We start from the raw sequence: 51,911 nt of genomic DNA, 5'->3' as shown, positions 1-51,911 counted from the left end.
AAGGGAGATAACTCTCTATTACCGTTAATGGATTTCCAAAATTCTGTATGTTCCCTTGTCCATTAGAAATTTCGGCTGCAGGCCTAATATTAGGTACTAATTTTGTACAAAATCCGGCAAATAACTGATTTATATCAAATTTCAAAAAGTCGACCACCGCTACAATTGATACACACTACAAGTCTTCTGCGCAAGTAAAAATAGCTTCAATTGTAAAATTTTCACAGTTTTCATGGAAATAAGTAATTATGTTACAAATATTGAAGAGTTTTTTTTATGTATTTTCGAGGTGATGTGAAATCAGTGCATGTTCTAATTCTGCTTCAGCGGTAATTTTAAAAATGGACAGAAATGTCGTGTAGAAGTTGGATAAAATCAAATCATATAATTATGCGGTAAGGTTTCACCTTTATGTTAATGGGAATTGTTTTATTATTATGTTAAGCTATATGCAGTACAGTTTGGGGTCGGTTTAATTGGAAATTAAGGGAGCTATAGGCCAGCAACATTTTTGTCATTAAATCATGACAAAACGTGTTCAAAGGAACGATCCCCTACTGTGGCTGGAGCAGTAACCATTTCTAGATGATGTATAACCTGCTTTGTAATAATCATGTTCAAAATATTTATATCTTTAAGATGCAAAGTAGTGAGAACTTTTAAATCGTACGAAATGATGAAAAAGTTGTAAAAAGCGCCGAATATGGACAGTCAAAAACGATTTCGCTCAGAAGAATCACGTTTGGATCCGGACATAGTGTTCCCGTCGCTGAAAATATAACATCCAACAACCAAGCTACCGACGAAAGGAAGCATTATATCCACGATCCATTAAGTGGATAAAGTAACAAAAAACGAGGCTCTGCCGAATTTTTTTAACTTTATCAACGAGTGTTGATATTTTTTTATATCAAAAAAGACGAGTAGGAGATTTTATTTATCACCCAATCCTTTCTTACATGCACAAATAAATATAATTCTTTACTGTAGATTTCACTTTTACTGAACATTACGGCGTAGTGATACATCATTTTTTGACAGCAATTCAACCATTGAAAAGTGTTTTATATTGACCCAGTGTTTCCATCAAGGTCAATTGAATAATAATAGTTCATTTTTAATAAAAAAAAAAGTTACTTTAAACATGCATTATGCAAGAGCAAAATCTGCTTATTACAAGTCTTTCTTTAGGCCTGAAATGTTATCTAAATTATCAATTAGACATTAATTAACTAATCCAGACCATAATAAACTCTCGATGTCAAGGCTAGCCTTCGATGTTGGCTGGATTAGATTCCTATATGCCGCTAATTGCCATTGATAATTAAATCAGAAAAAGTGGATAATCGAGACTATGCTGTTTATATTTATGATTTTAGTAATGATGACCGAAACTATGCAAAAATTTCACCCGCTTCTATCTCGGCTCATAGTGGATCAATTTGACTGAAATTTCCAGCAAATTACCTTTACACTATCTAGTTTTTAACTATTATAGCGAGAACTGCCATCTCTTTATCTTATCTCCCATAATGTATCTTTAATAAGAAATGAACTGTTCTTTGAAAATAAAAAACAGTAGTTCCTTTTCAACTGACCAATCAAATTCATGTAAAGCGATATCTCCTAGATTATGAAATATAACACACAAGCGATATCTACTGTAGAATGTATTATTGGGTGATAAATATGTAATAGTCGGCGATATCACCTTACACACACATGTTTGAGTATTTCGCCTGTACTGCTTCAGTCAACCATTGGTGACCTATTATCAACAATATCATGATTTTTGTGTTGCTCATCATAATGCTTGTTTTTAGCAGAGATATCAAATAAAATACTATAAATTTACAGTCAATATTTCATGCGCTCTCGAAAAGAAGTTATTCATATGGGTCACATAATTGAAATAGATGATCATAACTTACTAACTTTATAGCCATTATTATCGGTTAAATAAAGATACTGCGCAGAGGTGATGTCAAATTTTTCATGAAAGCAGACATTTGTCAAATTTGAATTCTGCAACATCAGAAAAACCTAGAACCCTTTAAATCGAAAACAACTGACGATACGTCACTTCGCCTGCCTACCGACAAATTGTCTCCATCTTTTAAATTATATGTCCGATTCACGACACCATTACCCGAAACTACGTCAGTATAATTTGGTTAGTCCGAATTATCATCTAGTTCCTTTTCACCCGATTCGTCGATTAGTGGTTCGATGACGTTATCATTAACCTCTATGGCCCACGGCTGGATTTCCCCTTGTGCAAATATTGCGAAGATTATTGCCCCAACAACGTTCAGTGCGGCTACAATCCAAAATACCCCCTTCCATTCTTCAGCAGTGCCCTGGAATGAAAAATAATATTCGTTATAAGCAACCGGAAATTTAAGATAACGCGAACCTGTTACCTTATTCATTCTAATCGGCATTGCTGAACCAATGTGTGGCCTACACTGTGGAATAGTATTCCAAGCAATGGGTGTCGTGCTGGTGGCAGGTTATTTGACTTTTGACTCTTGCTATCAACCAACTCATGTACGCTTACCTCTTCTATTAAAGCTGATGTTATAAAAGGAGCCGAGAGACCTGCAGACATTGCTACCGTTGTCGTTACACCCATCAATACACCAGCATACCTAATTATATAAAATAGTAGAGAACAACTTGCCATATGACCCAACATTAGTTTCTAAAATCATGATCCAACCTATCACTTCAAATACCTATAGACAGTGCCGCATGCTGCGCACCACTCGGGATATGTTTGCTTTTTCTAGAACGGGAACCTCGGTGGCTCAATGAGTAGGGCACTGGCTCGATAGCCTGGAGCTCTCATGTTGGCCGAGAAAGGTCCTCGGGATTTTCCGGTGTGGCTTGCCCTGGTCAGTGGTGCAGGACGGAGGGGGGGGGGCTGACAAGTACCTGGCTAAGTGAGTAAGACGCTAACTCGCTAGCCTGGATGTCGCGGGTTCGGTCCATAGTGTTTGCCGAGAAAGTTCATCGGCGTGGTTTCCCTTGTCAGTGGTGTAGGACGGAGGACTTGACTGGGACAACTGTCTAGTCGTTCGGATGAGACGAAAAACCAGTTCCCGTGTCCACATTAGCGTCCATGTAAAAGAACCCCTAGAATTCGATATAACAGTAGACCGACCAAAATTTACCTCATAGCACACTGCAAGGCGTATGCCCGTCTTCATTATCCAATCGGTGCAGAATAGTAGGATCAGGCCCGGATCCAGGATTTTGTCGAGGGGGGGGGGGGCATACATTGGAGCAAAGGGTAATCATCAGAGTGCCGCATGCATTAGTGGTTTGGTGTAGTCCCCAGAGTCTTTGTCGCGGCCTCATTAATCAGAAACTAAAATCTGGGAATCCAATTGCTGGCTGCAGGTGCTGGTCTGAACAGTGATGACCAGTCTCACTGGGGCTGAGGGGGTGGGGGAACGGCCCCCTGGCCCCCCCACCCCTGGATCCGCGCCTGAGGATACTAAGTGTTGCTTATTTGATGGCAGTTCACACAGTCATCGAAACATGACCCAGTGTTAGATGCAAAATCTATGATCCACAGCGTAACGCGCACAGAAACCCTTTGGTTATCACTCAGCGATTCCCAATTGTATATTCCAGATATCTTCTGAACCCTGATATCTGGTTAGGCTACTAGACCGGGAGCCCAGGGGGTCAACCTAGCTGAAAAGTGTACCAATTTTCTCCTATATGGTATCAATGTATGTATATCTGGTATCATCAGAATGTAAGTCTGCCGGGTTTCTGGTGGTGGGTGTGGTATTCCACGCCCTAAATGCCATGATCCCCAACTAGGCTAGATTAGCCCAAAAGTGTACCACACGAAAATCTTACTGCAGTGTACCGTACATCTTCGGGTATTACAAAAACACTCTGACAGACGTTTCTAGTGGTGGGGTACCCCTGACAGAGCTATGTTATTGCCAGACATTTGTAGTGGTGGAGTATCCCTGACAATATTTAGAACAAAGCTAGGTTAGATTATGTGAAATCTGTACCACCTAAAACAGCTTTGGAGTTGTTCAGTACCACCACAGAAGTCATGAATGACCACTGCCAGACAGTTTGTGCGGTGGGTTACCCATAACAGACACTCTCCAAAATGCCACGCCCCCAACTAGGCTAGCTTCGCAGGCACTGTTCCCGTGTTCTAAAAAATTAGATTTTTAGCCAGGATGTGTAGTATACTAATACCTAGCACGTATGGAAGAGGCGATAAACTGCGATTGCAAGATGGGGCTAAAAATGCGTTTTTGAGAAATAAAATTGTTCTTACAACAGCAGTTTATCGCCTCTTCCATATGTGCTAGGTATTAGTATTCTACGCATCCTGGCACAATTTTTAATTTTTTGGCCTACAGGAACAGTGCCGACTAATCTATCCTAGTTGGGGTTTGTGTTATTTTGGACGTGTCTGTTAGGGGCAACCCACCGCACAAACTGTCTGGCAGTGGTCATTCATGAATCCTGTGGTGGTACTAAACAACTCCAAAGCTGTTTTAGGTGGTACAGATTTGAGCTAATCTAGCCTAGCTTTGGTCTGGAAATTAGATAACACTTGTCAGGGATACTCCATCACTACAAATGTCTGGCAATTACATAGCTCTGTCAGGGGTACCCCACCACTAGAAATGTCTGTCAGAGTGTTTCTGTAATACCTGAAGATGTACAGTACATTGCTGTGCAATTTTCATGTGGTACACTTTTGAGCTAATCTAGACTAGTTGGGGGGCATGGTATTTTGGGCGTGGAATACCACACCCACCACCAGAAACCCGGCAGACTTACATTCTGATGATACCAGATATACATACATTGATACTATATAGGAGAAAATTGGTACACTTTTCAGCTAGGTTAACCCCCTGGGCTCCTGCTCTATACTGGTAGGTCCTCCCAACACAAATAGCCAAGACTGTATCACGGTACCAGAACCTTGCCAGATGAAAGGTAACATTTACTATAGGATTTAAAGATTCTTCCAAACCTCAGAATAATACTAGTCCTCTATTGTTCAGCTCAACCTTGTTTTTACTTACCTAGGAGCTATATCTAGATGGTTTATACGGAAAGCGACGGAGGAAAAATTCTGGAAGGTTAACCCCATTATCAATAAACACACGGCCAGGATTCGGTTGTTGTGATCTAAAAAACTGATACCAATCATACAGCCAGCACATCCCACACAACCTGGTAATTAAATTATAGTATAAACAAGGAGCATATAATAGTAAATGCAAGAGGATCGCACTACATGCAAACAAAAACGGACAAGACACAAACTACATAGACATTGCAGGCAATAACAACAAAGAGCAAATCAAGTGGACGAATTTGGGGGCCAGTCGTAAGCGTCCACTTCGTTGTACAGTCCCGTATGGCGGTATATTTGATTCAAAAATCTAACACTATAAACCTCAGAATGGCTCGTTCGGCATTTTTATCCAAACGTGGCAAAAACAAAATTCGACGTTTGTCTGCAGTTTGGGACGAGGTAATTTGTCCAGAACGTTCACAAGGTTGGATACATTATTTGTTTCAAAAGGGTTAGATCAGCCAAACCAAAGTCTCATGGAGCGTATCGAGGACATCATGCTAATATTTGGTGACACTTTCAAGCGATTATGTAGAGAAAAAAAAAACACAAGGCAAAAATCTTGACTAGAAATGACATTCGTTGCATAAAAAGGGAGAGAGAGAGAAATGGGGTTTAACGTCCACTCGACACAAACTAGGTCATTTCGGGACTATCATATGATTTAATTTTATTTCAAGAATTCGCTTGCACGTAGGGGTCTTTAGAAGTGGGAGGAAACCGGAGGACCCGGAGAAAACTCACGAAGTTGGACAGGCGACCCTACTCCTTGCCACGTACAACCGGGGATTCGAAACCACGCCAATTGACTCAATGACAGGCTTTATGATACAGCGTGCGCACGCTAACCATTCAGCCATTTAACCCCCCTGCATAAAAAGAGTTTGTTACATTCTTTGTTGCAATTTCATATGTTCACACAATATTTCCAACAAAGAGATGTGAGAAATGAAAAACAGCCAAGTTCAAATCGGAGCGAACTCAATAATTGTATTTTAGACCTTTGAACATTATTAATTACAAATATGCTGTTCCTGTTTTTATATAATAAACGACGGGTGTAAGATCAAAACGTATCACGTATATTGAGTTAGTTGCTCGGCCAAAATGTAGAAGATTTTAAGGGCTTTTAATACAAAATTAAGCAGTTTTATTCTCCAAAATATAGTTCAGATCGACCCTTCAAATAAGGTTCCAGTCGTAGGCTGGTCACCTGAAGGATGAAAATGTAATTATTATTCTAAATAAAGTTGTTCACTTTGCATGTCATTATATGTCATGTTTCGATGGAATTCAATTGGCCGTTTAGATACTGCTCTTGCAATTTTTATACATACAACTGTAGCCAATTACATAAAATTTCACGAGATATATTAAATATAATATCGTTTATTCTATAAAAACAGGAACAGCATAATTATTTGTTATTAATAATGTTCAAAGGCCTACAATACAATTTTTTTAGTTCGCCCCGCTTTGAACTTGGCTGTTTTTCATTGTGTGAACATATAAAACTACAACAAAGAATGTAACAAACTCTTTTTATGCAACGAATGTCAAGTCGACTTTGCCTTGTGTTTTTGTCTCTACACAATCGCTTGAAAGTGTCACCAAATAATATTATGCTGTCCTCGATACGCTCAACGAGACTTTGGTTTGGCTGAGCCCCACCCCCAACCCTTTTGAAAAATCCTGTATCCAACCTTGTGAACAGCCTCGTTCTGGACAAAATACCTCGTTCCAAAAACATGGCAATTTAAAAAAAAAAATACGTTTTGGAACTCCAGACAAACGTGGCATTTTGTTTTTATCACGTTACAAAGCGGCAAAAATTTTAACACGTTTTTGCCACGCTTGGACACAAGTGCCGAACGAGGCATTCTGGGGTTTATAGTGTAACGTGCTATCGTCTAATTTCTAACTTCTATTCATGTAATTTCTAACTTCTATTCAGGTAATTTCTAACTTCTTCTATCCATGTAATTTCTAACTTCTGTTCATGTAATTTCGAAATTCTATTCATGTAATTTTTGAATTAAGACAATGTATAATCCCACTTCTTTATTTGTTCAGTGTAAATTTTAATTCTATTTCATCTTATTTCTATTATTTAAACGAAAAACGTCTACTTCATTGTCGCTTTACATGTTAAGCACGAAATTAGAACACATTTAACGTCCACTCGACACAAACTAGGTCATTTCGGGACTAACAGTTGGTTCAATTTTATTTCAATAATTCGCTTGCGCGTAGGGGTCTTATTCAAGTTGCATAAAGCGATACGGAATTTCATAGATAGCGGCGTTCTTGACGAAATTAAACCAAAATGAAATGGGTTTTATCGTCCTACTTTTGTACACCAATTGGGCTACAGTGTGCTATGGGGGGAATTTAGTCCCGACAGCGGCGCCACGATCTACTTTTATTACGAATTACAGCTGTCAAGGGTTTTCGTCTGATCCGAACAACTAGACACTGCCCTGCCCCAATAACGACAGTCTCCGCATATCATAAGGACGGAACTAATAATGTCAGAAATATCATAAAGCTTAGTTTTGCCAGTGTTATGTGTATACTAGCTATGATAAAATCAATTTCTTTCAGCGTGGTTCATTGATACAGGACGGGGGTTTTGCACGGACAGTGTCTAGCTAAAGTGTCTAGCTAAGTCGTTCGGATGGTATAAAGAGACATTTTCTTAGAGCACTAATAGAATCAATCTGTTTCACAGAGAATTACGAGTCTAGTAATATATCTCTGTCAAAGATGACTGTCTTTACACGTGCCGTCACATCACGCGGCGTCAATCATTGGCTGAATGGCGCGTGCATTGTTTACATAAGACGTTACTGCTTCGGAGAGAATGCTGCATTTTAGTCATTTTAATACCCATTTACACTAAATAGGAAATAATTTTTACCTACAAATACGTCAAACGCCTTTATTTATTTTTCCAATACATAAAAAAATGTTTTAAAATTTAATTTGTCGCAGGAAAAAAGTTAATATTTCTGGCTCATTAAGCCGCATCGATGTCATCCTTATCAGTGATTGTAGCGGCCTAGCAAATATTCACTGCGGATCAGTGTGTAATAGAATATAGACAAACAGTATATAGGCCTAAATATTAATTGACTCAACTGTAAAAAAAAAAATCAAATAAAATTCTCCAAAGCCGGCACTTGTCTTAAATTCTAAAAAATAAAATGCTGGTTAGCTTATATTTGAAATAGTATTTGCAAACCATATCACGGTCGATGTTGTTTTCAATTTTAACACTCCGACAAATCATTCAACCTGACGAAAAGCGAGTCGTTTGTATCCAAATTATGGTTCCGATCACGTCATAATGGTGGTTGCTAGGTAGAAGTATCAAAATTCTAAATTTGTTCGACGTTCATGCTTAACATGTAAAGCGACAATGAAGTAGACGTTTTTCGTTTAAATAATAGAAATAAGATGAAATAGAATTAAAATTTACACTGAACAAATAAAGAAGTTGGATTATACATTGTCTTAATTTAGAAATTACAAGAATAGAAGATAGAAACCAGATGATAGCATGTTAGAATTTTGAATCTAATGTACCGCTATAGTCCCGGGCCTGTACATGTTCCTGAAGGAACGACCGCGAATTTTACAACATCCAGTGGTTGGTAGACTGGTCTGCAATTCCAGAACTTATAGCTACGCATCTCCCTTTAACGCAGACGCATGAACGATAGCGTCCAATCATGGACTGTGACACAAACACACTCAAACCAAACATGGCGACCTCCACGGAAACCTTGAAACTGAACGAACCCGCAACTCGATTGTCACAGGTAGACATTTTAGCTTGAAAGCGCGATACTTGGTATTCGCGATGATCGTGGGATCTGATAGGATCCCCAGATCAGTAGTCGATCGAAATTAGTGCTGAAATATACAGGACTTGATAAGATGTACGGAGTTAAGGCGATTGAGATGGGGCTTGTAAAGATACAGGGTAATTCACTCAAAATGAAAAACAATGACTTTCAAGAAAGGCGCAATAGAAATAATGCAACCGGTTTTGAGAATATCGTGAGCATGGGGGCCATTAAAGTGTTGCAAAGTATGCACAATATTTAAATTTGGACACACGGTCATAAATATACAAGTACAAGTGTCAGTAATACATCAGTGAGATGCGATTTTTATTACGGTAAACAAATGTTTCTTCCCCTTCAACACACCCAGGTCGATTTCGGACGTACATATATACATTTGTGTTCAGTTGTTCGCACGGTTCTTTAGTGCTGGGTCTAAATAAGGTTAAATTCTAGTAGTACGGATTCTGTGTCTTCTTCATTTTCACTTTGGTCCGTTACCCTTGCTCGACTCTGGAGGGGTGTTTTTTTTCAGGAAAAACACCATGTCACTTGCCGAAATTGCTTTTTAGGCGGCGGTAGATCAAGCTTCGGTTTCACATCCATATTTCAATACTTAAAATCGCAGATAATACCAAAAATTCGTGAAAATTATGCCCCCCCCCCTTTTCAAAGTTAAAGTGAAATGGCGGCCAAGGACTACCACAAGCAGAAACATTCATTAGGGGTCAGAAGACATCGCTACCTTACACTTTTTCAGAGCACTACACCATTTTTTTCAATCTCCCAAATAGAGTTGTCTTCCCTTGCAGTCCAAACTGGATAGCGAGACTTGTGTGGAGAGTGCATTTTTTTTCAGGGCACGGTTTTCTCTGCTTTAGTGGTGTATAATCGTGGGGTAAAAGCAAATGGCCAATGTATAGGCAGTGGGACAGTAAGCTGTTGTACAAACCGATTGACTGAAAGATTTTCCGGACAGTTCCAGTTGTAAAATACCGTTTCTTTTGTAACCAATCCGATATGTAGCCACACACAGGGCCCGATACTAGACGCCCAACATATGGTATGGATGAGACGATTCCATCCTGTAAACAATACAAAATATAATACTTCAGAACAGTATCCGGAGAATTCGTTTAACATTCAACTGTTTTACACCAACTGGGCATATGAAAACGGGCATACGCTATGTAATGTACTGTGATAAAAATTTTGCCGCCTACAAATTCCAACTTTATGTGAACCCCGACGTGTACACATTGGCATGCGTGTAGAAGAACCCTTGGTACTTGGCAGTTGGAATTCGATATAACCGTAGGCCTGAGCGCCGTTGCCCGGGCAAAATTTTCCGTATAGCACACTGCATGGCGTATGCCGGTCTTTATTAGCCCAGTCGGAGCAGAACAGTAGTAGAGTGGTTCACAGCCTCAAGTATTCTAGTAATTAAAAAAAAAATGACCTTATCGTCAGAATGATCCACATTTATTGTCTAATAAAACCTATTCCGTCGCGCTAGATCTACTTGTTAAGGTCAACTCAATTTTCGTCAAGGTCGCTGAGATGTAAATAAAGTTAGGGCACGTGATTGTTGGCGAGATTGTATGTTCGGGTTAGGGTAAGCGTTAGGGATAGGCCCAGGGTTAGGTTTAAGAAGCCATGATCTTCTTCTTTACGCGTCTGACTTTTAAAAATACGTAGTTACGGTCTTGATTAATACTTTGGCTAAAACTCGGCGATTTTATTTCTAATTTTAGTTGATTGTAACCAATGACGTATTGTAATAATATTGCTAGAATTTTTGCTCTTGAAATTAATGGTGGCAGTATATTTCATTAATTAATATCTTTGGCAAGTTATTAGATTCACATATATGTATACATAAATCAGGTTAGCGAGTGAGTGACAGATGGACACATAAAAAGAAATATAGAGCCAAAACATAGCTGGTTGCATGTGTCAATAAAATACCACGAGATTACACGTGCTGGGAAATTTACTAATTACATCATTTGGCTAAAGTAACCACTCATAATCAGTAATTGCACAGGTTCAGGAGTAGCTTACTCTGTGCGTGATATCCATGAGTCCTATAAAAGAAATCATGGTAAACTTTTAAGACAGAGTTTCATTAGATTCCGGAGAGATAACCATCTGAGTGCAATTTCTATCAGCTGGATGAGGTTTGAGAGAATGACTTTATTCTATTATGCATTGTACATATGTAAGCATCTATATGATATATAACATGTAAAAACGAACTGTTGCATTGTTATAACTACTGAGAAGACAAACGTCTTAAGAAAACAGTAAGAAGTAAATACACAACGTGAAGCAGAAGCAAAGGCAGCTAGAGACAAATTCTAGACGATCACAAGGCTACTAAGATATGTAGTAAGAAAAGATGCATGGGTCGTACGTAGGATGTGGCGACCGGTTTGCTCAACACCCGCTCTCAACGTCTTACGAAAGACCCATGGTGCTACAGTATATACTGTAACGGTTCTCGGTTCCATGTCACCTCGTGTAGTTTCTGCCATTTCTATCTTTTAAACTCACGAGATCGTTGTAACTTACCGAAACTCAAAGGCTGTGAAATTTATTTTTATTGAACCGTAAAACCCTATGGTTAGTTATCGCCATAGTGATTTTAGAAGCTGGGTTGTTGCTAGCTCTATATACGCAGATAAAATTTAAGACCTGTAAATTAACTGAACGATATGTATTTTTCGTAGTCTTGATTAACCAGACATGTATGATTAAAATAAAACTAGGGTACTGGCCACAGCCCTCGAATGCTAATCTTTTTAGGCCGTGCGTCGTGTGCTTTGTTTTGGATGTGTATTTCTGTTTATATTTGTCTGTGATAATAATTGGAAACATAATAGGATTATTATAAAGAATACAATATGAGTATGGTAAGTATTTTCTACATATTGCGTTTATATGGTAAACTAAAAATGTAACTGCATAAATATGACCATGCTTTCTTAACTTTGTGACAATACATCTACCGCTGTAAAGCCACATGAGGTATCAAAATTTCAATAAGTTAAAGATTCAATTTTGATGAAACTTAACATGTATTTTTTTATCCCAAAGATCTTGGCTCCTGTCGATATTCACGCATATTGGACTGTAACTTCAGTGATTATGGCCCTTGATTGTTCGAAAAATTGTGTTTTTTTTGGCCTGTTAATGGCAACACTTTTATCTGATTTTAAAACCATTCATATATATCACCGTGACACCGTATGGTTAAGGTCGAATTCCTTGAAAATCTGACCGAAATTGCCTCATCGTATTCAAATAGTGTAAAAGTATGTAATACCATGATTGTGGACACTCCAGAGGTCGCAATTTTGATCCGATTTTGATGAAACTTAAATATATGTTAATATCCCAAAGATTGTAATATCCTACTTTACGGCCCAAGTTTTTAACTTGTGGACCCTCTAGAAGTCATAATTTTTATATGACTTAAAAAGTCATGTGTCAAGGTTGCTGACCCTCTAGATGTCACAATTTTGATCCGATTTTAATGAAGCTTAAATATGTTTATATCCCAAAGGTCTAGGTTACTTGCGCGTATCGGGATCATGACCCCTGATTGTATGAAATATCGCTTTTTGTGGTTTGTTTTCTGATAATCTCTTGCAAAACTTAGGTCTATCTCGCATGACAACCAAAAAATAAAAAAAACCGTCAGTACGATTTCAAAATCAGAGAGGCACATTAATCAAATCATGGATCAAATCAATACATGGATCAAAGCAATTTTTTGTCAACAGTAAGTTGGCACATAGTGATTAATTCGTCACAATTCCACGACATCACGAGAAAGTTTCGAGTCTGTAAACAGTCTATACATCAGTATCTGGTGTCAATAACAGCAGCGCAGTGTCTGTACATGGAGTGGACCTGACGATTGATGAACGCCATTGACACATGGAACCATACGACGTTATTAAGTCCCTCTGAATTTTATCGCAAAGATGTTCAATCGGGTTTAAGTCCGGACTAAGTGCTGGCCAGCGCATAACGTTGACACCGTTCTGCTGTAGAAAGTCCCGAGTACTCTGGCGGTGTTTGCACGGGCGTTGTCATGCTGGAAAACGTTGTTTCGATGACGTGCGAAATGTGGTATGACGTGGGGTTTAAGAGCTAGATCGATGTAGCGCACTGCTGTGATGCCGCCTCCTCTCCCTGGACCAAGATTTTGGAACACCACTCGACCCACTCTCTGCTTCATGCCGATTCCACCCCAAACCATTATGCATGGATCTGCCCATGAGTCTCGTTCCATGACACATTGGTCAGAATAACGCTGGCCACGTCCACGCCATATTTTTGTCCTGCCATCTGCAGTTGATACGCAATACCAATTCTCATCTGCGAAACGAACATTTCTCCTTTGCCTGTGTTGCCAGTTGTGTTGTTGTTGGGCAAACTGTAGACGTTCACGTCGGTGGCGACAGGTGAGGATCGGTCCACGGTAAGGTCTACAGCAATGGATGTTCTCTCTGGTGACACGTCGGCACACTGTATCGGTACTGATGGGTCTTCCGTGTGTTCCCACTGTCTGACGTGCTGTCTCGGATGACTGTGCGAAGGGATTCTGCGCGTACTGTCGCACAACATGGCGGTATTGTCGCCTTGTGGTACGCTTGGTCTACCAGTTCGGGGCGGTCATCCGTGGTAATAATAATAATATCGTCATTTATAAAGCGCGTTAATACTGAAGAAAACAGTTTCTAAGGCTCTGTTGGTTTTTATATTCACTGATTATTTACAGATCAGGGTTTTGAAATAAGAATGTTTTGAATTGAGATTTAAAATGGCCAACAGATGGTGATTGTTTTATTGATTGTTGCATTCTATTTATAGAAAAGGACCAGCATATGAAAAGGCACGTCTTCCAAGTTGTAAGTTAATGGCTGGAGATTTTAGAAGATGTTTTTTCTGAGAACGGAGATTTCTGCTGGTAGTATAGGTTTCTACAAGACTTTATATATAAGATGGAGATTGGCCGTTTAACGCTTTGAAGACGGAGAGGAGTAACTCGAACTTAATTCTTTGCTGAATTGGGAGCCAATGTAAAGATAGCAATACAGGGGAGATGTGTTGATGTTTTCTAGTTTTAGTGAGGAGTCGAGCTGCTGAATTTTGAACATGTTGTAGTTTGTTAATCTGATAGTCTCGGTCGAAATTTTAAACATTTTGACATGCATCTTTTTTTAAGTTTTCAAACAAAAATATCTCCCGTAATCAGTCTAAAATTCTCATATTGTCGCCAATACCCTTAATGTAAGTTACCCCACTGAGTATCTTGACGTATTTGCGGGCAATATCCCTCAGGTAAGTTACCCTACTGAACATGAAGACCTACCAGGAGGCCATGACCCTCAAGTAAGTTACCATTCTGAATATATAGACCTATAGCTGTGGGCGACAACCGTCCAGTAACTAACCCGACACATCGTCTAGACTATTGTGGGCAACACCCTTCAAGTACGTTATCCTACTGAACATCTAGACCTACCAGTTGGCAATACCTTTAAGTAACTTACCCAACTGAGCATCTAGACCTACCATTTGGGAATACTCTTTAAGTAACTTACCCAACTGAGCATCTAGACGCACCAGTTGGCAATACCCTTCAAGTAACTTACGCCACTGAGCATCTAGATCTAACTATTGACACTACCCTTCAATTAACTTACCATACTGGTTGTCCATACCTACTTGTAGACCATATCTCTCAAGTAACTTACCACCGCCTAGATCACCTACCTGTAAGCAATACCCTTCAAGTAAGTAACCCCACTGAACTCACAATGTATATACCTAGCTGTAGGCAATATCCCTCAAGTAACTTACCCTTCTGGACCTCTAGCCCTGTCTGTAGGTAATATCTCTCAGGTAACTTTCAGTATTTAACATCTAGGCCTATATGTTGGTAATATTCCTGAAGTAACTTCCCCGTGCTTTGTAAGACGGGGACCTTAAAATATGCCCTGACACCCAGCGTTTAGTCCTACCTGTTGGCAGTATTAATTAGCTTCTAGATCTACGTTGCATTTATCTACCTGTTGCCCAAATTCGCACGTAACTTACCGTTCCTACTGTCGATATCCGACTAGGAAATGGTATAATACAATACTTATAATTATTTCCCTTTATTGACATGCCCAGTTTATCTCTAGCAACGCGAAAACAAAGGCTCGTAAATCATACAGTTCTAATACGAACACGTTCAGACGCCTCGTATGGCGTAAGAAAAAAAAAAGAATTTAGGGGTGAACACCTGGTAAGTCCGAAATCATAAAAACGCACAGATGTCAGCGTATATTTGACATAACATCTAATAGGGTTTATTTTCAAATTCACATAAAGAAAATTTTACGCAAATCCGACAAGTATCTGAAAAGATATGAAGTTTTTTGTTTCTCCTGTAAAATTTTGTTTTGTTGATCCGACTTACGAGGTTTTCACGATATGTTAAAATAAGCCCCAAATATAGCTCGTATATTGGATTTTTTCATGTTTTCGTGTAGCGGACCTGCCTAACAGTAGGATGTTAAACTCCATTTTATTCATTTCACATACAGCAGGATCGAACCCGATACCGTCTATTAAGTGAGCCAGCACCGTAGGTAATTGATGCATCGTGGTTGAATGCGGATGTAGCGTCATCTAATATAATTAGTCAATATACAGTGGTGTTTATAGTTAATAAGAAAACTTTTTTTCTTTATTGTTACTTTTTTCTTAAATCTCCATAAAGAGATTAATGAGATATGGAGAACGTACTGATCCCATGGCAAACACTGCTAAATAAATAAAATTACTTGTAACATAAAAATATGCAGTAGCCCAGTTGAATTACACAATAACGCACACAATAGATTTGCATATGTCAAAATGACGTTTACGTCATTATTAATTGAGACAAAGCCGGTAACCACACTGATCCGCAGTGAATATTCGCTAGGCCGCGACAATCATTGATAAGGATGACATCGATGCGGCTTAATGAGCCACACATATTAACTTTTTACCTCCGACAAATTAAATTCTAAAACATATTTTTCATGTATTAGAAAAATCAATAAATACGTTTGAATTATTTGTAGGTAAATATTATTTCCTATTTTAGTGTAAATAGGTATTAACATGAGTAAAAGGTGCCATTCTGCTCGAATCAGTAACGTCTTATGTAAACAATGCACGCACCATTGAGCCAATGATTGACGCCACGTGATATGACGTCATGTGTTGAAGGCAGTCATCTTTTACAGAGATATTAGAAGACTTTCGTAATACTCTGTGAAACAGATTGGCAGGTAACAGTAAGAAAATAATAAAAACAACGAAAAACCAATTAAAAGTTTTTAATTAATTTCTTAATCAAACATTTTAAATTTGTCAGCTAACAGCGTGTGTTTTGTTTGCTTAAAGTTTGGGAGCCACGGTGGCTAAGTGAGTAAGACGCCGGCTCGCTAGCCTGGATGTCGCGGGTTTGATCCTGGTGTTTGCCGAGAAAGTTATCGAGATTTTCCTGTGTGGCTTCCCTTGTCAATGGCGTAGGACGGAGGGCCTGACTGGGACAATTGTCTAGTCGTTCGGATGGGATAAAAAAACCCGAGGTCCTGTGCACACATTGGCGTGCACATAAAAGATCCCTTGGCAGTTTGAATTCGATTTAAGAGTAGGCCGGCCATAGTGCTGCTGTAATAGCAAAATTTGCCTCATAGCACACTATATGGCGTATGCCCGTCTTCATTAGCCAAGTCGGAATAGGACGTTAAACCCCCATTTCATCTCGGCTTAAAGGGGGGCTTACGTCGACTTAGCAACCCAAAGCAACTAGTTGCAGTCAGTTGCAAGAGTGCTTATGTCGATCATATCAGCAACTGAGGACAACTGGGAGCAACTGAATTCGGGGCGCTTATGTCGACTCGGAACTGATAGCGATCACACTGAACACGTGACTGTTATTTTATTTATCACGTGGTCAACAAAATGGCGAATCACTTAAAAGAAGCAACCCAAAGGCATGGTCGGTCTTGCTACGATTCTATTAGTATATTATTGTCGACATCATCAAAACTTGAAAAGTGGGTGTTTTCGTTCGCTTCCATTTGCTTATTTATAAAGTCACATGACACATGTCTCTTATCACGTGATGCTATTTCCATGGAAACGAGTTGACTCCAGTTGCAAGAACGCTCATGTCGACTGCAACTAGTTGCTTTGAGTTGTAAGAGGCGCTCAGGTCGACTTTTTGAGTTGCATTCAGTTGCTTTCAGTTGCTCCCAGTTGCCGAAACGCCAGTTGCTTTCAGTTGCAAGGTCGACATAAGCCCCTCTTTATGTTTAATCCAGGCCTGATTTTTCATTATCTATTGTTGAGCTATTGTATCAAAACCGGCCAGCTCTTTTATCTAAATCTTTCATAATGCATCTGTAAATATGATAATAAAACATTACATTGTTATGGGGAACATAACATTGTTATGAGTGAAAGTTATTAGAAATAATTTCAAACTTACCTCTTCAATATTAAATTTAAGAATGTTATGTAAATACTTTGGTAGATAGGCTGGCACCCATGATGCTACCCATGTGTAGCTTATATGAGCCACGACAATGGCCCAAAATGGAAGAGACGTTAGTATTTTAGGCCATGGTGGGTGAATGTACTGAAATGAGAAATTATCTATAGTGAGATAACAATTGATTGATTTGATTAGCGGGGGGCGGGGGATACTTTAGCTAATAATAGCAGCAATTTGATTAAGTTCTTAAAATATAAATAATCTCTGTCTATGAAACAATATCTATTTTTGCCGCAACTTTGGCTCTAGCAACTTTATTTTAGAAATCCATTTGATCATAGCTGAATGACCACCACCGAAGCATTATACTATTCGGTTGGCATCCATCCACTGTGTGGTTTTAGAAAATGTAGTGCTTCCTACTCAATCGAAACGGTTAAAGGCTCAATACAACTCTTGTTGTAACTGAATAATATGTCCCAATCTTTATTCTGGTCAACAAATTGTACTATTTTACAATATTCCAATTAATTGATGATACAAATTTCATCTTAAAACACCTAATTTAAAAAATTGGAAAAATTCAACTAAACAATTGAAAAGACTGACGTAAAGCTTTTCAAATGTTACTTGGATTTAAAAATATTTTTGAACCCTCTGGACAAGTAAAATAGAATTTAATGGATAACTTACACAACAGGTAGGACACTCACACATCTAGTACTTAAAATAAGGCTATTTTTTTATTTTCTGGAGCTGTCAACCCAGCAAGAGTGTTATTGTCCCTTTAAGTGTTGATGGCGCTGCTCATAATGATTGATCGGGGGACTAGTTCTGTTCTGTTGACCTGACCGAACAATATTTTCACGTTGACTTAAATAAGACGTAATCAAACACATCGTTTACTCAATCTAGCGTTATGTATAATATACATTGCTGGAAGAATCGTGAATGGGAGGTGTAATTACAGATTACAGCGACCGCCCTAGCTGCAGTCTCAAATAAGTGTCCGAGCACGTGCTGTTAACTGTCATTCAAGACATCTACCTTGCGACGTCACCAATGGATGGATGTGAAACGGAATTGCAGTATTTTCATAATTATGAATTTTGTCAATATGCAGATTACCACCAATTAAAACTGAAAGTATATATAGATTTAAATTATTAAATTAGTAAATCATGCCATTTTACCCTTTTCATGGACGTAGACTTCCCATGATTTATATACTTGATCTCCTCCATTTTTATTCGAGGGTGTTGTTCTGGTGAATCGTAAACTAAATATAACCATGGAAAAACAAGAAGCAGGGAAAACCCACCTGTAATACAAATAACACACTTAGTTAGGCGAAGATTGGTGACTGACAATAGTAGTCTCAAGTAACCTAAGTCTTGTACTCAGATCGACCCGGTGGTAAAGAGAAACCGATAGTGGTATAGCAGTTTAGTTTAAGGGCGAGGAAAAGGCGTGGCATCCACTTCCGGGCTCAGTTATAATTAAGCGGCACCCATTTTCTTCTGTGCTCTGGTCTGGATAGGCTTTATAAAACTGAGCACATAGTTCAATATGAAGACTTGGAACATTAAAGAAACGAAAACGAGAAAAGCTAGTGATGCACATTCTAAAGTTTTACACTCACAGATAGGCTATGATACCCCCCCCCCCCCCACACACCCACACCCAGAATGCCTCAAAACCCCCATTCTTAAGATACACAACAGAACCTTTCAAAATGTTCAAAACCGTCTGTAGGTCACCAGGACGAAACATTACGCCTCATAGTGCTCAGGAAGACCCCACGCATATAATAGAACATTATTAAGCTCACTGTATGACTATTGAAAGAATTAAAACGATTATTTGTTTTTGGTTGAAAATGATCACACCCAGGTTGTCTAACACAAATAATCCTGCTATGAACATTGTTAGAGTTACTTTTCTTTTATAAAGGCCATGCCAAGGTATGGAATACACCCACCGCTTGTATTTAGTTATTATAAAGTTTGCATGATAATACAACTTACCAAATACATAGAATATAAAAGGCCAACCATTATCTAGTTGTATAGTACATAAATAACCCGATATAAGAAATGTTGTTATACCAGCTATGTTTGAGCCTGCAGTCAAACAAAATTTACATAATATAAACAATAGTGTATAACAATGGAAACGTGATAATAATCATTGATTTATTGCAGTTAGGAAATGTTTATTCGCATCATGTGATTATGACAGTCTATACTTTTTATACCCCCGCATATCAACCTGTCCGTCCGTCCGTCTTTCCGTACGGACGTTCATTTTCTTATACCTCAATGTTTCTGTACAGTAAACTGAAGTCAGTCCGTCCAGTCGATTTCTTGCCTCGTGCATTTCAACAAATCACTTATGCACAGGGTTATTGCCCATGCCAACCGTACATATAGATCTATACATTTTAAAAACAACACATTCACATTAATGTTAATGTTACAGATGCAAATTGTTGTCACCCTTAATATTGTTTTCTTAATTAAATGTTAAATAATTTTGGTACATATTAGCATATTAGCGTGGGTTAACCAGCGAGTATTTCTATATTTTAGCGATTAAAGCAATGATGTATCGTTACTTTAAGATATAATAAACATCTATAAAAGTTAAGCCATACGGTCAGAGTGTGGTCACTGGCGCTATAACGGAGAACAAAGACTATACTATATTATGTGAGTGTTTTTTTATTTTTAAAATTGTAAAAAAGGAATAAAATATACATGTTTATGCATACTCCTATAACACAATTATTTGTGGTTTCGGAATTAAATGGGATTTATAAATTTGTCAGCTTTATCCGTTTAATCACTCAAAATGCTTGTATTATGTAGAAATCTAAATTCCACACAAAATACGATTATATGAAATAATACCTGAATAAGAACATGATGTCAGCTGACTCTTTTCATACATGGGTGCCCACTTGGACCACAGAGATTGGGTAGCTGGATCTATGGCACCCTGCAAATTACAAGGGGTTGGATTAAACGGAGTAAAATGTGTGCATGCGTACAGAATGCCATCACTAAACTTTCAGAATTTCGGAAAATGATCTCAATATTTTTAGTTTATTCCAATGACCTACAAATTATCTACTTTACCACTATAATATTTTTAGAGAGACTCAGCTCGTGATGAATTACTCCGATATTTTCTACCCAATCTTTCATATACAATGGCAAAATGAATTATTACATTCATAAGCAAATAATGTTCTTTTATGTAACTGCTGGCGAACATTTTATACTAGAAAATATAACCAATTATTACCATTTATAATCTCGGTAAAAGTCAGATTTTAACTACTCGATATCGGATACAAGAATGATGTTTGTCACATTAAAAAAACAAAAACAAGAACTAAATGACAGTAGTTAGTGCGGTAATTTCAGCGCTTATTTCGAGCAGTGACACTTTTTTAATTAGGATAATAAAAAATGTTTACCATGACTAAACCAGCTACAACCCTCATGAACACCAATAACGCCTTATCAGCACGTGCTGCTACCGGGGTTAATACGGTTGCCAAAGACCCGACAATCAAGGAAAATGTGATGACCATTTTCCCGCCAAAATATTCGGCAATATATCCCCCGATTATAGGAGAGGCAGTAAAACCAAAATTAAACGCTGCTAAAACAGTTCCCTCAAATTCTGAAGACCATGTAATATCTTCTTCCTAAAAGTATAGCGTATTTATTTTTAAACGAAAGCAACTTGGCACAAACAAATGAATTGATTTTATTTTATTTTATTTATTGTTCCCTGATTGATAATCCGTTATAGGTCCTGATACTCATCGACTGACGATACTCATCCTGTTCTGCTGGTCTTATTTACAGCACCCCGTTGTATTCACCTACTGTCTCTTGACCCTTGACTGTTGATACTTATCGTGTCCTGCTGATTCTACTAACACCATCTTGCTCGAATGGTGACAATTAATATGTCCTGCTGGTTTTTCTACTTACCGCCTTATGAATGATGATACTTATCGTTTTCATTTGGTTTTATCTTTATCTACCGTTTACTGACTAACTATTTTTTTTTGTTTTTTTTTTGTTACCCTCGGATGCTTTTCATTTCTCGTTTTAGATATTAAACTTCAGAATTTCTCTCTCTCTCCCCCCCCCCCCCATCCACAATTTTGGGTTCGCACCCCCCCCCCCCCGCCACTACTATCATCATCATCAAATAATTGCTTCGCTAACCACATTACACCACATTACACTACACTACAATACATTACATTACTTTCTGTATATTAACCCCCTTTGTACTTAAACTACGATATGTCCGATATAATATTGCAACATTGTGAGTATACGTTTTTCTTTGTAAATTTAGACCGTTATATTATTTATGATTATAATTTCAAACACTGTATTTATATTGTTGTAAATAGGGAGATGAATTTATATAAGCCCCGGCTTGTTTTCAGATCCCAGATTTATACATATTATATTTATATTATGTAAATATTTATTGAATAAATAGTGTTAGAAAAAAAAAATGAATGGATTTCAACAATATTCCTAGTATTCGAACCTTTCGTAAATATACTTTTCTCTGAGCGTGAATTGAGCAATAAAGGAATCCTTTAATCCCAGACAATATTTTAGCAATGCGTCGATTCCGTTCAATATTCAAAAAGATATGATGAACCGAAATTCCATTGATCTATTCTGCGCTCTTCATGTATCTAAATAGTACATCGCCATCTTTATGTTTCGCGAAATCTAATTCATAGATCCGTTTTTAAACCGATTGAATCCAAGGCGGGGTTAATCTAGCATTGATATGTTGATTGTGTTTTCAAATCTGAATACATATTAGAGTAGATTAAGCCGTAAGGAATTTGATAATCATGCTGCGAGTGCAACTAAACCCAAAACCCCGAATGCCCCAGTCCGAATCTTCCTTCCTTTCAACGGCAAAGTCTCCTACCAAATCAAACGGCTACTAATGCAACAACCAGAAATAGATGTAACTTTTACAAAAAGTAACAGCACTAAACACAAATCAGGGATTGTTCCTCCCCAGGGCGTATGATACTCTTATTACATCATCATAGACTAAGCATAATAATTTTTATTTAATCACATTTAATACTTAACAATATTCTAGTAATAATCTAAGTTTGTAATAATTACTATAATTTGTAAAAAAAAATGATAATTAATAATTGGCTACTATTTTTGCTTTTCAGGGCTGCTGTTATCGAAATTCAATGCACTTAATAGTTCAAATCCTGCCTTTCTAAATCACTATAGCATCCAGTAAAAATACTACTCACTAAGTCAAATAGCCGACCTTCAGGGGACCATTGATCATTTTTGCAGTCATTGTTCTAAGGGTTTTTCGTATAAAAGTGGAATCACTTACATCTACATGCATATATAGCAACATTTTACGTTAAAATACCAATCAAATCCCATCAAATATCATTGTAAGACTCCACAACAAGCTATCCATTAATCATTGGGGTTTATTTCAGGTTAAGCGGTCGTTGATAACATTTGATCAAATAACATTTTCTTTGATCGTTTGACATTATTAAGATCTAATAAATCATTGTATATACTCCACAACAAGTTATCCATTAATCAATTAATCAATTTGTGTTAATTTTCAGGTAAATTGGTCTTATTGAATGTTGTTATTAGTATTAAACTTTATAATCCTTAATTAAGGGGTATCTCTGGTTGATCAGCATTAACCAAGTATTGTCGTGTATGTATATATTGTCATATGTGTATATTTTATCATTGCTTGATAATGACTAGAGAAGCCTAGTCGAAACCTCGATCAGTAATAAGCAGTAATTGTATTCCATAGAATTTTGACCTGTATACTAACATGTTGATATGAAGAGTCGGGAGTTACAAAATATAAGCAAATTAGTCAAATGACATCTGCGCGGTGTCCCCCGTGGGAAGCTCCTTGGCCCACTTATACAGCATATATTAAGCGATGATATTATATTTGTGATTTGATACTTTTTGATATATTTTTTATTATAAAATTGCAAAACATTATACCTCTTTCTTAACTAATTTTGTTGCATTCAGGCTAGCATTTGGATGGAATTCTTCCATGTCTTTAGGGGTCACCTGATATTCAACGACCCTCTGCAAAGTCATACACACGGTGGCCATACCGATGAGTTGTCGAATAGCTGATTGACTGAATCGTGCCGCACAGCACATATAGCCAATCATCCATCGACATGATGTAAATTTTCCAGTATACGATTCCTTAATTTCATGACCCAGTGGCAGCTTGGTACTATCCAATTTTTCAAGTTTTTCTAAAATATTAAAAAAAGACAACCATTTTTTTTTACACAAACACGTATCTTAAAAGATGGAGGATAAAATTCTATAATTTTTGAAATTTTTAAAGCATGGCGTTTTAAAAAAAGACGTTATACAAAGATTTTAGAGAATATAAATTATCTATAAGTGAAACATCGGATTTTACTGGCGTATCAGTGATGGATAATGGCCAAAGACTGTCCATTATGTAAATTGAAAGAACAACTGAGGGGCGTTAGCCTCGAAATTTTTCTTTGTATTTACATAATGGACAGTCTGAGGCTATTATCAAACTTAAAACATAGCACCATAGAGATACAAATAATGGATAGTTTTCTAAAAGAACAAGCCACAAAATTATGGATATATTCGTAAAACAACATGCACATGCCCATGAATGCATGTGACAAAACACCACAGTCATACAATGCAAGCATACACAGACAGTCCAAAATATTCTACATGGAGACGACATGTTTACAACACAGTCGAAAACAAATATTAATAATGAGAATATATGTATAAGCATTTTGATATTTATTACATATGGTAATGTACTCGATATGGAAGATAATAGCCGTAGAATTGTGATATCGGGGATAATAGCCGTCAAAGTTGTGATGGAAAGGCTACTCACGAAAATGATTTTAGATATTGATAATTTTCTTAGTACTGTGGTTAATATGGAGGGTACTAGCCGTCCGAATTTTGATTTGAAATTTAATATATACTCTAATATAAGTGACAGGACACAGGATCAAAGGCACAAACCAATTCACGAAATTCGAACTCAACTGTTATTATGGTGTAACGGTAATATATTTGAATAGTTTTAAAATCGGATAAAAATTGTGACCTGTATAGGTTCCACAGGCTCAAAACACGTTTTTATTTTGTTCAATCAGGCGCCAATATCGCAAGGAATCGAGATCTTTGGGTTATAAACACACATGTTCAGTTTCATCAAAATGGGCTAAAAATTGTGACCTCTAGTGTGCACAATCAGGGGCCATAATCCATGAAGTTACGGTCCTATACAAGCCAATATCGAAAGGAACCGGGATCTTTGGGATATATATCTATATTTCCAGTCATGACCCGTAGAGGGTCCACAATGTGTGAAAATGTGGGCGTATAAAAACGTATCATGGATCTAACGGACGAATTTAAGTGGAATTCTTTATGTAGACAAACAAGCGAAATCAACAATACGACAACATACGGTAATGTGGCATTTTGGTAACTATGAGGTTTTAAAGTAATTTCATGTACTGTAATATAATTTGTCCAGAGAATAAATTATCAAAAAATACGTGTTCATTTTTCAGATAAGTGTCTATTATTGTTAAACCTGTCCATTATTTTCAATAAATAATGCACAGTTTTATAAATAATAGACGATTGATTAAGAAAAGCGTACATTCTCCTATACATGTATATGTACTGGCTAAAAACATCAAAGGGTGACGTCATATCTATGTTTTAATTAATGATAAATAAAACATTTGTGCTATTTTAAATACTTTAAATTTATCTAAAATATATTTATGTATATTTTAAATATTTCAAAATGAACTAAATTATATTAAAGTATGGAGATGCAATCATTTTTTGGGAACTTCGAGGTCACTGGTGGCGAAAAGCATCCAGTTACACTTGTTTTATTGTGATAAGGTCATAATAATCCATCAAAATTTATCGTTTACTACCATTTTAGGTGATCAAACTTCCTAGAATTGTCATTTGGAAACTGCTAGAAAGCTTGGACACTTCTGGAAACATTATTTATAAATAATTGGAAGGTTCTGGAGGGTTTTAGAAAAAGTTGAAAAGTTCTAGAATTTCCTAAAACCTTCAGCCGGACCAGAGTAGTATTAAGACAGAACTTTCTTAGGACTTCGAACAGAACTTAACGTTTGTCGTAAGTTTCTATACATGTATATTTGACCCACGTGGTCGGTGTTTTCGATTTATTGCCATTTCGTTCTGTTGCACTATTGTGTTGTTTTGAAAGAAATTATCTCTCTGTGTTACATTGTGCTGTTTTGAGAGACTTGATCTCTCTGTTGTGGATTATTACCACGCCGAATCATACCGATCCAAGGATTATTCATCCTGTCAGTTTTGAATGAGCAAGATCCTGTGTAATTCTGTCAATCCGGGCATTATTACGGCAATGCCGAGATGACATTTGTAAAGGACTACTACTTCAAAGCAGTAGAAGCACCGAGAGAAAAGAAGATTTCAACCGAATACTTGTAAAATTGGACTAAATACTTTGAGTAATCATGTACATTGATTCTGATCAACACTATTATACTTATTTGTTCCAATATCATTTTATCATTTGTATACATGTTATTAAATGGGTTGTTGTCTAGATTTGTCTGATCGAGGTATTGGGGGGATCGTGACTTTGTAAACTACAATCGATTGTAACAATATGAATAAAATTAATACATGGACATAGTTTTAGCGGAAGGAAATAGGCCAATCGGGCCATGTAACGTTAAGTATGTCTCTTTTTAAAGACTGTTCTTTTTGTTAATAAACCCTTTTCATGTTGGTATTGGAAGGGTATAATACTCCCCAAGTGTAGACCTAACGTTTTTTCTTGACAGAACGAATATCAAGATGACGTATTAACGTACTTACTCACAACATGGTTCAGATTTATGATACTATTAACTGTTTAATTAACTGTAAAGATTCCCTTAAAAGAAAGATCCTTTGATGAATACCCAATACCATGGACGTCCATGACAATATTAAATCAAAAGCTACGGCAACGCCCCACGATACATCTCTGTAAAGGTTACAAAACAAAGTAGTTCAAATGGCTTCTGATACTAATAAAAAAAATAAGGCATTACGCTATATCCTTGTGTTATATCTGTCCCTAACCGCTATACTACCCCACCTCACTCCACACTTAACACACACATGTAACCTCCCACACTCTCAAGAAATACATGTATATCATAATGTATTATAAAGTTCATAATAATATCTTACCTTTAACCTCCTTTTTAAACATTATTGTATTCATATATTACAAAGTTTTCTGTCTTCACTGTCCAAGTATTTTGCACAATTTAAAATTCCACTTTTTTATGATTATTTTTCACACCACTTTCATCAAGGATGAATTGTTCAGAACTGTTGTTGCACACTTCTATGAGCGTTAAATGAAATTATCGAATGCTACTGGAGCAAATATAGATGTGACTGATAACATTTTGTCGTTTGTGAATCAGACTTTACTAATTAATTCAACATTGTGTTGTAGGATATGTTTTTATTTGTTCTTTACGACTCGTGCACTGAATATAAAATGTTAATTGTGTCTTAAATATTGGATATTAGAATCATATAGTTTCACGGCAAGATAACATAATCAATATTGATCGAAATTGATCAATATTGAATTTTAATCGTGTTTTTTAGTCTCTAACTCAATATTTTCCATGATATTCGAAATTATTTCGAATATCATGGAAAATATTGAGTTAGAGACTTAAGCCCTTTAAGCTAGATGCTTGTCTGCGGAACGGAACGGAACAATTGAAAAAAGTCTGATGACTTTTATACATTGTTCAAAATATAATTTGTCATCATAAAAGAAATATAATATTGTGATATGTTTCACCGGCTCATTAAATGTTAATGCGTGACGACATTAATCGGTCACTATATACATGTATTTTTACTGTAAACTCTTTATTTTAAACACACAGTACAAACACAAAGTAGAAATTTAAAAGTAATTTGCAACATTTTAAAGGTATTGACCCAGGGTAAAATGAAGATCTCTCAAGACCCGTTGTCAACAATTGTTTGTTAACACTCTACAAACTAGAGAAATGGGCTTTAACGCTCACTCGATACAAGATAGTGTTCAATTGTATAATTTGTTTGCAGTTAGGGGTCTTCAGCAGTGGGTGGAAACCGGGGGAGTCAGAATACATCCCACGAGGCTGAACAGGCGACCCTACTCCATGTTATGCACAAGCTGGGCATCGAAACCATACTACTTAGTATGTAAGGGATACAACACGATTCTGAGGTTATGCTGGGGGAATCACACGTGGTTCGACAAGTATACAAGCGGGGAATCGAAACCACGACTAAATGACAGACCTTACAATCTAACGCGCACTCGTTAAGGAATGAGACCCCCCCCCCCCATTTTCGGTGTACAGAAATGAGAAATGCGGTTTAGGAAGACTGCTATGAAATTCCACATCATTCGATAGCAAATCGCAGAGATAGTACCCACTTATGAAATCTTGTAAACGCCCGGCAAGTCCGGTTGCCAGGAAAAACGAAACGCAGAGAGGCAAAGCGCGTTTCGATGGGTATAACTATACTTTGACAGTCACATACAGCTTTAACTTAGAAAACGATAAGTGTCTGGTATTTGGTTAATAAATACTTATTTAATATTCTTTTTGATTTGTAAAGGATATAAGATGACTATATGTATATTTTAAAATATACGGGTAAAACTTTTCTGTACTGCCATCTGCTAAGCATTCCGTGTTTTCGATAAACATTTTCCCTCTCCCCCTCAAACCCACATTTCTATGTTTACTCCTAAATATAGAACCATCTGGAACCCTCTTTGTCCATGCAACAGGAAATGGCTTAATGGTGTTGATTCCCGTGAAGTCACTACGTCAAACAAAGATCGCTGTGAAGGCGTGATTCGACAGGTTTCGTCCAATGAATAAGTTCAGAAGCCTCCCCTGTCCAATATCAGTCCCAAAGAGTTATCAGTGACCCAGAAGAGGTCAGATATTTCTGACTACTCAATGTTCATATCCGCTTGGATATTTTTTTTTAACGGTCTCCTATGTAATTCTATATATGCAATTTCCTATGTCTGTTTTTGGTTGTTCAATTATACTGCCGTGTAACATAATCAGATCATCTAATGACTGTGGATTGGACTTCTTTAATTCAGCAAGACGGTAACAAACATTAAACTACACTACATGTATAACAAACAATACATATTATAATATTGTAATCTTTACGGCCATCGTCTTAATTCACGTCTGCCTCCATGGTTCTGTGTTGAGCTACTCAACTCAACTAACTGAACTGACTTCATCAGAAACCTAACCAATTTATAGGTGAGGTATGAAGTTACATATTATTGATATCGAATAAAAAGAATTATGATGACAGCTGAATACTAATAAATAAATAAATTAAAGGTCGGCGGGTTCTCCGACATGACCATTCCAATATGGCAGTAGCTTATCTTAACAATAATCATATTGATGTTGGTAACAGCGGTTAGGTCAAAAAGACGGCAGAGATTTCACCCTTTGTTACAGCAGTGATTATCTGTATTGCTTTTAAAAAGAACATTTCTTAAATATGTGAAATAACCTTAAATATAAAGGTCATCGTGTAACAATATTATGACTTTGACCAATTATTGGTTTCAAATTCATAAACATTAAATATAGCACTTACATGAACGGTAATGGGTGGTAATTTGATAATTAAATGACCATACGTTAATAAACATCTTGGTCATTTACCTTTTGATGGTCATAAACATATCATATCCTCTCATTTTTATGAAACTGCACCAACGGTGATGGAATGTATTTTATTATCCAAATTAAGTAATAATCCCTGCCGGTAGGAAGAACCTGACCTGTAGTCTGCAGTGTTGGTCACGAAAGGAAAATACAACATTGAACCATACAGTAGGGATCCAAAACATTTAAGAACTGGGTTTAAAATATTGAGAAATACTATGTTCTTGCCGCATTTCTTGAGGATAGGGTAAAGTTAATAGCGTTTCAGTCAAGTAAGCGAATTGTGAGTCATTTAGTTCAAAGAATGATGGTAGCAAAATTCTGAAACAACTGTTATCAAAAGCGTGCTTTATTGATCAAAAACCTGTGTTAGGTCACCCGATTAGATTTTATTACATACTTCGAGAAGGAATTTGTAGACTAATAAAACCTTCAAGTAGTTTATCGATGGCTGACCGTCCTTACCGCACGGTACAAATAAAACCTTCTAGTAGTTTATCGAGGTTCGATATGGTTGTGCGATAGCTCAGTGGTAAAGAACCCTCACCTCCCGATAACCCTAATCCTTTTTAAAAGACTGAACTTGGGTCTAATTTAGTTTTTACTTTACTTAAAAGGGTTATGGTTAGGGCTCGGGTTAGTATTCCCCTAAATACTCATTTGTATAAAGCGGCCATTTTGGTATGAGTTCTGGTTTGTTCTGGAATTTGTAGCTTCTAGTGGTGATAATATTTGTACCGTGCGGTAAGGTCGGCCAGCCCTTGATAAACTACTAGAAGGTTTTATTACTCAACAAATACCTTCTCGAAGTATGTAATAAAATCTAATCGGGTGGTTAGGTGGAAGTATCACGAAATGTAATAGGCCGAATTACGGCACATGTTCACACATTTTGGAGGTAAATTCATTCACCTTTGGGAATAACTCAAAATTCATGATAATGGAAAATATTTCTTGCGCCTCTAGAAACCTAATATATGTAATAGCATGCGCTGGTTGTGGCGAAGAATATATTGGTCAAACGGGGGATGTATTGAGAGCAAAGGGTCCGAGTACATAAACAACAAATTAAAACCCCATATTATAGATGTATACCCCTTAGCGCACATATAGATGAATGCGAAAAGAATTGCAATCCCCAGTTCACAATCTGTCCTATATTACATACAAAATGAAGGATATACCCCTAAATTAAACTGTAACTAACATAAAATCATGTTGACGTCACATTTACTGCGTATGACGCTATGAATCACGTCCTTTGCCATTGGTAACACTATACCATTAGCAACACAATGTATAAGTTACCCTGATGATCACCATGTTGTGAAACCGGTTGGTAATGAATTTATATGAAGACCAATCTTCAGTTGTTTTTTTTTTTAAGAATATATATATATATGAATCACGTCCTTTGCCATTGGTAACACTATACCATTAGCAACACAATGTATAAGTTACCCTGATGATCACTATGTTGTGAAACCGGTTGGTAATGAATTTATATGAAGACCAATCTTCAGTTGTTGTTTTTTTTAAGAATATATATATATATATATATATATATATATATATATATATATCAAAATAATAATTTTTAAAAAAAGCGTGTAAAATACTAAGCAGGCGTGAACATAATTGATTATGTTCGGTGAAACTGAACGGCAGTCGTTTACGCCTGCTTAGTATTTTACACGTTTTTTTTTTAAAATTATTATTTTGTCAAATCTTTAAATGACATCTAGAAGCACGGTTAACTATTCATAACAAAACACAACACAAGGTATATATGGATATAACTACTTCTCTATTATTTAATAACGACTGACTAGATGGATATTTTAATATCCAAATCATTAACTTGAAAACGTGGCCTATATGTGTTACGAAACATCGTTATTAAATAATAGAGAAGTATTCATAATAACACAATTTTTTGGATTTAATACTTCTTTATGTATTGCATGCAACGTTTCAGTACTCTTTCAGGTATATTTATCAAGCAATGATCAATAATGAATAACAGTAAGACAATTTAAGAATAAAAACATAACATTAATTAAGGCTTATAACAACAATTATTACCCTTTGAATATGACTTCACGATCTCTCTTATTCATAACAGATTAAAACGGGGACTGAAGCCCATGGTCGCTGGTGGCTGATTTAGGACACGCAAAAAAGAAAATCAAAAAAAATATCTCGAGCGCTCGAAATATTTAGTCGAGCGCTCGAGATACTAAGTCAAGCGCATGAGATGCAAAGTCGAGTACTCGAGATAATACAATCGAACACGTCTCAAACGATGTTTTAAGCTGTATAATTTTTGGGGCATTATTTAATGATAAACTTTCAGAATAAAGATATTCATTTGTTCGTTTTGACAGCACATCCAACGCTGTAGTGACGGAGCGCCCCCCCCCCCCCACACTCCACCCCATGCTCATCACCACCACTAAATATTTCCCGTTATATTTACCTCCTTCCAAGTGGGGAGTATATCACATTTCATTATACGAATAAGTAATTGAATATATAGAGGTTACAGGGTTTTGCTAGGAGAGACAGACATTTCCTCTTTTCTAGAAGCTCAGATCTGATCCAAGGTTATTTATTTAATATGTAGGAACTGATCATTACCTAATTTACCCTGGCGCAAGTGGTGCGATCGTGTAGCTTTGGATGGGCTGTAAATCAAATAAAGCATATACAGTATATAAAGCTGTAAGATTATGATCATAAGGAAGGAGGGGAGGGGAATCACCCTAATTAATTATGCCTAATATATACAAATTAGTTAAATTACCATATTGTTAAGAAGACATGCTTAAAGACACTAACCATTTATTGCTGTAAAAGGGTGTTGATTATTATTTAGCTTTGGTGGTGGCTTCAGTACCCGCTGTAATCCGTTATACGATAAAGACCTGGCAGTTCTCACTATAATAGTTAAAAACTAAATATTGTAAAGGGAATTTACTGAAAATTTCAGTCAAATAGGCCCACTATGAACCGAGATTTTAGCGATTGAATATTGGGGCTAACCTCGATCATCATTACTAAAGTCGGTAGGATAAAAAACATAGTTTCGATTATCCATTTTTTGATTTAATTATGAATGGAAGTCGAACAGCAAATTGGAACGTAATCCATTCCAATAAACATCGCAGGCTAGCAATGCCATCGATAGTTGGATATGGTCTGAATAAGTTAATTAATGTCTGATAATTAATAATTTAGCTGACATTTCATGCCTAATGAAAGACCTGCAATGGGCAGAGTTAGCTCTTGCATAATGTATGTTTAATTAATGTTATGTTTTTATTGTTAAATTGTCTTACGCATGGATGTACTATAAATGTAAGGTTGTTATTCATTATTGCTCATTGCTTGATAAAGATACCTGTAAGAGTATTGAAACGTTGCATGTAAAAAAATCAAGAAGTAGTAAATCCATAAAGTTGTGTTATTATGAATATTATACCTCTACCTCTAAATGTCATTTAAGGATATAATTGAGAAGTAGTTATATCCATATACACCTTGTCGTTTGTCGGTCAGCCTTTACTAATTACTTCCACATTGTTGTAGGATATGGGTTTTTTTTTGTTCATTACAAAATGGCACCCGAAAACATAGGGTACACAACTCGTGTACTGATTATAAAATGTTAATTGAGTCTTAAATATTGAATATTAGGATCCACGGCAAGATAAAAACATCATAATTGATCGAAATTGGTCAATATTGATTTTTAATTCGTCTTTTTAGTTTCGAGTATCCTGGAAAATATTGAGTTAGAGACTTAGCCCCTTTAAACTAGATGCTTGTTTGCGGAACGGAACGGAACTATTATTGCTAAAAAAGCTAATGCCTTTTATTCATTGTTTAATTAATTTGTCATTATATAAACAAAAGATAATAATATATGTTATGTTTCACCGACCGATTAAATATTACTGCTTGACGACGTTATTCAGTCATCATAAAGTTTTATTGTTAACTCTTTATTTTAAACAGACGGTTCAAGCTTTAGTAGGGTAAAGATAAGCCATATGGAGTGGATACCTAGAACAAGTTGCAACAGAATTTTTCTCGACGGAATTTGGTAGAGGGGTCCCTGAAGGTCTCGCAAACAAAAATCGTCCAAAAAAAAAAAGATTTGAGTAGTTAGTATAAATCCAGTATGTCCGACACTGGCACCTTAAAACTCAAATATCTCGGGAATGATTGAGTTTATAAGGTGTAAATGTATTATGGGTAGATATGAAAGTGGTACCAAAGAATCTAAAACGGAATAACCCATGACGTCCCTGTGATGTCATACCGTCATACGTCCAACAATTGGCATAAATTAAATATGGCCGCAATTGGAACCTTAAAACTGCAATATACTGGGAAAGGTTGAGTTCAGAAGCTGTAAATGTATTGCGGGTAGATAGGAAAACATTGCCAAATTACGCCCATGTGACGTCATAACGCCATTGTTCAATCATAAGTATAAATACTATACGGACGCCCTTGGAAACCTTAAAACTCTAATAACTTGGAAATCGTTAAGTTCAGAGGGTGTAAATGTATTGCGGGTAAATAGGAAAGTGCTACCAAAGAATCAGAAAAACATTGACAAATTACGTCAATGTGACGTCATAACGCCATAGTCCAATCCACTCCTCAAACCTCAACAGATTCCAGTAACCTTCATCTAGCCTCGGCTGTATGACGAAGTCCGTCATTGGAATTACTTTCAAGTTCCCGGGTTACCAACGGCGTTGCTCATGACGACGCCTTTGAAGAATGTTTTATCATACAAACATTTCAAAGTCTGAAGCTATTTTTCTTTCAAGTTTAACCGATTTTCTTCAAATAAGGATAACTTTGCACTGAAAATTCTACACACGCTTCGAACGACGCAATTATGATTAACTTCTTTTTAAAACCGGCAAGTTTTCCCTAATAAGTATTTTTGAATTGTCCGATATCCTCTCACCGTCTCATATAATAACTTTTCATCTTCAACTGAATTATCAGTGAAATGAAATTCAATCGCGTGTCTGTTATCGCTCGTTAATTCAATCAGTTATATAGAAGGATAACTCGTGTTTGTCATGGTTGGCGTCACTTCCCGTTTCTTCACGTGCTTGTTACACATCTCCCGTAACAATGATCTCTGTGTTAAAATTATATTTGGGATGTATTTAACCAGTTCTATCACATATTTTTTAATGACTGACACCAATATTGTCCTTTAAAAACTAGATAATGTAATGGCTATTTGCTGAGAAGTTCCGTCAAATTGATCCACTATGAACCGAGACTTAAGCGATTGAAATTTCGCCTCGAGCATCATTACTAAAGTCTGTACGATAAAAAAAACATATGGAATCATAATCCAGTAAATATCACAGGCTAGCGATGCCATCGAGAGTTGATTATGGTCTGGATAAGTTAATTAATGTCTAATTAATAATTAAGATAACATTTGAGGCCTAAAGAAAGACCTGAAAATGGCAGATTTAGCTCTTGCATAATGTATGTTTAACGTTATATAACACCTCATCCTTGCAAATCACCTTTGAATAGCACACACAAAATTGAAATTTTGAAGGAGTAATATAATTGTTATTGTTCTGAGAGTTTAAATGAATACAGAATTCAATTTGAAGGCTTTCACTTTTAAAATTATTAAAGTATTATCTGTAATATTCTAGATTTAATTTATAACATGACACCACTAGAGCCTGCACGGTTATAGCTTCTGCAGTTTTTTCAACAGCTGGCATTACTTTGATAACTCAGATAATGATTTAATAATGGTTAATAAAGTGATGACTTATACGCCTGTCATTTGTTTGAATAGTCTGGCTTTTGCTCCAGTGTTTATAGGCGCTCTTCCGAATATAAAACACGCAAGTTTTTTTGTATAGTCATCGGGTTGAACTTTTAATTCATTGACAAACGTATCATCAATAGATAGTTTCAGGTTTGCCACATTGGTGTTGAGTCTGTTGAAAGGAAAGTTGAAGGATAAGAATACTAAACCAATAGTGTTTGTCATCCATACTTAAGGTTTTTATTTTTATACGCCCATTTTGAAATTTGGTCGTATATTATCCATGACCATCCGTCCATTCAACCGTCGAACCGGGGTCCACAATTGCTCTTGGACGTTCTAGAGGCGAAAGTCAATATCCAAAGTTATATACCTTGATAACTTTGAAACATCTTGTGGATGCTCTGGAGACGAACGTTATCATCCGATTGATAATTTATAGACCGTGCGTGATTAAGGTCATGAGACGAAGACCCCTATTGTTTCTCAACGATTTCTGATAATTACTGCCAGAGTTATGGTCCTTGATCACTTTGAAAAACCTTTTGGTTGTTCTGCAGGCCAAAGTTATAATTCAATTGACTTATATTTATACACAGTATCAGAAGTCAATAGAAATATGATGTCTTCTTGCCTAGCAATCTATCTTTTTATTTGAAGCAAAGCGGGGGTTGGATGGCCGAATGGTTAGCACGTGCGCGCTATATTATAAGGTCTGTCATTCAGTCAACTGACGTGGTTTCGATTCCCCGGTTGTACGTGACAAGGAGTAGGGTCGCCTGTCCAACTTCATGGCTTTTCTCCGGGTCCCCCGGTTTCCTCCCACTGCTAAAGACCCCTACGCGCAAGCGAATTATTGGAATAAAATGAAACCATATGTTAGTCCCAAAATGACCTAGTTTGTGTCGAGTGGACGTTAAACCCCATCTCTCTTTCTCTCTCTCTCTCTCTCTAGCAACCACTTTTTTTCAGACAAAAAATCCCATACGGTATTGTCTTCTATAAAATCTGTCTATTGCATGTCTTTCTTTTTGTCTTCAAATGTTATATGAATTAGTATTAAGACATTGATTAACATGACAAGACTATAGTCTAGATCATCGGATGGCTGAGAAGTAAATGGACGTAAACATCCGCGTGATTCATAAATTTAAGGATAAAAAGAGCCTTCGGGTCTAAGTTTATATTGTCAAATACCGTTGCTACGATAATGAACGATCTATGCTATATCTTGAAACAGTCATAACTTCTCTCAAAATAAAATAATTTTAATAAAATTTACAATATATTCATTTTTCATTTTTTTTTTGAATTATTGTCGCAAGAACCTTCAACTCTTTATCTAAATTATACATAATACATCTTTAATCTCATACAAGGTGCCACGAACAATGCGCACTGATCTTCATCTTCAATTCTTCTGGAATATATATGTCTGGACATACTCCCAGTTATTGGACAGTTTAATCAACAGTTGGATCATATTGACATATGTTGTGTCATTTCCAGTCTGGCTTCAGTGATGCGGGACAGAATGTCTGGCATAAAACACGATTTCCAGATTTAACCCCCAATGATTTTGTTTCTTTCACCTCACGTACGAAATGGTTGAGTTGGTTAACCTTCTTTACCATTGACTATCAGATAATTGTGACATGTTAGATTCGTTGTGGTTATGGACAATGTCATAGGCAAAGAATCGTTTTATCAATGACTCTAGATCCTCTTCACCACAATGTCCACACAGCGACCATCTTGGAAATATGTTATTTTATTTTCATAAAAGAATTAAGTACAATAACGAATATTTATAATTTCACCGGTTTCATATCGATTACATCATAAGCACTGGGTAAGTCTGTGGGAATTAAAGTTTATAAGTCTATTTGATGTCAGATTTTTATCCGTCACCGAAGAATATTGCCACTATCAACAGGTCTACCAGCAGGTTGAATTTGGAATTTCTGTGATGGCAATCTGATTAAAATACAGATCTATATTTCGTTTCGTTTTTTATACTTTCGATGGTCTCTACTACATGAAGATCTGATCGGTTGTACTGGAAGGCCGCGTCAGAGGTCATACACGTGGCTTTTCATCCTATGGCGATAGCCATTTGATTAAACAATCAGCTTTGGTGACGTGTCTAGTGGGTTATCCACAGTTCCATGCAACTCACGCTAAAAATTCGCCGTAACAGACCGTTTCATTGGCTAATCCCTCACATCAATAAGAACGCGGGTTATATAACAACTCTTCCAGATCCTAGTGTAGTAAAGACAAGTAAAACGAAATTTTGAACTATAAAAACGAAACGAAATAGGATCTGTGTTTGAATCAGATTGCTGTGATGGCAAACAATATTAACTTTCTGATGGAGTAGTCTCCCTTTTAACATTATACCACGGAATTTAAAGGACCATATTGGTGTCAGTCATTATCACACATGTTATAAAACTGGTTTAACACGTTCCAAATATAATTTTAACACAGTGGCCATTGCTACGATAGATGCGAAATCAAGGTTACAACAAACGAAATTGACGAACGCAAAAGGAAAACACGAGTTATCCTTCTATATAACTGACTGAAGTGACAAGTGATAACAGATACACGGGCGAATTACTGTTCACTAATAATTCCTTCGAAGACCAAAAGTTGTTATATGAGACTGAGGGGATATCTGACGATTCAAAACAGAAATTGACTGTCACTAGAAAAGAGAAAACGAAAAAATAAAGAAAAATTCCGTGCATTACCATGTTTTTATTAAGTATAGAATGAATAAAAACAAGTGAATGTACGGACTATATCAATTTTTCTCATTTTCTCTTATCTAATGACATTCAATTACTTTTTCGAATTGTCAGATATCTTTTCACAGTCTCACATAATAACTTTTGGTCACCAGTGTATCTGTTACCACTTGTCACTTCAGTCAGTTATATAGAAGGGTGACTCTAGTTTTCCTTTTGCGTTCGTCACTTCCTTTTGTAGAAACCTTCACTACGCATCTATCGTAGCAATGATCTCTGTGTTAAAAATTATATTTGGAACGTGTTTAACAAATTCTATCACATATGTGATAATGACTGACACCAATATTGTCCTTTAATATTCCAAATGAATTTATTTTTTAAGTGTAATGTCTTTAGACGCATTTACATAAGAAACATAAAGTTCTTAGGAATATTAATTGATCAGCTCTAGGTTTTCCCCCAACAATAAGATGCCCTTTATAAATTACATTATGAGACACCCGGGACCTATTGTATTTATGCTTATTGGCTTGGTGAAATAAAAGCCGCCAATACTTAAAAACTATCACAGCATATCTTGATCTATTGAGATCGACAAATAGCCGCCATAACCCTTTCCATGCGACCTTGGTTAGGCCTCCTATGCCAGTGCATCATCTAAATGCCATTGACATGATGTGACAGAATCTTAGAGCTTTGTACTGCTCTCTTCGTAAAAGTCCGATACGTTATGGCCTTGATTTAAATTTTCATCTTTGATAGTAAATGCCGGATTCACGACACCATTATCCGAAACCACGTCAATATAAGTTGGCAAGTCCGATTTAACATCTAGTCCCTTTACAACCGATTCGTCGATTGGTGGATCGATGACCTTAACAATGCTCTCTATGGCCCACGGCTGGATTTCCCCTTTGGCAAATATTGCGAAGATTATTGCCCCAACAACGTTCAGTGCGGCTACAATCCAAAAAACTTCCTTCCACTCTTCAGCAGTGTCCTGGAATGAAACATAATATTCGTTATAGGCAAGCGCAAATTAAAAGATAACGCGAACCTGTTACCTTAAAATTATTCCTTCTGAGTGGCATTGTTGAACCAATGTGTGGTCTACACTGTGAAAGCCGAAGACTATGGTTTAAACATGTGTAAGCATAATGGATGAATACTTGCTTTGAGTTTAGCAATTAATTAGTATTCCAAGCGATGGGTGTCGTGCACGAGGCAGGATATTTTGATTCTTGCTATCAACCTACTTATATAGCTTACCTCTTCTATTAAAGCTGATGTTATAAAAGGAGCCGAGAGACCTGCAGACATTGCTACCGTTGTCGTTACACCCATCAATACACCAGCATACCTAATTATATAAAATAGTAGAATCAGTTATTACTTTTAATGAAACCAAAGTAAGAGCCAGGGTGTGATTATTATTTCTAGAATACCCGATGTCTCCTCTCGTTTGTCGTGGTTAACGAAACATCGAGGTTCCGTGTACACATTGGGGTGCAAGTATAAGAATCCTTGGAATACGATAGATGAATTTCACTCAAAGCACACTGCATGGCGTATGCCAGTCTTGATTATCCCAATCGGTGCAGAAAAGTAGGTCGTTAAACACCATTACTTTCAATTTTAATCATTTTCAGAACATTCACTGCTTTTTTTCGAAGTTCATGCAGACACCGAAACTAAGTATTTAAATATGCAAAACATATGATCCACAGCAAAACCCGTACAATCAACCCTTTGGTTACCACCACGTCCCTTTGGGGATAATGATTCAAAATCAAAAGTTTCTTATGGAAATCTTATTTACTCATAAATTTGCACTTGTATATTCCTGTAGATCTTCTGATGTCTGGTTAGGCTACTGTTGGGTCCTCCCAAAACAAATAGACAAGATTGTATCACGGTACCAGAACCTTGCCAGATCAAAGGTAGCTTAACCTTGTTTTTACTTACCTAGGAGCTATATCTAGATGGTTTATACGGAAAGCGACGGAGGTAAAATTCTGGAAGGTTAATCCCAATATCAATAAACACACGGCCAGGATTCGGTTGTTGTGATCTAGAAAACTGATACCAATCATACAGCCAGCACATCCCACACAACCTGGTAATTAAATTATAGTATAAACAAGGAGCATTAGACACTCCTATAATAGTAAATGCAAGAGGACCACACTACATGTAAACAAAACCTTGTAATACAGTTATAGTTTTTAAAAAATCACTAGCCACTATAAACACTCCTATAATAGTCAATGCAGGAGGACCGCACTACGCGCAAGACACAAACTACATAGATTTTGCAAGCAATAAACAACAGATATCAAATCAGGGTTCACTCAAAATGAAAATAAACAATGATTTACTAGAAAGGCGCAATAGAAAAAAAACGACCGTGTGACGCCTCTTAATGGTTACATTTTGCCAGTTCTTGTTGAGTTAAAACGTAAAATGAACACCTTTGATTTCTTGAATCTAATATCGTGAGGATAGGTATCATTAAAGTGTTGCAAAGCTAAAGACTACGTACGTAGATTGTGAAAGCGGGGAAATGAGGTTTCGCATCCATTTAAATCAACATTTTGAATAATAACACTCGAGATGGCAGTACCGTATGCATCCTATTCAATATAGACATATTCAAACGCTGAAACTTTTCCTCCTGCCTTTACATTTGTCAATAGTGAGATGTGAGCTTAATTACGGTAACCAAATTTTGAAGCAAGCCTTTTAAAACATTTATGTAGATGCGGGTGAATGGTTAAGGGTCTGGCGGTCTGTTAATGAGTCAAGTGGCGTGATTTCGATTCCCCACTTGTACGCGACAAGTAGTAGGGTCCCCTGTCCATCCTCGTGGGTTTCCTCCCACTGCCAATGACCCCTACGCAAAGGCGATTTATTGAAATAAAATTGTTAGTCCCGAAATGACCTAGTTTGTGTGGAGTGGACGTTAAACTCCATTTCTCTCCCGGAATATATGTTTCATGAATTCAGATGTTAGCACGATTCTTTAGTGATGTGAGTTACCAAGTGAATGCTAGAATGAACAATAGGACAGTAAGCTGCAATAATGTAATACAGGTGTACAAACCAATTGACTGGAATATTTTTCGGACAGTTACAGTTGTAAAATACCGTTTCTTTTGTAACCAATCCGATAGGTAGCCACATACAGCGCCCGATACTAGACGCCCAACAAATGGTATGGATGAGACGATTCCATCCTGTAAACAATACAAAAATAAAGATATATAATACGTGAAAATAGTATCCGAGGAATTGTTTTACCGTCCTATACCAACCGGGTTAATGAAGACGGACATAAGCCATGCAGTGTGCTGTAATGAACTTTTGCCGCTATCACGAGTTCATTTACATGCACACCAAAACGGAGTCCTGATTTATTCTCCCATTCTAACGACTAGGTGCTGTTGATTGCCCCTGTCCTTCACCGTCACCATGGGGAAATCGCTTTAAATAATCCCGAGGAACTCTCTGGGCCAATACCTCCTTGTAAATGAGCTAGCACCTTAAGCATTACATGGATGTAATTTTGTCTAATGTTACTAAGTATGTAAAGCATGGAATTGTAACATAGAAATATGCAGTAGCCCAGTTGAATTGTGAAAATCTATTTAATGATGAAATGAAGATATGCTTGTTTACGTTACAGTGGATAGTTAAAGAGACATCACTGCTACATTTTAAAGAAAATAATTTTCAATTGAAGGTAACTGGATCAAACAGATGTATGATGGATGTATGCAAGATTTGAGGCAAATCAGCTAATCCAATATTAAGATACGGACATTTTCACTTTCGGTCTACGAGTAGTACATATTCACATGGCAAACCTATAATAAACTCTCATGTTTATCGGATGGCCGAGATTTAAACGGATTTGTTCGCCGTGAGATTACAAAAAACATAACGATAAAATAGTCTCGGTTATTAAGTATTGTTGCTGCGATAATAAACGATCTAAGCTACATCTCCAAATCGTCCTAACTTCGAAAGAAATTTTCAAAATAATTATGTTCATTTTTATTATCTATTTTTGAACTATTATAGCAAGAACGACCAGTCAGTTCTTATCTAAATCTTACATATTACATCTTTAAATATGTATAAAACATTAAATCTTTATGGTGAGAGGGAAAGTCAGTAGAAATAATATCAAACTTACCTCTTCAACATTAAATTTAAGAATGTTGTTTAAATACTTTGGTAGATAGGCAAGCACCCATGACGTTACCCATGTGTAGGTAATATGAGCCACGACAATGGCCCAAAATGGAAGAGACGTTAAAATTTTAGGCCATGGTGGATGAATGGACTGAAATGAGAAATTATCTACTGTAAGATAACAATTGATTGATTCGATTAGTGAGGGAAAATACTTTATAGATTAAGAACAGAAATTTTATTAGGTTATCAAAATATGTCTATGAAACAATATCTATGTTTGTCGCAACTTTGGGTCTAGCAACTTTATTTTATACTCATAAAAGCCAAGATCATATTGTTCTTTAAGAAAGGTGCCCCGAAATTCATTTGATCATATCTAAATGGCCACCACCCAAGCAGTATACTATTGGGTTGACATCCATTCACTGTGTGGCTTTAGAAAATGTAGAGTTCCCTGCTTAATCGAAAAGGTTAATTGTTGATGGCGCTGCTCATAATGATTGGTCGGGAATCTCTGGAGCCTGGTTCTGTTCTGTTGACCTGGCCGGATTTCACGTTGAGCATCAATGAAGAGATACTTTGTCTCGAACAGCGATGGTTGGAACCACTCATATTGAAAGTACATTGCTAGAATGCAGGTGTAATAACAGATTACATCGACCACCCCTGCTGCAATATCGGCTGCCTGAGAGAAGTTTACCATTTCCATGCAAACAAATCCATCCAATCAGGAGCCACTGGAGGAGGGCTTAGGAACTGAATTCAAACTGATTAATGGCCCGCGTGATTCCCCAGAGAGAAACGAGCGGTAAACGTCTTACCTTTTTTATGGACGTAGACTTCCCATGATTTATATACTTGATCTCCTCCATTTTTATTCGAGGGTGTTGTTCTGGTGAATCGTAAACTAAATATAACCATGGAAACACAAGAAGCAGAGAGAATCCACCTATAGGACAAATAACACACTTAGTTAGGAGACCGAAAAATAAAAAAAAGGAGTCTCAAGTAACCTAAGTCGTGTACTTGTATGGTAGTTTAAGGAGCTAAGTCTCTAACTCAATATTTTCCATAATATTCGAAATCAAAACACGAATTAGGAGCAATATCAATCAATATTGATGTTATTATCTTGCTTTGAAACTATAGGATCTTAATGTCCACTATTTAAGACACATTTAACATTTTATAATCAGTACACGAGTCGTGTACCCTAAGGTTTCGGGTGCCTTTTTTGTAATGAACAAATAAAAACGTATCCTACAAAACAACTTGAAAGTAATTAGTGAAGGCTAATTCAGAAACGACAAAATAATAATTTAAAAAACGTGTAGAATGCACTAAGCCGATGTAAAGGACTGCCGTTCAATTAGATCTGTTCACATATTTCACCGAACATAATTGATTAGAAATTACAGTATATTTTTTTTTCCAAAATCACTTAACATACATTCATATTACATTAATATGTGCTTTTAAAATCATTTTTGTGTATTTCAAGGTAAAAAAAATAGAGCTATACGCCCTTTAGTGGCAAGGAAGGGATATCCATGTCTGGACTCAGTTATAGGAAGGGGAACTCATTTTCCTCTCGGCTCTGGGCAGGCGCTGGCAGATCAATATGAAGACTTGGAACATTAACACAATAGATTTTGGACTTGGTACGTAGGTTGTATAGTTACTCATAGCTTATAATATTCTCTCCGAATGCCATAAAAATGCCCATTTTCAACACGCACAGTAGAACCTTTTGAAATGTCCCAAACCGTCTGTGGTCACCGGGGTGGAAATTACACATCATGAGTGTCCAGGAAGACGTCACGCACAAAATAGAACATTACTAAGCTCACTATGAACATTGATAGAATTAAAATGACTAATTTTGTTTTGGTTGAAAATGATCACACCCAGGTTGTTTAATACAAATAATCCTACTATGAACATTGTTAGAGTTACTTTTCTTTTATAAGGGCCATGCCAAGGTATGGAATACACCCGCCGCTTGTATTTAGTTATTATAAAGTTTGCATGATAATACAACTTACCAAATACATAGAATATAAAAGGCCAACCATTATCTAGTTGTATAGTACATAAATAACCTGATACAAGAAATGTTGTTATACCAGCTATACTTAAACCTGCAGTCAAACAAAATTTACACAGTGTTAACAATAGTGTATAACAATGGAAACGTGAGAATAACCCATGATTTATTGCAATTAGGAAATGTTTATTCGCATCATGTGATTATGTGTGTGAGTTAGTTGTATTTTACGTCCGCGTCCACCGATATCGCATGTGATTATCACAGTCTATACATTTTATACCCTTTACGTCAGTCTGGTTGTAAATTTGTTGCCTTTGTCCGGAAGTCCGTCCGCCCGTTCAATTTCTTACACCCCAAATGTTTGTAGAGTAAACTAAAGTCCAGTACATTTCTTGCTTGGTCCATTTAAATAAATCAATTCTGCATAGGTTTAAAGCCAGTTTCAAACGTACATATCTCTATAGGTGTTTTGTTGTTTTGTTTGTTTGTTTTTTGGGTTTTTTTTTAAAATATATACATTCAAATACATTCACATACATTCTAATGTAACAGACGCACATTGTCGTCACCCTTGATTTTGTTTTCTTAATTAAATGTTAAATAATCTTGGAACATATTAGCGTGGATTAAGCAGCGAGTATTTCTATATTTTAGCGATTAAAGCAAATGATACATCGTTACTTTAAGATATAATAAACATCTATAAAAGTTAAGCCATACGGTTAGATTGTGGTTACTAACCCCATAACGGACATCAATATCTACACGTATATGCGTGGTTTATTTTTAAATTGTAAACTGGTATTAGTATAATTTAATATAAAGGAATAAAATATACATGTTTATGCATACTCCTATAACACAATTATTTGTGGATTCGGAATAAAATGTGATTTATAATTTTGTCAATTTTATCCGTTTAAACACTCGAGATGCTTGTATTATGTACAAATCTAAATTCCGCACAAAATACGATTGTATGAAATAATACCTGAATAAGAACATGTTGTCAACTGACTCTTTTCATACATGGGTGCCCACTTGGACCAGAGAGATTGGATAGCTGGATCTACAGCACCCTGCAAATTTTAAAGAGTTGGATTAAACCGAGTAAAACGTAAGCTTTCAGATGTCATCTCTCTCAGTGATATTAGCGGCTTAGCGAATATTCACTGTTGATAAGTGTGGAACATAATAGGCTAGCCAAATAAATGTATTAAAGTAAACCCAATAAAATACTACTTCTCGAAACAAGAATGAATTTTGTCACGTTAAAAAAAACAAGAAATGAATAGAGGTATGACAGTAGTAGAACCAATGCAATTAGAAGTGACACTTTTCTATACGAATAATAAAAATGTTTTACCATGACTAAACCAGCTACAGCCCTCATGAACACCAATAACGCCTTATCAGCACGTGCTGCTACCGGAGTTAATACAGTTGCCAAAGACCCGACAATCAAGGAAAATGTGATGACCCTTTTCCCGCCAAAATATCCGGCAATATATCCCCCGATTATAGGAGAGGCAATAAAACCAAAATTAAACGCTGCTAAAACAGTTCCCTCAAATTCTGATGACCATGTAAAATCTTCTTCCTGAAAATATGGTTTAATATATTCAAAAATATTCATAGAATGCGAATGTTTCGTAAATACACTTTTCCCTGATCGTGATTTGAACGATATAGGAATCCCTTGGTTCCAAACTGCAATATTTTAAAAATGCTTTGATTCCAATCAGCATTCAGAAAGATATGATTAAATGAAATTCCATCGATCTACTCTGCTCTCTGTATAAATGGTAAACCGCCATATTTATGTTTCGCAAAACTCCAGAGTGGAAAGCTGTAAATAATTTGATAAACATGCACAATTACTTACATCTTGATATGAAGAGTCGTGAGTTACAAAATATAATCATAAGTTAGTAAAATGACATCTGCGCGGTGTTCCCCATGGACAGCTCCTTGGTCCACTTATACAGATTATATTTAGCGGTGATATTAAATTTGTGATTTAATACAGTTTGGTATATTTTTGTCCCCGCCTTTCGACGAAAACAAGGGGACTATTAAAATGCGTCAGTTTCTGTCTGTCCGTCACACTTTTTCTGACACAATAACTCTCCTTCTAGTTGAACTAGAATGTTCAAACTTGGTGTAAGCGTTTATTAGGTGAATGCCTTAATGAAGTACGAAGATGAGCATTTTCTGCTTAGGGTAAGCAGAGATAAGCAATTTGATTGGTTGATTCTTTGGGAAACAATAACTTTGGTTCTACTTAAGTGAGAGTGATAAAACTTGGAGTATAATTTCTTTACATCAATACCTTGATTAAGTACGATAATGTGCATTTTCTGCTTAGGCTAAGTAGCGATAAGCAATTTAATTGGTCAAGACTTTGGAACATAACAAAGGTAGAATGTTTAAACTTGATGTAGATGTTCATTAGGTGAATTTCTTGACTGGGTTCAATGATTAACATTTCCCACTAAACCTAGGCAGAGCTAAGCAATTTCATTGGTCGAAACTTTGGGACAAGATAATGAAAGGTAATGTATATTTTCACTACCAGGTTCTTCAAAAAGTTATAGATAATCAGTTTGATTATTCAATACCTTTGAAAAAGATAAATGTTCAGTTAATCAATATGTGTTATCTGTTTATTTTGGGATTTTGGCCGGGGACATCAGCCTCGATGTTGGCTTGTTTATTATAGAAATTTCAAAACACTATACCTCCTTCTCAACTAATTTTGATGCATTCAGGCTAACATTTGGATGGAATTCTTCCATGTCTTTCGGGGTCACCTGATATTCAACGGCCCTCTGCAAGGTCATACACACGGTGGCCATACCGATGAGTTGTCGAATAGCTGATTGGCTGAATCGTGCTGCACAGCACATGTAGCCAATCATCCATCGACATGATGTAAATTTTTCAGTACAGGATTCCTTAATTTCATGATCCAGGGGTGGCGGCTTGTTGCTATCCAATTTTTCATGTTTTTCTAAAATATTAAAAAAAAACATACAATGTTTTAAATAAGCACGTATCTTAAAGGATGGAGCTATAAAATTCTAGAATTTTTAACAATTAAGAATAGCGATTTGAAAATGGGAGTTATATAAAGAATTTAGGAACATAAATTCTCTACACGTGAAACATTGGATTTTACTGGGGAATCATTAATGCTAAAAGAAATATAGTTTTTAAATACTTTAAAATGAACTATTATGAGATCTGTGCTATTTTAAATATTTTAAAATGAACTAAAATATATTAAAAGTATGCAAACGCAATTATTTATGGTAACTTCAAAGTCACTGGTGGCGGAAAGCATCCGGTTGGACTCGTTTTATGAATAAAACAAATACATGTACATCGTTTTAGCGGAAGGAAATAGGCCAATCCGGCCATGTAACGTTAACTATGTCTTTTTTAAAAGACTGTTCGTTTTTATAGATAATTATTTTTCCCATGCTGTTATTGTTTGTGGACATTGTTCTTCAAGACATAGACCGACCATCTGTACGTATCAGCGTAATTCGTAACTGTGCAGATCAGATTCCTAACACCATTAACTATTTAATTTCTGTAATTATTCCCTTAAAAGTAAGTTCCCTTGATTAATACCCAATACCATGCTAAACCAAAAGCTACGGCAACATCCCTCAATACATCCCCTTAAAGGTTACAAAACAAAGTAGTTCAATAAGATTCTGGTACTAATAAAAAAATAAGGCAATACGCTATATTCTTCTATATTCTTATGTTAAGTTTATCCTTAGCCGCTATACTCCACACCCAACACACACACACACCCTCCCACACTCCCAAGAAAAATATCTCAATGTATTATAATGTTCATAATAATATCTTACCTTTAACCTCCTGTTTAGTCATTATTGTATTCAAATGACAAAACAAAAATTCGTAACTAAGTTTTATGTCTTCGCTGTCCAAGAATTTGCACTCTTTAAAACTCCACTCTGTTAAAATTAGTATTCACACCACTTTCATCAAGGATGAATTGTTCAGAACTGTTGTTGCACACTTCACCTTAAGAGCGTTAAGTGAAATTATCTAATTCTACTGGAGCAGATATAAATGTTACTGATAACAAGTGGTCTATGTAAACAATACTATTATTTGTATCATGGCGGCTATTTTTTTTTTCAAGAAGACAGTTTCCGTTCGATTTAAGAATGTTTTTTTCATTCCTGTTCCAAAGAATTTAAAAATAAGATTGAGGCATATTATACGCCACTCTCCTTTCCCTTCACCTCACAGAGGTACTGTTTACCGTTTTTAAAATTGTTCATCTTTTGTTATAATATGAACTTATTATTTCTTTTTTGTTCCCTCCGATAAAAAGACATGTTGAAAAAGCCCATTTCTAAACATTTACTCGTACAAAATAATTGCAACTCTGCATAACGATTCCTACACAAATAACAAAACCTCTTTCTCCATTGCTCAATGATTAGTGGCTTGATATCTTCCTTCTCAGATGTTTCCTGCTGTGTGATTAACCAAACGTCACATAAAATCTTACAATTAGTGTGTTCGATTTTTTAAGGTAGCTGCTTGTTTTATTCAAAACTTTTGTTGACATAACTGGTTTTAGACATCACGTCATACCGAAGATAATAGATGCGCAGCCTGACTTGCTTGTTTTTTCAAATGTTGTTCGTGTTGCAACGACCTTGTATCAGTAGTACCTGGAGACGTAGTACGTCTAATTTTAGATTTTTAAACATAATAATGGCGTGATAACAAACTTAAAGACCAAGTAACACACTATATCTTCAAGAAAAAATGCCATGCGCATTTGACTATGCATTTGGCATGTGTTGATTTATAGTGTTTTCTGAAGCTCTTTGCTCAAAGGGTCAAAAGCAGACTTTGTAAACGTGAGCCAGATTATGGAGTAACGATGTTTAGGAAATAATGAATCGGACAGACATTATTAAAGATATATTCCAAGGAAGATATAAATTTAACTTTTAGGTTTAAGGTTCTAGTAAAAGTTTTTGTTTCCAAGATTGAGATTTCAGATATTGACCATGCATTCGGAAATTGTTTTATGGTATTGATTCGTGTAGAGTCACACGCGAGTAACCGTAAAAAAAACGTCATTCGAAGAGCGCTGTGACAGGATTCATCTAATAAATAACGTCAAAATCATCTGATGGCCGATATCAGTCGAAATGAAATGCTCCTATACTGGGCTAATGAAGACGGGCATAAGAAAAAACAGTGTGCTATGAGGGAAATTTTTCCCGGGCAGCGGCACTATCGCCTACTCTTATATCGAATTCCAACTGCCAAGGGATCTTTTACGTGTATTCCAATGTTTACACGGGACCTCGGTTTTTCGTCTCATCCGAAAGACTAGACAGCTGTCCTTGTCAGGCCCTCCGTCCTGCATCACTGACATGGGGAAACCACGTCGGAAAATCGGGATGAACTTTCTCGGCCAATGCAGGGATCGAACACCCGACCTCCAGGCTAGCGAACCAGCGCCTTACCCACCTAGCCACCGTGGCTCCCCGATATCAGTCGTAAGAAGCTATCAGAGACTCAGAACAGGTCAGATATTTCGGACTGCTCAATGTTTATATTCTCTTGGATATCTACACTTTACGATCTCCGCTATAATTCTATACACATGTATACAATTTGTTATGTCTGTTTTTCGTTGTTCAGTAATACTGCAGTGATTATTGTTTTTAAAAAGATTTTTTTTTAAATCAGTGACCGAATCTCAAATATAAAATTTATAATTATAAATTTACTTTAAATGTGGATATGGATTAAAAAAAACATATCTGCCTACCAAATGAAATAAAGATTTAAAGACCCACCAAATTATGGATTTTAGATTAATTACAAAGTTAAAAATAATCCGGTATTTTATAGATCCAAAGATCACCGTTGGTTTATTACCTGGAATGTGTGCTTAATATACCTTGTAATTAATACCATGTATAACCACTAATGGCTACTACTTATCTACTTTAATTAATAATATAGAAATATATTCGGGGTGATAAGATTGGTAAAACCTATGTAAATAGATACAAGAACGTATGTATTTAATTGTGTATCTAGCCGGGAAGTAGGACATTTGTGTATTCAAACTATCCCCAGTACATATGTACTCATCCTACCACTGCTGAAGGGGCGTTCTGACGCAAAGTGGTGAATCGGCGGTTTTTAACACGATTGTCTGTCTATTTATTAGGTTAATTTAATGATATCCAAAATACTTTATTTCATTATTTTAAGTGACTTAAATATGTAAAATTAATCAACATCGTTCCCAAATTACTTTATAACCAATCTTGTTTATATTTATTTATTTATTTATTCAGCTTCTCCCATGATGTAATGTGTTCCTACTATACTGCTTGTATTTTTGTATGTTGTAAAAAGAGGAAAGGGCAATAACAGGCGTCATGTTGGGTTATGAAAAGTACGAGATTTTATATACCCACTGTGTTAGAATGGTGTCTCGTATTCAATAGCCCGGAAGTAGGTAATTAAGCCCCATTTCATTTCAGAACTAAGTAGTTTTCATCTTCTCTTTAGAAATAAAACAGCTAGACTACAATCTGCTTTAATATAAAAATAATACAACAATAAATCAAAAGTAAAGAAGGAAACAGAGCCAAATACAAATTCAGTCTATGATTTTTAATAAAATATATAATATAAAATAATGCGCAAATAGCCAATTTACCATATGCATGTAGTGAAGTAAGCATAATTAGCAAAATCATTACATAAATTTCGCTCCATATCTTTGCGGTGTTCCCCATAAAACGATACTAGGACAACTTAAAGCTTGTATAGTGTGTTGGTATTTACTGTGTGATTTAATGTTTTATGTACCTATTATCCACATACTACCCCATTTTCAATTAAAACTTTGATGTTTTTCGGAGCCATCTAAAATTCAAGGGCCCTCTTCAAAATCATACAAACAGTGGCCATACTGATAAGTTGCGGAGGGGAGGGACGTGATTGTGCTTCTTAAACGTGTAATACATTGCCAATTCCGAAAGCAGGAAAGTCACATATTATAGATAGCGTTGTTTTGGGGAACTATGTAAAACCAAACATGTACTAAACACTTACTAGTAATAATTAAAACGGTATTGAACACAAGTGCACAAAAAAATAACTAAATTGCTAAGTTTAGTTTAACTACACTTATGATTGCTTTCCAAAAATACTGGGGAATATCAACATTAAAGAATGGAAATAGAACCAAATGAGTCATTTACATCTGACTATTAAGAGCATACTGAGCATGTTACACTAATGATCAGTCAGTGATACGACGATATGGACAAATCATAAGGTCAAATTTACTATTTGGCCATTATGATTTGTCCAATTCGTCGTATCACTCACTGACTGATCATTGGTGTAACACGCTCAGCAGTATATAAAGAGAATGATCACATAAGAATAATCAGATATGTCGAAAGCTTTTTCTTTCCAATACATTTTTAAAAAAATTGTCGTATCTGTAGTGAGGAATAATAGCATCTCATATACATAAAGATATTACGTATACACACGATACGAAAAAC

At 36.3% G+C, this 51,911-nt stretch overlaps 1 protein-coding gene, 1 long non-coding RNA gene and 1 other non-coding gene across 3 annotated transcripts; all 3 read right to left on the bottom strand.

Annotated features, from left to right (window-relative positions):
* Nucleotides 1-881: 881 nt before the first annotated feature.
* Nucleotides 882-17,679, bottom strand: LOC126832704 (uncharacterized). Its single transcript, XR_008789279.1, has 5 exons — nt 17,540-17,679; nt 9,941-10,073; nt 5,082-5,232; nt 2,561-2,651; nt 882-2,360 (listed from the first exon to the last, which is right to left on the bottom strand). It is a non-coding gene; the product is annotated as an uncharacterized LOC126832704 (transcript).
* Nucleotides 17,680-20,490: 2,811 nt separating this feature from the next.
* LOC130014382 (uncharacterized) lies at nt 20,491-27,023 on the bottom strand. Its single transcript, XR_008789379.1, has 4 exons — nt 26,917-27,023; nt 23,626-23,894; nt 21,030-21,263; nt 20,491-20,545 (listed from the first exon to the last, which is right to left on the bottom strand). It is a non-coding gene; the product is annotated as an uncharacterized LOC130014382 (long non-coding RNA).
* A 10,022-nt stretch (nt 27,024-37,045) lies between these two features.
* On the bottom strand, nt 37,046-48,890 carry LOC126832074 (sialin). The gene is made up of 11 exons (XM_050562749.2): nt 48,189-48,890; nt 47,043-47,314; nt 45,668-45,901; nt 45,293-45,380; nt 44,297-44,392; nt 43,073-43,200; nt 42,250-42,399; nt 41,155-41,287; nt 40,017-40,167; nt 39,321-39,411; nt 37,046-39,051 (listed from the first exon to the last, which is right to left on the bottom strand). Exons 1-11 carry the CDS (start codon nt 48,208-48,210, stop codon nt 38,740-38,742), a joined length of 1,677 nt encoding a protein of 558 aa, XP_050418706.2. The 5' UTR covers nt 48,211-48,890; the 3' UTR covers nt 37,046-38,739.
* Between the last annotated feature and the right edge of the window lie 3,021 nt (nt 48,891-51,911).

This window comes from Patella vulgata, chromosome 9 (genome assembly GCF_932274485.2).
Source record: "Patella vulgata chromosome 9, xgPatVulg1.2, whole genome shotgun sequence".
NCBI lineage: Eukaryota > Metazoa > Mollusca > Gastropoda > Patellidae > Patella > Patella vulgata.
The sequence above is the reverse complement of the archived record's forward strand: the minus strand, read 5'-3'. Positions and strand labels throughout refer to the sequence as shown.

Excerpts from the sequence above, each read along its gene's own strand:
- LOC126832074 (XM_050562749.2), bottom strand. The coding sequence starts at position 48,210 with ATGACTAAACAGGAGGTTAAAG. Across the intron at positions 47,315-48,188 it reads GACTAAACAGGAGGTTAAAG|AAAAACATGAAAAATTGGAT; the intron begins GTAAGATATTAT and ends TTAATATTTTAG. Across the intron at positions 45,381-45,667 it reads CTGTAGCTGGTTTAGTCATG|GGTGCTGTAGATCCAGCTAT; the intron begins GTAAAACATTTT and ends TAAAATTTGCAG.